The following is a 60,948-nucleotide window of genomic DNA, read 5'->3' as shown; positions in this document are numbered from 1 at the left end:
TGTGAAACCTGAAGAAAATATTAATGAAACAGAAGCACAGAAACAGGAGAAAATTAAAAATGATAAAGAAAAACAACTATATCAAACCATTCAAAGTAAAAAAATTGAATCTCTCTCTGATTCTGTGGTAACCTCAGAAGGGTGTATGGAGGAGGATCTGTGTTTTAAAGAAGAACAAAGTGTAAAAACTCATCCAGCTTTGAACCAGTCAGATTTGTTATTTTCACAGTCCCAAGAGCACCATCAGCAACCGACGTTTATGGCCGCCTCCGAAGTAGAATTAGATATAAAGGGGACTACGGATAAAATAAACAGTTTAGCAAATGCTGAGGCCAATAATTATGCAGATGCTGAGGCTAGTGAAAAGCAAGAAAAAGTGATTGTGTGCTGTACACCAGAGGCTCAAAGTTCTGTAAACAACACATCAGAGAGTTTCACACTGCTGGAATGTAACAAAAGAGGTGATATAGTCGACATTACATGTCCACAAAATGAAGAGCAGAATGTTCAAACAGCAGATCTTATTGGTGAGAACAGCCCATTTCCTGTTTGCGGTGAAAGCAGCCTGAGAGAAAACACAAACCTAACAGAGCAGGTAGTAAAAGAAGAGAATGAATTGGTGTCATTGGCTTCTGAAAATACGGAAAATGAGGACAAGGAAGCTCCTGTTTTAGCATCACAGAAAAGTGAGAGTAAACTTGAGGAATGTATCAATATCAATGTTAATATTAAAGATGAAAAAGAGACAAGTGTGGATCAGGACTCTAAAGTTTCATTAAGTCTAGGTTTGTGCCACCCAGTGCAGCTCATTGTATCTCCAAAATGCAGTTCTGAATCTGAGACAACAGCGCAGACCAAAGCAAGACAAAAGCAAATCCCAGGCTGTACCCAAAACACAGAGAAGCAGGATACACAGTGTACTAAACAGCAGCTTACACATTTAGTAAATGTAGATCCTGAAAACACAATTGGTACGGTTAAAGCAGAAGACACCGTTTTAATGAAGACAGAGCAGGCAGAGGTAAATGATCTCAAGGAGAATGACAATAAGACCATTGGAAAAAAGGATCACATGGATATGTCTGAGAGTGCTAAACTTATGACTTCAGTGTCTTTTGTTGAAGAGAGCAGATCCAAAGATGAAGACAATCCGAGCAAGTTTTCAGTACTTTCGGATGAGAAATCTGTAGTTCTCAGGGATGGAAAAACCAGCAGTAATGTAGAGCTGCCAAAAGAAGTTGCTGATGAGACATGGACAGAAATCAAACAGGCTGCTGTCAATATGACATCATCATGTCCCAATACATCTGTCTCTTCACCCAATGACTCCCAGGCTTCCCTTCAGGTCCCTTCTCCAGAGTCTAGTCAGCGGGTCACTATGTCTTTTGTGCAATCTTTACGTGAAACCGCCACAGATATGGTCAACATTAAAAGTGATCGAAATCCTAACATATCTTTTGAAGATATAGGATCTGTTTCCATCAAAAACACAGTTCAGAACATTTATTTTGAGGCTAAAGAGGAAAGCTGCAATGTGTTGGAAAGTGAAGATGGTTTGCTGGGTTCAGCACAGGTATCACAAGTCAACAGTTTAGACATCCAGTGCCCAGGTGTGAACTCTGTACACGAGAGCTCATATACAGTCAATTCCTCTGAGAGTTCTGATTGGCTCAGAGATCTAAAAGAGGCAGCGGCAATATCTCATATCATTCCAGAACACAGAGATGAAACAACCTGTGGATCTGCAGAAAACAGGTACTGCAGCTGATGTGTTTTTGTGTATTTCTAAAAGGGATAGAGGGGAAGAAAGTGGTTATTGTTTTCAAAGTAATTTAATTTGATATCATTGTAATTTTTCCAGTCCAGGTATAAAGTGTGAGAGGTTTTAAGAGAGTTATTGTAGCAGTTGCTTATGAATATGTGACATTTTGAGTAAAACAGAGCCAAGTGCAAGTTGTACAGCCTATTATCTCCTCAGAGTGACCTCAACAGTGACATCAACTCGTGCCCTTTTGTGTCAAGAATGAATCCTTTCATACCCACGCACATTGGGCTTCTTATGTTTGCGAACACATGCACTTACATACACAGAGGCTGTACACTTCTGATAGGTTCTTTGCTTTGGGACACAGTGAAGATGTATTAATCTGCTCTGCCTGTTTATCTTTTCTTCTCCAGGCCACTTGAGACCCTCAGTTCGTATCAAGCTGAACCAGAATTCAAAACTCCTACTGAGGAAGGTTTCCCCCCTTTGCCCGGGAGTTTTTCGCCTGAGATTGAGGATCATTTTCCACCTGTACCTGAGAGTTTTTATCCTGAGATCGAGGACAGTTTCCCACCTGTGCCAGAGAGTTTTCCCCCTGAGATTGAGGACAATTTTCCCCCTGTGCCAGAGAGTTTTCCCCCTGAGATCGAGGACAATTTTCCCCCTGTTCCAGAGAGTTTTCCCCCTGAGATCGAGGACAATTTTCCCCCTGTTCCAGAGAGTTTTCCCCCTGAGATCGAGGACAATTTTCCCCCAGTGCCAGAGAGTTTTCCCCCTTTGATCGAGGAAAATTTTCCACCTGTGCCAGAGAGTTTTCCCCCTTTGATCGAGGACAATTTTCCACCTGTGCCAGAGAGTTTTTCCTTTGCGATTGAGGAGAAGTTTCCTCCTTTGACTGAGCAGCCAGAAGAACTATCAGACTGCAGGTAAAACCTGTTTAGTTTGTTACTGCATGTTGCTGATATACTGTACTAACCACATTTGATCTAAGTGCCTTCAAGTAAATACAGTATGTTTAGAGTGACATTCTGGTTAGATCTGGCTTTGCCTAAAACTTAGTGAACCATGTCCTGAGTTGAGAAGGTTACCTCAAGTAATCTACAAACTCAGTTAGCTTGCGTTTCGCAAAGGAAAGGGTCTGATAAGGATCTATTTTTATAATAATATTCCCCAGTCTCTCTTCAGTCTATATCTACTCTGCTCAACCAGGCACATAGCAGATGAAAGTGGACCATTTGCTGCTTGTCAATCACAGCTGTTAGCTTAGCTCCTCATTTCCAATGACACGCTGGAGTCACAAAGAACGATCAAGAGGAAGACAGTCTGTTATCTATCCTTGCCCCAGAATCCCCACTCTCATTTGCTCTCCACAGATGTGAACTAAAGGAATTTCGGCTGTTTCTGTGACTGTGTGTGCGTGTGTGCACGTGTCCACTTAAGCATGTGTATGTGTTTGCTATTTGCGCCAACGCCCTCACATGAGGTCATAGCAAGAGGCCTGTCAGTCTGGAACAAAAGCCATAGTTCAGGGCCGCTCCTGTTGAGAATACAGTATTACTCTGTACGAGGACAGAGAGATTAGACAGACAGAGAGTCAGACAGTTTCATGAGAGAAAGAGAGAGTGAGGCAGTGTGGCAGTGATAACTGGCTGCGGACTGTAGAATTTTAAGTGCTGTGCCTTAAAAAAAATGTTGCATGTTTAGTTTATCAGATGCTTTTTCAGGCTATGGACTCTGGGTTCTGATCTTAGGTGAGTTCTTCTGTATATTTCCTTTGCTAATTTTTAAGTTTAGGGCATTATTTATACATTTTGACTGGTGGTGTGAGTTGCTGGGGAAAGGTGACAGATGCTTTGTGGTAGGCTCGCCAGATTGGTGGGGGGCAGTAGAAAGAAGGGAGGAAAGAAGGAAGCTTGTTCTCTCTCTCTTCATTTTGCTTGCTCGCTCACTCAGTGTTTGTTTTGACAGTGTCAGACAACTGAGGATAATGATTTGCTTGGTGTTGACAGATTATTAAATGCTAGGACGCTGTGTTTATAGGCAAGTCAGGGCTGTCTCTATGGGTGTATTAAAGCTTTGCATGTAATAATTTGCAATATCTTTTTGTAACTGCCTTGAGACTGTGCTAAACCTCCTTATATCCACACACCCATAAATTTCCTTTAATCATTTTATGTGATGTGATATTATTTCTTTTTTGCATGCTCATAGATATTTTAAATGTTCTTGAGAGATTATATAATTATATATTTCCACATCTGTGAGTTAATAATATCTTGGTGGATAACTGTGGCAATTGCAATAAATGGCTAAGCAGCTATTATTTAGTAATTCATCTTAGATTTCATCGGTGAATACTAGAGGACTTGATGCTACCGCAACTTCCCACAACAGCTGCATTTATATAAGATTATACAATGAATGCATTTGTCTGCAAGTTTACTTCAGGGCTAATGTTGATTTTAATGGAGCTTACCACAAACGCATTAAATAGGTCATTAACAGCAGGCTTCTGACAGAAATAGGCTGGCTGAATATGTAATTTCCAAACTATTTCATGTAATTTTAGTTTCACTTTTGGTGTTTTAGCTTGATCCGATTAAAATCCACTTTTGACTGAAGTGAATGCAACTATGGATGCAATAGCTCCCAGAAAAAAAGAGAAAGATAGAGGGAAAGAGGGTTGGCTTGGAAACCATGTGATGCGTGACGAGAACCTAGCAACAGTTACTGTGGCAACAAGTGTTAGTAACAGCAATTATTCTGAGTTAATGGAACACAGTTATTTTTAGAGAAGGCATTGACATGGGGCTTTTGATCAAAACATTGCACAATTTTACATGACAAGGCAACAGACAGGGCTTAATAAGTGGAATCAAAAGAGAACAGTGTGACACAGCCCTTCAACAGCGGTTATCATACCAAACCACACTGTAATTGTCTTAACAACGTCTTCTATACCTGTCAGTCCGTTTGACGGATTGCATGTTTATAGGGGTGTGAGATGCTGTGATATGGCAACTGTGCTAACAGTGATGTCTTTGTTGATTTTGTGGCTGTTTATGACACTAGCTCCCCTCTTTATTTACTGCAGGCTGTTTGCTATTAAAAACCGGTCCGGACTCATTCCTCTGGACACAGCTGCCCCCAGGAGATTAGATGCGTATTTGTTGCATGCACACTTCCCATTAGATCCTGTACATTAGACACATAGTGTGTACTTTAAAGACAAAAAGTGTGTACTTTTTTGCAACCTCTCTTTTAAAGCATATAGAAGAAGAGGAACCTGAAAGTAATGCTGGTAATGTCTACAAGTGGAAAATGTTAGAATAGCCCAGTGCTATGTGCAGTTGTTTTGACTGTGCAGGAGTTGTATTTTTAGAATGTGATATGAAGCAGCTGAAGGATTGTCTGTTGCTCTGCCTGTTGGATTAGGTTTTATCTCTAATATTGCTCAGCTGGGTGTGTGCAAGCTAACCCTGCCATGTGTTAGTGAAGGAGGGTGATTTGTTAAGGGTGGTATGACATTTAAATGTTTTGTAAGATGTTTATATCCTGTACAGATAAAGTTATTGATGTACAGTTTTGTACAGTACATGTGATTTATTTTGTTATTGTCATTTTAGTCGTGATTTATCAGAGCCATGGCACACGTTTCGACTTTGAGTCATAATACACATATGGAAAAGTGGATATACTGTAAATTGAATAATAATGTAATAGATTATTACAGTTTATTACCGAGGCATGCTCATATGATAATCATTTGACATTTTGTGTCTTTTTCTATAAACACTGTTTAGTGAGCTGTCCCTCATATGCAGTTACAGTTACTTACTATATTCTTCAAACGAGATAATTCATGTAAAAGACATGTAATTGTCTTCAAGTACTATGAATAGTTCTGATCCGAACCATCTCATAGGTGACAGAACTCTTCTCCTCACCCTCTGTGTGTTTGCATGTGTACTTTTGCAGTTTATGTTTGTATAATGTGTGTTTGTTGTGCAGGCCCCCCATTACAGAAGCTGCTGAGAGATGTGAGCCCGTCCTCTGCTCCCCATCACCCCCACCACAACACGCCGTCACTCCTGCCCTGCCTACCCACCTCCTCCACCACACAGAGTTTCTCACCCCACCTCCTACCCCTCCTGAGAGGGCTCCCCCTGAGCCTCAGACCCTTCTTTCAACTTCAGCTTCTCCGGATCTACCCGAGACTCCCCCTGTCGCTCCTATTCCACCTCAGATCCAACAGCTCCAGCAGTGTGAACCTTCAGCCAGGTAGGATACAAACCGTATGCTGTTTCTTTGCCTCTGTTAAAATGATGATGTTTCATTTTAATCGAGCAATTGTTCTTTCTCTATGTGTATCTTGTTCAAATATGAGGGCAAAATATTTATCATGCTTGCCAAAGACTTCTGAAGAGACTTCTTCCAGGTGTTTCCATGCATCTGTTCCTAATTTCTTTGGCAAGTTACAAAGTTATGAAGATTATAGATTTTTTCAAAATTCATTAAACTTGACTCGGTTTGTTCTTAAATCTATAATTCATTTCACTTGCGTTGCATTTTGGTTGACAGGTCTAGTAATAACAGTGTTGGTAATGCTGGGGGACTTGTGGCATACACGGAATGCACAGTTCTGATTTTACAACCAGGCTTTGAATAAGATTGCTAAATCTTCACAGATTTTGTACAAGATCCAAAATCCAGATTTAGAAGGAATCATTCACACAAACATGAATTTCTGACACCATTGACTCAACCCTCCTTCCATGGGTGTAGATTGAAAGGAGGACAATTAAATAAGGAGAAGGTTATAATGTCTGGGTAATGTTTATAATATAATGTTTAATTATTTTTCATTTCAAATGTTAAGATACTGTATTACATTAGCTAAAATGAAATGTCAATCCAAACAGCATCTATAAAACAAAGGCTGCTCGTCCATTTTAAGATTTTTTCTCAGCCTTGTACTATTTGCATATTGTGAATTTAGGAAGTGAGTTTTTAAAGAGATCGCTGTAGGATTTATTATGGATTTTTAACATGAAATAGCGTTCTGTTGCTTTAGGAGTCAGTGTTGGCGAAGAGATTGTTGCTGCCGTTTAAGAAGACTCTTTCTCAATTGTGTGCATTGCTATAAAAGTTATGGCTATCTCAGACTGTGCAGTGGTTTGATAAGAGAGCAGAATGACTCAGCCATTTGTTGCATTTCTTAAATCGGACAGCAGAGGGCGAAGGTGCGTGTGTAACTCCTGTCTGGACCTGAGCTTTGCTGCCCACTGCAGCATGCAGATTGTAAACACAAGAAAATGCCTGTGACTTGTGTTTTATAGGCAAAAAAAATTCACTTTGATGGAAATGACCTGATTTGTGTGCAACTTTGCTATAACAGCCTATAATATATACAGCCGCAGGGAAACAAATGAAGAGACTGTTTCAAAATTATTTTCAGTTTTTCTGAATTTACTATTTGTGTTCAGGTAAAATGACCCTTTTTTGGAAATTTCTCCCAAATTTTAAATCAAAAGATAGATAGATTTTTCTGTGGCGATATGAACTGTAAACGGACACACAAATATGAATAGTTTTTCCCTTCTGTGCACTGACACCCAAACCTTGAAGCACAGTGTTAAAAGCGCTTTGTAAAAACATTTTCTCAATCATATATCAGACATCCTCCATCACCACCCTCTAGGCCAATTTAAACTGATGCCATCGTGTAACATCTTGATGCATCATGACATTAAACTTCTATTAGGGTAATGAATCCTGTCCTGTCTGTAAACTTCTTAGGGCAGTTCTTATTCTGTTTACATTCTGTTAATTGTATCTCTCTCTTAGAATCTCTCACTCAGTGACACTGAGCTAGAAACAGCTCTTTGTAGAAGATCATTTAGTGTGAAATGCACTTGGATATGTAAGATATGGATATGTAGGTCTGCAGTATACAAAAACATTTTTTAGTACTGCTACTGGCTACATACAGCTTTTAACTTGGTCAATCAGTAAAAAATGTTAGTGTCTAGAATCTAAAGAAGGACTTTTAATAGGTAATTTAGTGTAAATGTAAATGTCTTTTCTAGATCAAAAAACTAAACAACTGACGGTAGCCTTTTTGTAGTTTTGTACTAGAGGCCTATTCTAGGTAGTGCAAGTTCAACCTAGATACTAAAAGCTCATGTTATTAATCTTTAAAAACCTCCTTTGCAATAAATTTCAGTGGCTTCACCACTTGAAAATGAAATGTTCCGTTTCATGTGTCTGCGCATACAATAGCCTGAAGTTTTCAGTACACTCTCTGCCATTATTGTGAATCTGCAATTTTGAATTTTTCTTTATGGTACAGACAGCCATAAGAGGTGCCAGCATCGCTCTTTTTCTCACACATTAAATTGTACATGGCACGCACATGAATGACAGTCAGACTTTTGTTTTAATTTTTAATATATGTATGATAATATATAAAGAAATAGTTATGTGCATTTTGTAATGTGTTGCAGTTGCAGTGATATGGTCAAAATCTTGTTCTCAGCTTCATCTCTTATTCCTATTGTTGAACTCTGCTTCTTTCAAGGTTTTCATATTTCACATTGTTTACACAAGAACACTGGATCACAAAACAGTTTCAGTTTTGCCGATGAAGACCATATCAACTGTCTGTCTGGACCTCGGGCCCTATAAGTGAATAGGCAGATCTGTGCGAAAAGCTCTTTGTTCTGCTTTCTCATATGTGAACAACAGATTTTTAATCCTCATGTTTCAGACCCCCCTCCAATGACCCATTTCCCCCAACTGATGCTGTCTCACACTGTAAATCAATACGGATTAGCTTGACCTGTGTGAGTCACTGCCACTCCCCTTAAAATACTTTTCAAATGACGAATTTCATTTATCATATTTTGAGGGTTCTGGTGTTTTATGCCTGGTTTCTTTCCTCTTCAGTTCTGGGAAGGGTTGATGTATTGTGGTGTTGACCTGAGATATTTTGGAGACATTGTGTGTATGTGTAGTTAATTTGTAGTCTATTGATTTAATGGAGTGTTGCCCGAAGTTGCTTTTGGATAGATGTTTTGTCTTACGTACCATAATGTAAAGAAAAATTAAACAACATTTTATTTACCTGTCTTTATGTAAGATTATTTTTAATGGATTACAGCACTTTAAAGGCCTGTTCACAATTCTCCTTGATAACCCCAAACAATGATTATTATAATGATAATGACATTTTAATCCTCTCAATAACGTCACTAAATTGTGAACATTAGCAGAAGTAATGTGTATTTATTCTTAAATTATTGCTTCTCCACATGAGCTCCACACAGCTCACAGGTTGAAGGATGATCGGGTGAATGTGGGTTAAATAAGCAAAATGAGCGAGAAACATAGAATCTATTAAATGTGTTACAGTACAAAAAGCAGAAGTGACCGTGTGCCTCCTCTTCAGTCTCGGTGTGCGCAACAGAAACCTGTATCTTTCGGCTTGCCGTGGGGTCTCCTATTGTTTGTGTTCTCTGTGCTGATCGGGCACAAGAGAGTTCAAATAGACAGGGAAAAGCTGCTCATCTTATAAAGCGGTCTGGTCCCTGGAGGCAGAGAGAGAGTTAGAGAGGGAGGAGTAAGTGAGACAACCAGCAGCGAGCTGCATTACTAAGTAGCACAGCAATCCAATGAGAAGACAGACTTGCTGGTGAGCAGAAGCATCATTTATTCCTTTCCTTCTTTCCCTACATCACCCTCTTCTCTTTGGCATTTGCCTTCACATCATTCCACTTCACTAAGGCTTAGCTGTGCTGTTCTATTGTTGTTAAGGATACAGAGAGAGATTCAGCCTCCCCCAATGTAATGTAGAGACTGAGCGTCAGAGAGGAAGCAAGAGAGAGAGAGAGAGAGAGACCAAAAGAAAGGCGCCACCAGGGATGCTGATAGCTCACTGTGGGTAACCGTATTCTCCCGATGCCATCTGGTCAAGCAGGAAAGCAGCGCACATCGGCCTCCCGACCTCCGCTTCTCTGCCCTGACGCCTTCAGGACGAAAGACGTGCAGGAACAGGAGGTGCAGGAGAGGGGAGGAGGTGGGAGACGGGCACCACCGGAGATCATATAGCAGAGGATGGGAGCCGTAGAGTCCGCTGAGAACGGACAGCCCCTCTGTCCATCTCAAGAGCGTCCGGAGAGCATGTGAGTGGGAACGGAGAGGATTCGGGGGGGGGGGGGGTGTCTTGATGATCTCATTGTCGGCGCTGGTGTTGTTGTTTTGGTTGACGTGTCTGGTACTGAATGTACAGCTCACCTGGTTTGAGTCTCTGTTGAATATTTCTTATGGGCTGCATGTGGAAAATATTTCAGAAGATCTTGTCACCAAGCCATAATTTTCTGTATTTGACAGAAATAGAGAATTTATCATCAAATTGTTGTTAGGTGATGTTTATCCACGTTTGCCATGTGTTGGGGCAGTGGGATTTGGTGTCTCTCCTTGTGTTTCTATATGTATGAATTTTTACATTTATACAAGTGTGTGTGTGTTACAGTCTGGAGGTTGTACAGACGTCTGAATGAGGGAGTATTGGCTGTATTTAATAAGCGAGAGATGTGTGTGTTATTGTGGGGGATGGAGGCCTATGCTGCAGCACAGAGATAGGGAAAAAGAGAAAGAGAGAGGAGGGGGAGAGAGAGAGAGAGAGAGATGGTGCTGAAATAGAACACTGAGATGTGTTGGAGGAGAGGGGCGATGGGGGAGGGAGAGTTGGGCTATTTTTGTTCCATGTGCTAGTTATTAATATGCTATTATTTACCCCAAAATGTAAATTTTGTCCTCACCCTCGTGTCATCTCAAACGTATATGACTTTCTTCCGCAAAACAAAAAAGAAAGATATTCTGAAGAATGTTAAGAACCGAACAGTGGCGGTATCCATTACTCTTTTATTGTATAGACACAAAACTAATGCAAGTCAATGGGAACCATCATTGTTCGCTTACCAACATTCTTTAAAATATCTTCTTTTGTGTTCTACAGAATTTTTTTGGGTGAACCATGGAGGGGTGGTTTGGCCAAATGTAAAAAGTCTGTCATCATGTCACAGGACCTCGTGTCATTTAAAACATTTTTTTTTCTGTGGAGCACAAAAAAAGATATTTTGAGATGCCTCATTGGTTTTCTGTTCAAACAATGTCAATGGCGGCCAATGTTGTTTGGTTACCAACTAAAATTTCTTCTTTTGTGAAGAACGATGAGGTTCGGAATGAATAGAGGTAGATGAATGAATATTTCTTTTTGGGTGAATCCCCTTGACTACAAAACTTGTCATTTTGTGCAGGTATAGATGGAAGTCTGTTGTTTGAACTACTATACTGTAAATGTAAAATAATAGTTCACATAGATTTGAACAATGTGTTATAATTTGCTAGCCCCCCCGTGATTCGAAACCCACAAACTTTCTTACATGGAAGACAAAAGCACTTATTGCCAGACATCTGTGTAATATGTTATTATGGCTATCAAATACGTAACTAACAATATCAGTCTATTCCATCATAAATATATTGTGAAGAATTGAAAGATTTGTTATGTAGGAAATGAGTCATCTGAACTTTGAAGCCCTAGTCCTCATCCACTTTCATTGTATGGAAAGAGAGCAAAGCTTCATTCAGTTTCTGTTTTGGTTCTCCACTTAAGAAAGTAACAGATTAAAAAACGTGTCAAATAAGGATTGAATTTTCAATTAAGTCATTATTTGTTCCATAAATGTATAGTTACTGACCTTTGTGCAAAGAAATCCTGAAATCTGGCATCACAGCTAGGGATGATGGGAAGTTGAAATCGGCATGGTACTGTGTCAAAGTGTTGTACATCACGCAGTGCTGCTCATTCAGTCATGACTTACATACAGTTTTTCTTATGCAACCTCTTTTGAGAGTTCTTACGTAACAGCACTCTACACCTGCATAGTTTATATGAGAGTTTAAACTGCAACTCTAGACTTTCAGTAGCTTTTTAATTCTTAGGTCATCATTATGAAAAGAATGGATCTAGAACTGAAAGGTAACTTTGGTAGTTGCTACAGATTTGTGCATTGATGTGGAAAATGTTTTTACATGCAGATCACTCAATTACATTAATTTTATATTTACATTCTTTTGTGGCATTCGTGACAAGTTTTCTGGGACATTAAAACAGAAAAAAATATTATTATATTCGTTCACATGTTTATGGACAGACATACTCAAACAGATGCTCTGCAATCCCATTTACTGTACCAATTCTGTGTGGTTAGCAGTGCAGAAATATTTACCGTTAAAACTTGTGTCCTAAACACAATTTACATTAAACCTCTAATCTGTGATCTAATGGCTGCCAACAGATTGTTAAGAACTATGACCACCTCTGTGTCCGTGGATGTTACAGTACATGGAGCTGTCTGGCTACTTTTTAATCCTTTTTAGTAGTTTAGTAGATTTCGACAGACATATTTAGTGAGATACTTTGCTTAAAATGTCTTTCAGTAGCCAGGGACAATAAATTTGTAAAAGTCATTGCTTCAATAAAGTCCTGGGATGCCTGTTCTTTATTAAAACTGTCATTCAGAGTTTATGACTTCATCTACAACCTTGAAATCTGCTCCAAATCCTCTGCGGTGATATAATTTAATGTTTCAATTGAGTCTCGATTCACTGAAACAGGGCTGCTCATTTCAACTACAATATACGAGGTTCAAGAGCCAAGTTGGATTCTTTTTGTAAGCAAAATATGGTTGTTGTTGTTTGTCTATGATTATTTGATCCCAAAAATGTTGGTCTACCTCCTAGAAATATACACTATTCCTCATTATTTAAAAAACATGCTTCTTTTTACATGTTAAATGCTTAATCTACGATTGAACTTGTTAAAGAACAGCTCTTAGGATTCTATTCTTGCTATAGGACACTTTGACCTGCTCTTCTCATAACCTTCGGTCCTCTTTCTACTTTCTTCTGAATGAAGTGGCAAAAGGCCAAGAAGGACAGAAGAAAAAATGAAAATGGATCTGCAATACTGTCATAAACAACTCATGGGTTGAATGCCAAGGCACTAAAAGCACAATTTGTCCTTTAGATCTTACTGTTTGGCAAGAATGTTCCAGACTGAACAATATCTATCGTGTCCTCAGTAGCATTTTAATGTGATGTTTGAATTTGCACTCATTTTATGAAAAAACTACAATATATCTTTGTTTTGAGCAGTCAGTGTGTCCCGCTGTCTCACTGTGGGTCTTTTGACAACCTTGTGTTAAAAATGACTGAGTTTTAAGATATTGCTGTTGGATATGGTGATACATGCATTGGACATGACTCTGTCTCTCAGCACTTTTTAAAACATTTGAGACCCTGATGTAAGCTCAGTGATGCAGGAGATCCAGAACCCATAAAATATTGAGAGTGCGAGTTCAGATAGGGAAGCCAGCACATGACTGTGTCCTCTTGAGAAGAAGGACGGAAACTGTATGTCAGGGGTCTTCAACTACTTTTCTTTGAGGGACAGATTCATTAAGTATAAATAGGATGCAGGCCAGTTTTTTTTACCATATCCTCATCTCTTCTGTTATATTGTATTTCTGTTATTTGTTTCATTTTGTTCATTTTATACGTTCCTTTTAGGTCATATTTTAAAACATGCACACAAATATTGCATTCAAAGGGATATTGTCTTTAATTTAATTTTATATTCCTTGTAGCGTTGTTTCCTCAAAAAGGTTAAATTGCTGTTAATTTATTCACCACCATTCCATCCAAGATGTGGGTGGCATTTGTTTTAGATGATGATGATTATTAGAGGATTTGGACAAACTATTTTTTTATAGGCCTGTTTCCTAAATAAAAGCTAGATGGTACTCTCTGAATTAACTTTGCAGCTTGGTTAGATCACACATGGTGTGATTTTAAACATGTAAAATAGCATACTCAATGTTGTTTTGCCATCTTTTTAACTGACTAGTAGGCAGAATGCAATATCTAAGAAACAGTATTCAATAGAAGAGTTTGTTAGTTTCATGTCTTTTACCGTTTACTTTGTCTCCCTCTGCTGGTCATTTTGTGTCATAACCACAGCTGACCGTACAGTTTGTGATAGGCACAATACACTGTTTTTACCAGTAGGTTATTTGTTAAAGCTTGTTGTAATGCCAGCAATGTCTTTTAAGAACCGATGATGTATCGTTAGATTTATATAGTATTATAACTAAGTATGATAACTGCACTATATTAAGTCGCTTTGGATAAAAAGGGTCTGCTAAATGACTAAATGTAAATGTATATTAGTGCAGTTATCCTTGTTATTCACAGCTGATCACACCTTTAAGCGTATTATGATAATTTCTCTCTGTGAGAGTAATAACTGTCTTTTCAATTCAGGTTAGCATTGTTTAAACGGGCTTCTGAGATGTCAAATTCACAGCAGTCTCTCTGACTGGGGTCTGCCGTGTGTCTATTCAGTGCCAGAGAACCTGACTGTCTCCAGGCAGAAAACGTACCCAAAGCCCACTCGTCACCTGTGTCTCCTTTCACTTGATACATTTCCCTCTGTCTTTTCCATTAAATGTGTTTATTGCAGATGTTTATTAAAAGCAGAAATGTGCATTGATCACATAGCATGTGGAAATCCAATAACAGACGAGCATTTTGTCGTTCAATAACGCACCAGTCCTGCATTTACAATTAACCGTTGGCGGTTTGCAACTGCTTCAGTCCCAGTGGCTTTAACAAAACATGCTCAGTTAGATTAACTAGTTAAACTGAGATGTATTGGATCTGTTTTTCACAGTGTGGAGGGGAGTTTTAGATATGAAAGACAGGAAGAATTGTTCTTTGTTTCATTAAAAGCCAACTGGGGAACATAAGCTTGATGATACAGCGTTCCACCTAATCTCCTCCGCAGACCTTTTAGAAATAAATCAGGTTTTTACTTTCCTATAGCGGCAATAAATAGCATGACATTTTTATATCCGCTAATAGATGTTCTGTGCATGTGTGGGTTTGTACGAGAAAAGGAAATTTGAAACATTGGCCAAGATTTGGTACAAGTTGCCAATACGTGAGCTGTCTAGCGCATGGGAGCATATGTCTAGAGAGCACCATCACCATGGCAACAGTGTTATCTCAGAATGTTAACTCAGAATTAACTCATCTAGTTTATGTTGCTCTAGCGGGCTGTATTCGTTGGCAATATGTTGACCGAAGATGTCTTGCTATTCAATCTTGTTTCTGTATAAGGAGCCTGATGGCAACACCAGCATCCTATGTAGGGGACCAGCATCCTAAACACAAAATATGTGATGATCAGCATCTTTTAACCGAGGCCGGTTATGTTCACTGCACTCAAGGCATCAATGCATTCATCAGGGCTTGATGTAGCCAAACTCGGTGAATGACTGTAGCCAAAGTCTCTGCTACAGCGCAGAGAAAGCAGACGAAAAGAAAAGGTTTCTGGCAAAGGAAAGGTTATGAAAGCAAGAGAAATGTGTAAGGGGGAAAGAACTGATGATAATAAAATGATAATAGTTAGAAAATTGTACTATACATTGTCAGAACATTTTTTAGCCTGCCTATACATTTTTTTAAATATTGATTCATATGTACAGATACAGTTCCAGTTTTAAAAAAATTACAAAAAGTCTGTATTTTTGTATTTTGTATGTATTTTTTGTTTATTAGTCTTAATCTTTAAAACTAAATACATTTAATTGTGAAGAGAACTTGTAGATAACACATGTAGTAAAATTAACAAATTTTAATTTAAATTTAATTATTTTAATACAATTTTAATTGTATGTGAGAATACTTAAAATGTAATTTTATTTTTTAAAAACATTATTTCATTAAATAATTATACCTAAAAGAAGAAAATAAATTTGCCCATATTGAATGAAAACCTCTATTCAAGAAGCTTACAATACTTTTGACCAAAATTAATCTTATTTCCTAAATATTTAGATATCATAACTGGAAGAACATGACAAAAAGTGTTTGCAGTGTTGTGCTAAAGGAGCCTTTCTCTGCTCATACTGGGGGAGGGAATATTTGTCTGAGCATCTGTTAAAGAGAGAGAGAGAGGCAGTGAGTCTGCAAGGATCTGCATAGGGTCTCTTTCGGACAAAGCCCTGCATCACAGAGAGAGCGCATGATATTAAGCCAGAAGCAGGGAGAGAGAGACTCAAGGGATGACGCTAGAAAAAACAGATAGACTGCACAAAAGCTTTGTAGGCTTCGGTCACAACACATAGGAGAAATCAGCATTAGGAGGGATGTGTGTATGTGTGTGTCTGTGATCGGCGACAGACAGACATGGCGGTGAGCGCGTGGCAGGCTCTGTCTCCGCTGCAGTGGGCTCGCTGGGGCTGGGACACGCTGCTGGGTGGGACATCAGGAGAGGATGAAGCAGACCCAGCCCTGGGGGTTCTTAGACGCCTCAGCTGGAGCTCTAGACATGACTTTATGATCCATGGCAGGCAGAGGTGAGCGTGGGGAAAGGATGTTACCATATATACAATATTAGGGGTATCGTGGGTTAAATTAAAATAATTTGACTATTAAATTACACATGCCCCCTTCAGTGTCTCTGGTTACGGCCCTGGTGTGGGGTGACAGCGGGGACATAGGGGCTAATGTGGTGAGACTGGCTGAAGGGCTGCACGTCTTGTGTAGACTACGCCTTTGTTGCTGTATTTATGTGAATTTAACTAGCATATGTCTATTGTGTCAGATTTTTCCTGTATTACTATAAATCTAACTGCTGGAGGATCTTAATGCGCAGATGTTGTTCTTTAACACCTTGAGCAGCCTAATAGGGATCTCAGTAATCTTTTTGTTTAATTATCCAAAAATTCTTGGGAACAGATGCAAATAAAAATCAATGAGACAAATTTTGTTACAGTATACTATTGTGACAGAACGCACAACAACGCCTCCTCCTGGTGTCATAAGGTCCCTCTCTCCTGCATACTAGGACTGCATATCCCATTATCCATGGTGCGCGTCATTCCTGATCACCTCATTATAGTTTCATCAGTCTCACCTGTGCACCCTCAACTACCATTTATCTGGACTGCTCTGTTCTGTTCCCTTTTTGAAATATTGTGTTACCAAACCTCTGTCTCAGTTGGTATCGCTTGTTACGCAGTGCTTTGTCCTTATCTCGTGTATTTGACCTTGGACTTTGAACTCGTTTTTGTGAACCTTTGCTGCCTGCCTCTGTATATTGCTGTATTGATTTTGATTCTGGATTACCCTTGACGTCTTTTGAGCTATCTTGTTCTCAGTTTGTCTTAACCTTTAATAAACATCTGCAAATGGATTCGACCGTCTCCGCCTCTCTGTCACAACTATAAAGTTACAGTATGGTGTGGTGTTGAACATGACTTTAATATTGGCAATTCATTACTGAAGCATTGATATTGTTGATATGTCTAATAAGACACAAAAGCATTACTGGTATTACTGGATCTTTTTCTCAGGTGAAACATCTTAACGGTGTGAGATATTTTGGGAGGAATAAGTGACTGTGGTAGAGCTGAAGACATGTTTAAACTTCTCTTATTGGTCTCCTTGCTGCAGGTTTAGTGCTTTAATTTTCATCTATTATAATCCTCAAGAGACTGATGTAAAGCAACATGCTGACTTTGGTTTTTGTTTGTATGCTTTGGACCTCCACATCTGCTTGTTTATTGTAGCTGAATGAGTTTAAATCTGTAGTGCAAATACTGTTTATGCTGTGTTGCATTAATTGTGATATGCTGCCTCGTAAACAAATGTTTTATTTATCCTGTCACTGCTGGACTTGATGTGCATCTTCATCCAATCAGATTATTAAACAATTTTGTCATTTTCTTTCCTGCAGGAGTTCAGACTCGGACGGTGCATTTGAAACCCCCGAGTCCACTACCCCTGTGAAGTCCCCACCAGTGCCACCAACAGAGCCACCTGAAACCACCTTAGAGCCATTGACATCAGAACACACAGGTGAGAGAGGATTTGTTTTCTATTTTACAAAGGCTAATGCCTTTAATAGTGTTCTCTTTGTTGCATATTGTTTATAATAGTCATAACAATAAAAATGACAAAGATCATTTAGATAATCGATTTTATGATAGAGTTAGAGAGAGAGAGAGTACTCAAATTTTCATTTATAAAATTAGATTCTGAAATGAATGATTAGTGATCTAAAAAGATAGTGGATGTTAGCTTCCTAAGCATTGATTTCAGTCTTTGAAATATCAAGGTTATATTTTCCACAACACGTTCTTTACATTATGTAGGATCATTTTATGTAAATCACAAAAAAAAGTTTTTACAGACAGGGTCACATTTAATATAAGAATGATCCAATGTGCCCATTCAATTACACACCTGTCTACAGATCTTTGTTATGAACAGATAATCCCTCTAGTGGACATAGTGTGGTAGTGTATTCAAATGAAGCCCTTAAATGTTTTTCTAGTCATTTCTTCTTTATTAACATAGATTAATTTGATTACACTTCTAAATAATATCATTATTCATTAGTGTGAAGGTAAGCCCTTATTTAGTGATTTTATTTTTGACAATAGTCATTCTTTCTCTGTCTTTACAGTTTCCACTGTTGACATCTGTGCCAGTGACGTTCAAAACCCAGACTCCCCGGTTCCATCTCTGAGTCGCTCTCCGTCTACTACTTTTGATGAGGACAAACCAATCGCTGCAAGCGGTACCTACAACCTCGACCACTTACTCACCAATGACCCCCTCCAAGAATCCAATTTTGGGCCTGGGCAGAGTCGTACGCTCCTCACACGCTCTTTAAGCCTTCAGTCTGGTGACTTAGAGAGTCCAGGAGACAAATCGTTGGGAGGTGCTGACAAACCGTCTCACCCACGAACAGAATCCTTCAGCATAGGAACAGAGAGTGCTCCAGGAACTCTCCGCAAGGTGAAGAAGCCCCGTCCAGGGTCTCTAAAGAAAAATCCTCTTTCCAGGCAGAACTCAAACCCGGAACGTTCCTCACCCAAACCTGCTTCGTCCAGCAGTACGCCAGAAGATAAGAAAAGGGAGAAACCTCTTGCTGAAAGCCCCTTGCAGACCCAAGAAAGAGCAAGTGCCTCACCCAGCCCTAGTCCAAGTCCTGCTGGTACCTTGAGAAGGAACAGAATAAAGTCTCGAGTGGAGAGTCCACCACCATTGGCTGAAGAGATCACACCTGCCCCCACCTTAATAGCCTTTCAAGAGGTTGTTAATCCGGTGTCTGAAGCCCTACCTGTCCCGGACGAGGACTCCCCAATCCCTCCCTTTGCCTCCTACAAATGGGATCCAGATAATTTTGACAATATCGATCCATTTTGTACAGGAGGAAGTAAAATCGCCAACTCGCCAGTTTTGAACAGGAAAGCTGATTTCACATCAGTTTCAGAGCCCCATACAAGCACTTTGGCTGCTCTAGAGGGGCCCTGCCCCCCTGCTGCAGAGGAACCCATCAACGCCGAAGAGCAGCCAATCGTCAAGCGTCAACCGGTCAGACTGGAGTTTGACTATTCTGAGGACGGTGGAGAGGCATCACACAATAGTCCCCCTCCTAAAAAACTGGGCAAGAAGCCAGGGGCCAAGATGCCTATTAGAAAGGCCAAACTGGTTATTAAAAAGGCTCCCCCACAGCTAGATAATGCTACTGTCCCACCACTTTCAAATGACAACGATGAGATTCCCATTCCCAAAGCAGCATACAACTTTGACCCTAGCAAGTGGGATGACCCTAATTTTAATCCATTTTCATCAGGCAGTGATATCCCAAACTCTCCACGCCTGTCCAAAGGAAACTATAGCTTTGACCCAGACTCCTTTGATGTGTCTGCGGATCCTTTCAAACCAGCTAAAAAGATCGGCAACTCACCTCCAAAAGCTGCCTCTTTTGACGTGTCCGCCAATGATAATGAGAACGACAACATTGTTGAGTTGGAGGATCACAACCTGAACAAACCTGCCAAAATGAAGAAGAAGCCTCTTAAATCGTAAGTTTGCCTTAATTCTGAAATAATTGTCTTGTCAATGTACATGTACAGTACCAGTCAAAAAGAAACGCTTGACTGAAATCTAAAAATATTTTAATCTCAAGGTGTATGCTTAAATGTCTACAATAAATTTTGCAGACAAAAATATAATTCTTTATTGAAAAAACTAAATAAGGAAGAAAAAGCTGCCAAAAAGGGCCCTGAAAAGATTCAACACTCTTAAAAAGTCTGAGGTGAGACCTCAAAGGAAAAATAAATAGTTCCCTCAAGTTGTTACAAATCTGTATACATTTCTTTGTTCTGTTGAAAAATGAAGCAATGCAAACTTCTACAGCTTGTCTGGAGTTCTGGGGCACTTTTGACTACCATAGTAATTTTTCCTACTATGGTAGTCAATGGTGGCCAAGCGCTGTTTGGTTACAAGGATTCTTTCGAATATTTTTCTCGGTGTTCATCAGAACAAAGAAATGTAACACATATGGACCAACTCAAGGGCGAGTAAATGGTGACAGATTTTTATTTTTGGGTTAACCTTTTCTGCTGAATGCTGAAAGACCAAAAGAACCATTCTGCAAATTCTATTCAAAGGATGGTTAATTGGAAATTGCTAAAATGCTAAAACGGTTTTGACTTACTTTGTAATTTGCTTTTATTCACGATATAATTCCCACAGTTACAATTGCCCTACTCCATAGTTTTGATAAATGTACTATTATTCTAAGAGGTGGAAAAATCTAAATGAAAGTGTTTTCAACTGTTTTGTCCGTCACCAAATTATGTTGGTTAGCATATGGCTTTTTAACTAACTCAATCAACAAGCCTTTCTTGGTTAACAAGCTCATTTCCTTAGGAGGGAGGTGTTATTTCATGTGTTTTATACTATAGCGTACTGTATAAAATGCTTGTGATTCCTTGTGTCCTTGTGGATGGTGTGTGACAGAGTGTGTACCTTTGTGTCACTCATCTGTTGATCTTATATATCACAGGGAACCCAACAATTTCTCTTCTCTGTGTTGTTTCTTGTAAGTAGAGAGATGATGAAATAAAAATCTGTCAGTAATGATATCATGAGTAATAATATAACTTTAAAACATCTTAAAATATATTATTTTAAAAGCTGGTTTCACGAGGTTACCTCACACTGCTTTATCATTCATTTAACACATGTCAACCTTACACATTATTTCACATTATTCTTAAACTGTTGCTAAATGTACTGCTATAGTTAAATTCATGGGTGAAACAATATAGGGTAAATATTCCAAATACTCATCATTATACTCTAGGTATATCCATAAGAACCCATTTTTGATGACAACTTAACTCTCATATGCCATAACAACTAATAAAAGCACTAGATGTAAACCACAGAGTAATTACTTTCATTGTGCACTAGTAACATTTAAATTTCGCCTTTAAATTGTAAATCCTCATTTATAAGCATTGTAATTTGCTGGTTGAACTACATTATACTTGTATTGTCACAACGTTTTACAACATTAGAACAACACAGGTACGTATGTATTATTCAACTGTTGTTTAAGAAAAATGCTTTTATAGCAAAAAGCAAACAACAGAAGAACGGTAAGGTGCCAAGACGACATGTATTTTTCCAAAATGATTCTCTAAACACGCTTATCAAGTGTCTCTTCTATTTTCTCAAACAGCAACACCTTCCGAGTGAAGAAATCTCCAAAGAGGTCTCCGATTTCAGAGCAGACTGCACAAGTGAGTTCCCACACTCCCACACACGTTCTCACCAATCCAGATGGCCATTCTGAGGATTATGTGTTTCTCCTCTTCAATGTCACCTCATATCATAACAGTGTTGTCCTGTGTGTTCTCCACTCTCACCCTCCACCTCACATCCACATCGTCACCTGCAGGAACAAACGTCCGACGCTAACCCTGACCCTTCACAGGATCACGCTACTGATGAGGAGAAACTGGCTTCCTCCACCAATCAGAAGTGGGCAACTCGACACGAAGTGGAGGCGGAGCTGAACTCTGACCCCCAAGACTTCCCCCAGCCGTCTGACTTCACAGCTTTTGTCAACAAGAACAGTTTACCCAAAGAAAATGATGGTGAGAAAGTGACTCAGACATGATTCATGGATGAAATGTCTATAGTCCTAAAGTGCTTTATATAGAACTGTCTGAGGAGTAAAATACAGTATAATAGTTTAATTTCTTCAAAAACATAAAAATTTAGCTGCTATATTCCAGTTCAGATTTTTTAAATGACAAATTACAGCCAGATAAAACAGATTTTAATTGTTTTTTCTGAAAAGTAAAATGTATTGTAATGAGGATTTTAGAATGTAATGTGCTTAAACAAATAACCTTGTTAACCTATGTTTCTAAAAAAGGATTTATTTTCTTTGTAAAATAATGATTTTGGGTTGACCTACACATTTTCCCTGAAATTCACCTGATCATTTAACACGTGTCAGTGATCCTTCTCTGACTGCGACTCCAAATGACCATACAATGACCCATTTCATTAGCCTTTGACCTAAAAGTAAACCAGTAGCACCCCGAGGCCTTAAACTACAGTAACTGGGTCATTGGAAGAGCAATAGATGCATTTTTATGCCTGTCTCATCTTGGTCGTGTTGGTTGTGAACCGATAAACGGGGTATGAAAGGGTGTCAGTCTTTGGGAGCCGTGTATTATTTTGAAGTTTTCATTTATCCTTTCTAAAATATTTAATCTTTCATATCTTCCTCAATGTCTTGTGTCTCTCTGCAGTTACTGACTATGAGATTGAGTACATGGAGAAGATCGGCACTTCTGCTCCTGTGAGTAACAACCATAGACAGATCACAAATACTGTCAAAATGATGTTTACTGAGATAATGGTATATTTCAGTTTCAACTTTTTGAGAATGTTTGTGTTTATTTACAGTCTCTCTCTGAAAAGAAACCATCACTTTACCTAAAGCTGGACTCTGTGACGGACAGTCCGAAGAAAAGCTCCTGCATGCAAGATTCAGAGCCGAACTCACCCTGCACTGGGTAAACCACCAAACTCTCACACTCAACTGTGTATTACTTTCAGACCCCATTACAGCTTGATCCACATAGTTTCTTTACCAGGTTGAAAAAGGAATTTTGAGACCCTGTTGGTTTTGACTATCACAAAAACACTGTTTGTCTCTTCACAGGAGCTTTGAGGAGATGGAGGCTCAAATCTCAGAGGGGAAGTCACCAGTCTTGCCTCCGCGCAGCGCTCGCGAGCTGAAGTCCTCAGAGAAGAACAGAAAGAGAGAGAGTCAGCCTCAGAGTCGAACACAAAGCAACGATAGAGATGGAGCGGTAAGTGCAAACCAAATTTAGCACAGAGGGATCTCAATCGCAAAGCTTGCATTTATTTTCAACTTTTTATTGTGTATTTACAGTCATAAGGGAGTATTATTGTAACAATTAATACATAACATCTCCCCACCATTATCGGTATTATGTCAAATTATTTTAGGTGCCATAAACATTATAGAAATGTTCAAATGGACTAGGCTAAAAAAGAGCTTGCTACCTCACTGACACCCAGACACCTCCCACTCCTCTCATCCCTCTCCTGCTCTCGGTCCCATCACAGTCCCCCATGGACCCTTCAGATCTGCCCCTCTTAGACAGGCTGTCCGATTCATCTGCCCTTCTCAACTACCTGGAGCCCGACCTGGCAGAGACCAACCCCACTGCCTTCGCCCAAAAACTGCAGGTGTGTAGAGAAGCCCTCCTGCCCTATTTATTCCCCCTGGACTTCTGCTTCTGTGTACGCGTGACTGTGTGTGTGTCATCCCTTAACTGTGTTTTACTGTCTATATCTTTTACACTGTAAAAAAAAGTCTTATTCAGTATTAGAACCTTTGTTTCATTTTAGTTTTTTCCATTTGTGTTGTGATCACACAAGTGTGTTTAAGGGATAACATCAAACAAAAGTTTTTTACAGTGTAGAGGATCCCACCTCATTCGTAACAATCATGTAGTGTATTGTGTACAAGCGTCTGTGTGCGTCTACGTGTATGTTTTTCCTCAGGTTTAGTATTTCAGTGGGGCTAGTACAATTCTAACCCCTCTTTTCCTCCTTGCCCCCCGCCCACACTCCATGGGTCACTCCCCTTCCCTCTACTCCTTTCCTCCCCTCGTGGCCCAGGAGGAGCTGGTGCTCGCATCTCTGAGGATAGAGGCTCTACAGGTAGCCAAAAACATCTCTCAGAGCCCCTCTTTGTCCACTGTGTCCCCTCAGGTACTGCGCTGAGCCAGCCTGCACCTGTGTGTGTGTGAGCGTGTGTGTGAGCACGTGTGTGATATCCTCCTTTGAAGTGACCCGCCCCAACTGCTTTGTTGGTATGTGAATACCTACCCATAAACTACCTCACCATATTGTGGACGTGACATCTCAACCCTGGTGCTCCCCATGTGACGTCTCTATCTTGGCTCCCATCCCCTTGATTGGTGCTATTTTTCCCAATCCAGCACCCTCTTGAGCAAAAGAGGAGTGTTTTCTCCCAGGGCTTTGTGACTATCCTGCATGTTTGCCTGGACAGGAGATGCATAGAGACAGTCTGGTCAATGTGACTTGGTAACTAATGTCGTACAATGTTTGGAGTAGAAATCGCTAAATCAAATATAAGGGCAGTCCTGTAACTATGAGCACTTGTATTTCTCAGGATTTCATTTGTATTAGCACAGATTTGAACTTCACCTTTTGTTGAATCAGTCACATTAGATACAATGAGATATTATTATGCATAATTTCTGTAATATTTAGTTTTATTAAGTTTAGCTAACTTGTGCATAAATGTAAGTCTATATATAAAAAAACTATATGGTAGAGGTGAATAGTACAGTCAGGATTTCCAGATCTGCATAAACAAACCAACCAATGGCCCAACAAAACTACCTCAATGACCCAAGCACGAATAACATTTCAATGTTATGCATTACACATTTCAATACAATCACTTACTATAAATACTTTTATAGTAGTAAACACACTTAAACATAACTTAATCTTACTTTAAGAATAACAACTGATGAACACAATCTATCGCCTTTTGAGGGATAACTCGAGGCTTCAAGGATGATCTGGCAACCCAGATTAAAACGTTTCCCTGATATCACACTACATCTGGTCTGAATTTACATCTGCAATACATCTTGGGAGATGTCTGCTGTCAGATGTTTATGATTTAGAATGATGTAAAACTGCTCTTTCTAAGTTTGTTTAGCAGATGTTTTTACACAGCAGTTGTTTTCCAGACGTTTTACAGACATATGTTTGCCTGCTAGGTTAAAATAGAGGTGAACAAATAAAGTAATCTGGATAATTTTAGGAGAGTTTATTTTCCAAATTCCACACATCCAAAAGTTGCTCATAGTTAAAGACATTGTTCTGACTAGAATACTTCTATTAAAAAAAATGTAGTTCCTTGTCACATTCTTGCTGGTTCCTGATTTTGATTGGTACTAATTTACACTAACTCATTGGAATACAGTGGGCATACAGAACATCTGTATGCCTGGCCTGAGGACGCTGGTGTGGCTTCACATGAAGCTTAGCTGTAAGATCTGCTCTCAGTCTGAACTTCAGACATGTCATGTTGGATGTGTGACCATAATCCTGAACATTTCTACAGGAAATGGAAGGAACAGACCAATCACCTCATCTCAGATACTTTACATAAATGCACCACAGAACCCCTCACACGCCTCATTCTGTCTTCTCACTTCACTCATGATGTTGTCTTGCACACTTCACAGTCTCGCCTCAAGAAGCCCAGCCCACGCCGCTGGAATCCCAACGGTTCTCACATGGCTAATGTAAGATGGACAGAAAACAGCCCTTCTGCTGTTAACTATAGACCTCTACAGTAATCCATATGTGCTAATCCCAGTGTCCCTGTACCACCATTAGACTAAACCACCATCAAATTTGTTAACTATGTCCAAGCGCAAAAATATAAGCATAAAGACAAAACGCATATAATTTCTTTATTTCTACAAAATTCATCAGTATTTCCTGTAAAAAATATCCTTAAAACAAGATACATTTTTAGATACAATAATAATTTCATAAAATATACATTTTGTACAATTTAATTCAGTAAATTCAATTTCATGTTCAAATACATTTATCTTGTTTTAAGTGTTTTGATATATTTACTGGAAAGCAATATAAAAATACTAATAATATAAAGAAATTCTTTTGCAGTGTTTCTTTAACCTCAAACCTAATATCTATGCCTATTCTGAATTGCGTTATTCTCAAGACGGAAAAGTATAACGTTTTATACTTCATACATGGCCCTATCTGAATTTTTTGGCTTTGTCACGATGTACGTATTAACAACACATTAGCCTTCACGTTTACACATTTAATAGATTTTTACTTACAAAAACTGTAATCTGATCAATTTGACTGCTTAAAATGTAAGTCTTGCATTTTTTATCTTTTATCCACTACATAGTTGATTCTTTCACTACTGCAAAACTACTGATGTCCTTTTTGTAGAAAACCGCAGGAAACTCCACACACACAGATATCAAACTCGGTCACAGGACGTCCCGTATTCCAAAGGTACATTTTTAGCTCATGCATAAATTCTAGACTTCCGAAAAAAATGATTTGACCATAAATATATAAAATGTATTTTTGGCATAGTACTGACAATGAGATTATGGACTACTTTAATATAGAAATAAGAGTGACACTAAATTATTTGGCTGTATTATGGAGTAATGAGGTTTACTGATGACTACCCTTAATTGATGATCTTCTTGAAATATTAAATATTTGAACATACATCACTTGTTAACTGTCTCCCTGAATTAGTCTCACAGACACATTTCATATGCTGCCTCACCACGTTCTTTTTATCATATTCTTTTTTTACCCTTTTCATTAGTAAAAAGCCATCTTTCATGCACACACAGTAAGATACACGTACAGCTGCTCTGAAGATGTCAAGTAACATCTCAACCTCACCGCTGTCTTATGCTGTACTGAACTCTGTCATGCGTGTCTCTTTTTTAATGCCTTTATTCTTCTGCAACATTTCCTATTCCCTTGTTGACTGTGTTAGGGTGATACAATATACAGTATGCTGTAAGTATATATATATATATATACTGTATATGATGAGACACTTTCTATTCTATTCTCGTCAGCTGGATGACTCTTTCAGGTAGTTCAATGTCTAGACATCATAATGCAGAATGTGATTGTTGGGAAAGGTTATGGAAACCAGAGATGAAGACAGAACCAGTCCCCTACGATTTGAGACTAAATTGGAAATAGGCCCAGCCTTGTTTGAGACCATACACCAGATCCAAAGATTCACACTTTTCAAATTTCAAAGAACCTAATGTCAGGTTACGTCTATGGCTTGAGTGCATCCCAATTATGGAATAAATGGTATTAAGTGTACAGTAAATGCTTCTTTCAGACCAAACATTCTATTTGCACTTTGTAGCCCTCCACATGCCCCCTACCTTGAACCAAAAACCACAAATAACTAATCTCTTAATCCAACTCTGTTGGAAAGAATTAATCAGCAAGTGGTTAAGAGCTACAAATGATGATTATTGGGTAACTACATCCTAAAACTGGCTGTGAAGTCTTCTGGAAACAAATGCACCCAGTGCCTAGAACATTCGATGAACATTTACTATTAAAATGTTAATATTAATAACTTTCTATTGTTGCCAGCATTACTAAAAAGCATGTTCATCTTTTATTTAGGATATACATGCAAATCCGTATATGTTTGTTGACCTGTGTAAGCATTAACTAACCAGACACACTCTTATGGCACTTGGTTGTTTTAAGGAAAGAATTATCATCAACTCAATTAATTTTAGTTCTCATCATTTAAACTTCAATGACTAACACAAGGTTCATCTGACACAACATTCCCTTCCTGACCCGGATCGGGTCACAGCCCCAAATGTTCCATGACATCTTAACGCAGCCATCTCACATTGGGGATTCACAAACTGAACTGCTGGAGGCTTTGAATCCAAACTAAGAGCCTGCTCTCCATGGCATTGTGGCTTTGCTGAGTAAAACCTGTAGATGATGTGCTGCCCTTCTCCAGGATGTGTGGAGTGAATGTTTGCAGAGATAAACTCATGTTTTTAATGGTTTCACAACCCTCTTCTCGGCTGCAGAGGGAAATGGGCTCGCCGGGAGACAGCGGAGTTTCCAAGAGTTCCCTCTATTCTCGAGCGGGATTCAGTGAAGGTGAAAGCCCTCATCTGCCTCATGACATGGACCACTCACTGGGCATTGCCCGAGAGGAGGTATTGTATAATCTCGACCACAATTAATCTTATATGAGGCTATAGTGTGTTATTGAAGATATAATATTGAGGTACTCCTTCCATTTTATTAATTCTCTACAGTTTTTAGATAAATGAACCAGATTGGAATAGTAGTTAAATAATGTACATACAGTGTGTGTATATATATAATAGTGAATTCTGAAATCTTAAGTTATGGATTGAAATCACAGCACTGATGTTCCGACTATGTGTGATGCCTTTATGTTGCTATTTTAACCATCAGATTGTTGTCAAAGAGAAAGAAGTCCTGGAGTGGAAGAGGAAGTATGAAGAGAGCAGAAGAGAAGTGGAGGAGATGAGGTAGGTTTTAAACCAAAGTCTCTTTAGTATGTAGGACTTGGCAGCCATGTTTGCAACACACCTGCAACGCAAAGATGAATAAATAAATAAGCTTTCCATTGATTTTCATTAGGATAGGACGATATTTGCCGGAGATACAATTATTTACAAATCTGGAATCTGAGGGTGCAAAAAGAATCTAAATATTGAGAAAATCATGTTGTTAAATGATGCTAAAAACACTTTTCAAGGTGACTTTCCTAAGGATGCGTTCTGTGGGGGTGCTCGTGCAGGGACCGCTGGTTCAAACTTGCAAACTTGTCTGTACTTTTCTGATCAATCAAACTGCCAGAAGTGAAACTGTAAAAGTAACCCACATGTGCACACATCTCAAACTTCAACCTCAGTCCACCTCTCAATCTGTTTATCTCTTTCCTACTGTTTTTTAAGTCCTGCCCTATAGTGGAAAGCCAATTAAATTGGGCCTTAATGTGTCAGATGTACCAGAAGCTAAGCAAGGGGAGGGAAGATAGAACTACAGTTTTGTTTCGACCACGTCATGTTGTATAATATGTGGAATGTTTTTTATTTCATAGTTAATTTTTGCCCTAGGATTTTTTACGTTGACCATTTTAGTATTGCATAATGCTCAAAGGTGCGACATTTTAAATTGTAACCCTTGTCATGCCCCTTGGCCTGGGACAGAGCGAACAAGGCGGTTGAGACGCTTGGGGATTACGGCCAGCTGGACTGTGCCATGTTAGCGTGGATAAGAGCAGAGCTTAGTTCATTAGTCTGATTTGGATTAGGATAAGGAAGGACTAAGAGGCTAAGGGAAGGCAAAGCTTATCCATCTGCTTACTGTGCTGGCAACCTGGTTTTCTTTACTGCCAGTCTCGGACACACTCGGTACGGTAAGAATGACCAACTCCAGCCCCTCCCTTTGGATCTGAAGCTTTGTTAATGAACTACCATACTGCTTACTACCTACATCACGCCATTAAACATGAGTGTTCTACCGATCTCTAAATAGGCAGCAACTTAAAAAAAAAACACTTTGCTTTTAATATTGTCATTATTGTGTGAGCATCAGTTATTTACAGTATAATCAATATTTCACTCATTTATCTGATGATGTCTATTGTTTTGATGTCTAACTTGATGTATGCTCTTTGCTTGTAGGAGAATAGTAATGGAGTATGAGAAGACGATTGCAGAAATGATCGGTGAGTCTTCAAAACGTGACTATCATCTGCCGCCAACAGGCAAACTTTTTTCATCTGCTTCAGTAGTGTAAATGAACAGGCACAATCCCTCCCAAGTCATGCAGTGTCTACACATATGCAAACATATGCACATGTGCAAGTTTTTAATTTCTCATTTAATTTGCAGAAAAATCTTGTGTGCCTCTGGACGCAAACACTGGTCAGTTAAAAGCACAATTCTTCATGTCTCTCTGTATATTCTACTTGACTCGGCTTGCTTTTGCAACCTAAACGTGACCTGCTCAAACACGTCCCTTACCAGGCCTCACCCACTGACAATGTTCATTATTTCGTTGCCTTCTGGTATTTACCAAAGCATGTAAATACTGTAGGTCTTCTTTCTTTTAGGCTTTAAAAATGGGTGCCTTGATATGTTTTTCTTCTTTTGCATCAAAAGCAGTTTCCTGGACGTCCTACTTTTTTCACTATTCACTAATTCACTATTCATTCTTTTAAAAAGACACCATCCTCTTTCCAGCTATCTTCATTTCAACTCACGTTATTATCTATTCACACATATTGGATTTCTTTGAGTATAGTTTTCTTTGTTCTGTTCATTTTCATCTTCACTCTTCTGGACTTGGATTCATCTCATTTCTGGCACCAGTTTGATTTCTTTAGGAAGTTGTTCCATATCTGTGACACGCTTTTCTCTCACATGTCCCTCCCTGCTGGCTTGATTTAATGCAGTGCCTTCTTTCTGTTTTGCTCCCTCCGTCCCCCATAAATATTTGATAAATGACTCAGGCATGCCTGGTAAGTAACAGCGTCTTTTCATTTTCTTTGTTTGTGTTGCATTCACCACATATGATCATGAGGGGCAGGAAGAGTTTCTTATATTGTCTGTCTTTCATTGTAGTATACATTGTCTTTGGACTTCAGGTCTTTTTATAAACCTGTTCTCAAATATCTCAATCACTACTTCTTCATAATACATATATACAATTTTTTTTTTTTTTTTTTTTTTTTTACATGAAATCTGAAATTAACTGTGGAGTGTAAAAAGCATTTTCATCTCTCATGCTTGTCTTCATTTAGAGTGTGTGAGTTGTTTGCATGCCTCACAGGGTTTCAGGGTCAAAATAAGTGTCATCGGCAATGATGTCGTTTACTTCTAAAGTACATAGAGTACCATAACATTCATCCAGTTCTGCTTCCCATAGCAGATTCCATCCTCTGTTTGTGTGCACTGAAAAAAAGGGTTAGTAAATTCTACTCATGCAAAATCAGTTACATTTTACTTAAATATATTAGGTGTCAAAGTAAACTATATGCATACTAAAAAATCCTTGTAAAACCCTTAAACACTCTTTAAAAACACTTAAACATTTCAAAAGCAAGAAGAACTAACTAATGCACTACTGCACTAAACTCTTGTTATTAACACAGTAGTGTAGTGCGTGAAACAGAAGTAACTTTGTGAAGCGCAAGAGTCAAGAGCTCAACTAAAGTGAACACTGATCACAATGATGACATCAAATTAATCTTGTGTTAATTGTCTAAATGGGGTTTTGTAGACGTTTGTTATTTGGTCAATAAAACTATTTGATGCGAGCTCTTGTTTCTGACCATTTTTAGTAAATTCTCAGAAGCTTCTCAGAATGTGTCATATTTATTATTCATAATAATAAAGATAAACTGTTGTCGGTTATATAAACTAATATTTCTCAATTTTTATCAGTAATTCATATTTAGAAATATTAGGTAGACTTTATCTAATTTCTAATAGTGTGTCATGACTCATAGCTGATAAATTTAGGGACTTTGTACATTTACATTTAGTAATTTAGCAGACGCTTTTATCCAAAGCGACTTACAAAGAGTTCGGGGAGCAACAAGCGACATGACATACAAAGAGCAATAGTACAATAGGTGCTAATACAAAGTTACTAGTTTCAACAAAAGCAAGACCACTACCTGTTGAGAGAAGAGGGATAGTGTAATTTTTTCATTTTGTTTTTCATTTGTCTGTCAAGTATTCGCCAAAGAGTTGTTTTAAGAAGGTTGTGAGAGATGTGGTTGACCGGACCGCATTGGGAACAATATATATATATTTTTTATTTAAAAATATAGATTAAAATCAAAAATTGTTACCACAATTTTATTTAGTGGATTCAATAAGTTTGCATATAGTTTACTTTGCCACCTAATATATTTAAGTAAAATTTAACTGATTTACATGGGTAGTATTTACTAACCCTCAAGAATCACGTTTTTCAGTGTAATATTGCACTACAATTGTTGTGTTACTGTAATATGAACCTATGCCTATGTTTATTTGTGTGTGTGTGTCTCAGAGGGTGAACAGAGAGAGAGGAATCTGTCACATCACACTATCCAGCAGCTGATTCTAGAGAAGGACCAGGCTTTGGCTGACCTCAACTCTGTGGAGAAATCTCTCGCTGACTTGTTCCGTCGCTACGAGAAGATGAAAGACGTTTTGGAGGGCTTCCGCAAGGTAAGTCTCTTACAAACCCTTGTGACTTTACAGTACAATAGATTGTATCTTTCTGTTGTTAGAGGTTCATTTCTCGTCTTTTCCTCAGAATGAAGAAGTGCTAAAAAAATGTGCCCAGGAGTACCTGTCTCGTGTCCGTAAGGAGGAGCAGCGCTACCACGCTTTGAAGATCCACGCTGAGGAGAAACTGGATAAGTAAGTGAAGTTTAATCTTTTTTTTAATCGTTTTATATGCCTAGAGCAACACAATTCAGTAAATGACTGCTAAACTGTTTAACGGATCAAAGTCAGGTCAAATATGAAATGATAGCATGTGTTTTACCATGTTGCACCTGCAGGGCGAATTCTGAGATTGCTCAGGTGAGAACCAAAGCTAAACAGGAGCAGGCAGCATATCAAGCCAGTCTGAGGAAAGAACAGATGAAAGTGGATTCACTGGAGCGAACACTAGAACAGAAGGTTTGACCATACTCCTTCAATTGCTACTGACATATCTTACATAACTAAAAACGTTTAGTCACATTGAATCTCATAGTATTGTTTGTTGGGCTGTCAAATGATTAATCACGATAATGTATGTCTGTGTACTGTGCATTCTTTTTTATTTTATTTTTAAACACACACACACTTTCATATATTTATATCTAATCTAAAAATGTATAAATGTTTATTCATAATTGAAATTATTGGTTAAAAATTAAAAATACATGTAAATATTTCCTAAATATGTATACATGTATGTCTATGTGTTTATAAATACAAAATAAAAATGCACAGTACACATATTATGTAAACACAAACTTTATTCTGTATGCGATTAATTGTGATTAATTGTTTGACAACTCTAGTTTTTTGCACTGTAAACATTATATTTTTGTATTATTCTTATCAAGAAAAGACAACAAAATAATGTCCAATTGTGTTTTTCTGGCAGAACAAAGAGATTGAAGAACTGACCAAAATTTGTGATGAGTTAATTGCCAAGATGGGGAAGAGCTAACCATTAGACAAGCGTTCTGTTCATACAACAATAGGACGGAGGAAGATTAAAATGTTCACTGTCACTCTGATATAAAGAACAATGAACTAACCACACAAACTTTGTGGATCTCACACTACTGACCTTCACAAAACTGGACTCCCCATGAGGACCCGGGTGTACACACTAGTCTGGCTGTAATTACGTTCTCTTCATTATGACGTGTTAATGTACACCTTTGTTGGGGGTCTTGTGAAAGTACTTTCAACCAGTAGAGAATTTTTTTGAGTGTGTATAGCTGACAAAGAGAGAATATGTGTGAGTGTGAAGTTACGAGTGCCATTGCCATGACAACCACTGATGGAGCCGACTGTTAAACTGATTCATGTGGTTCCCTCTTCTTAACCTACAAAAACAGAAATTACATTGAGACAGAGAATATATAAATATATAATATAAAGCAGTTAATCATTCAGTTGTCACAAAGTGATGTTCACAATTATGAAAAAATGCATGTCGTATGCCTTCACGGTTTTGTAAATATGAAAAAGACTTGAATATAGTAAACTGCGGGTTTTGATACGGTTAGTTTGATTTGCTGCTTTGCTTATCTTTGTAGATACTTTTTGTCCGTTTCGTTGTATCCTAGCAAAACTGATGTGCGATTTTATTTTTGGATCTTATTTTGGTATATAAATTTACCCAGTTGTGACTGTCGATGGTTCTGACTTGAACTGATTTTATCTGGATTTATCTTTGTCCAGCTATGGCTGATGTTTCATACAGATGTTCTGCCAGTTATACAGGTGATGCTTTCAAAGTGCAATAAAAGATGGCAATACAGATTTTCTGGTCTTCATATCATAATACCATATCTCACCAAAATATAGATTACCTGTATTGTGTACTGTGGTCATTCCAGTCCAGTGTCTGTTGAATTTTAACAAAATCAAACCTCAAGAGTAACAAAGTAATCAAAAGCAATGTGAAGGCTGACAGCATGACAAGACACGTGAAAACTGATAAATATCACAAACACACAATTGCATAATAATTAGCAGCATTAACAATTTTCTGCAAATAAATGCAAGAGAGAAATTTGAGAGAAATATTGCTCTGTACATTTTCCCGCAGCTTTAAAAATGACACAAAATTGCACAAACACATTTATATGTTTCTCCACATAAGATCAGGATAGTTGAACTATCCTAAACTTTTGAACTCAAGTATACAAAAGAGTTATGTGTATGAATTATGTTTGCAGTAGTGATTTACTCCCTCACTTGGTCGTTTTAAAAAGCATTTGGGGATGTAAATGAACAAACAAAGAATTTTGCTCAGATGATCTTATGTGATTGGAAACATGTGCATTAATTCAATGGCAGATGGGCATTAAGACCTTGCCAGACAGACTATTAGTGCCAGTGACACGCTGGCACACGGCCAAGATGTCTGTTAGGAAGCATGACAGAGTATCTGATAAGAGTAAGAAAAACTCTATAAACAACAAAAACTGAAAGAAACAACTGCTTTATTTTATAAGCAATGTCAAAAATAAACAGGGGCTGAAATAACATAAAAAAGTTCCATTTTAGCAATGACATGTAATGAAATAAAAATGATTGATTGGCAATTCAGACAATTCAAGAAAATATGAAACAGATGATCAGTTTAGAATCTGTTACTGTATATACAGTAGTTAATAAATACAATCAGATCATCAGTTCTCCTTTAACTACAGATACATATGTATTTATACATTTTATATGGACTAAACTATAAACACATTTAAAAAGCCCTTGGGGTTGGTTATAAAATAGTCATTCATTTTGAGATCTGGGATGTACACGGGACACCTGGCTAGCGTACAGCGCTGAAGGGGTGGAGCGCAGTAATTGATCCCTCATCTCTGATAAGTCTGGATGGTAAGGAGCCATTCAGGTCTTTAGATTGTACCACAGGCCTACAGTAAGTGGACAGGCCGGTAATCTGCGCCGCCTCACTCCTTTCGGGTATTAGCTCTCCAGAATCACGGCTTAAACTGAGGGGTTTTAGAACCAAACAACCTGCTTTTCATTGTACTGACCTGACAGCCAGAAACCACAGGAGACATGAGATCTGTCCATTTCTGCCTGCTGCTGGGCCTGTGCCTCACCTTCCTTCTCGCTCAAAGTAAGTTACCTCTGTGACATTGTCGTCTTCTGTTTAACTGGCCCTTGATCCTCTCGGTTACCGTGGTTGAAACAGACAAATCCTGATTATCTTTTCAGTCTAGACTTCACAATCTGGTCTTTTGGTTCGTTTCTTGGTTGTCTTTTCTATGGTGATTCACATTTTCTTAGTTTTATTTAGTTTCCTCAAACCCCAATTTTTCTAGTGGCTTGTGTGAGAATATCGTGTCGGACTGCAAATGTGAGGAATTTGTGAAAGCAAACATTTAAATAGACTGAAAGCCACACAAAATAGATAAAGTTTCTTATGTTTTCAAAATAATTGTTTTCTGTAGCTGATCAGCATATAGTTTTAAAGTAAGAACATACACGTTGAAAGCATTAAATGTATACAGACTGGAAAGTGCAAAGTTAGATTATTTCATTATTTTGATTTAGAAATTAGCTTCTTCTTAAATTCTGTAAGGCTTTGTATTTTGCTAACAAATTGCAAAAGTTCCTTCTGCGTACGTAGTTTTTCCTCATTTGATGGAACAAAAGAATCTCGACAGACAAAAAGTCATAATGGGCTATGTATAGCAGCCACAGTTTGCTTTTCTGTAGTATTGGTGAAAGACTGTTATTTTAGATTAAATATTTGGAAAAATAACATTTTACTTTAGTGGAAGCTCTATATTTTATAAACCTTTCAAACTAATGCCTGTAACCAAACAGTTCTGAGTACCATAATATGAAAAATTACAATGGTAGTCAATGGTGCCCCAGATTGTTTGCTTTCCCGCATTCTTCCAAATATTTTATTTTGTAGTCAACAGAAAAAGCTATTTTTCAACGGTGGCCAAGAACTGTTTTGTTAAAATCACCCAAATATATTTTTCTGTGTTCCTTAGAATAACGAAATGTATACAGATTTAGAGTGTGAGTAAATCAAGACAATGTTTGGGTGAACTGCTCCAGTAAAAGCATGCAGTTTGATTTTTAAGGTGTTTTACCTGTGCAGTCATGTGTGTCGATGTGTCTGATCTTGTTGGCTTGAACTTGAAAGGGTGTTTGATTTATAAAACATGCACTTCTAGGAGATGAGAGCAAAGAGGCACATCAAAAAGGCTTAGACAACATATTCAGCTGGGCTTTTACAAGATATAGTCAAAACACTGCCTTGTGTCTCTACTGAGATGTTGTTGATCCCTATTGTCTGTTGAACGATTGCTAGAAAAGATGTACCCAGTGAGTAAAAGGTGGAAAGTAAGGATAAAAAAGCTCTGGATTTTAATAAGACTGCATCAAAATGATTTCATGTTGACAGCACACTTGCCGCTTCTGCACTAAAGCTGCTTTGTCATGGGGGCTGAATGTAACCAAGTGCACATTATCTGTATCCTCTGTCATGTTCTGTGACTCCTCTATATTTGACTATGTCTCTAAACACATTAAGCTTTTCTTAGTCAAACGTGTCATGATTAAGTTTTTGCAATATGCAAGCAGATTATGAATTCTGTGAAATGTATCTCCACAGTGTTACTTTCAACAATAAACAGGCACAAATTGACATATTGAGCCAGGGTGCTCATGCCTGCAATGCATGTTTCAATCTGTACATTTACAATTGATAAAAAAATAAGATAAAATAAGATAAAATGTTGTTCATGTAACCACATATAAACATACTGTAGTATATACAAATGTACTATACAGTATGTTTGGGACTGGATCAGTTTCATACTGTAATGTTAAACTGCTTCATAAACTGTAATGTTAATCTTTTTTAGGTGAAGGGCTAAAGTGTTATACCTGCTTGGGTGCTACAGATGAAGACTGTAATCGGCAGGGCACCAAAACATGTCCAAGCTTTTCAGATGCATGTGCTATCGTCCGGGGACATGGCAGTAAGTTTAACGGTAGTGTATTTAATATTTCTTACATGGACAGATGAATAAAACTAGCTTAGAACGTTCAATTCTCTAAATCAGGCTGAAGGATACATCTTTAGGAAAATCATTACCAACTGAAGCATGTGTGTAAACTTAGCAGGAGGTCGACAGTACATCTTTCTTTTCAGGATCAAGTCACATTAATAAATGATCACATTCCTATGCCGTTGTTTAAAAAACGGCTAAAAACGCATCTCTTCCGTCAACACGTCGCTGATTGATTTTTCCTAATTCTCTTCCCTTTCCTGCTTTATATAAAAAAAACACTTACTAGCCTCACTATTCTCAGCTTTTTATACTGTGCTAGGCTTTAATGGACTAGTTTGATGCACTTATGTATTTTGTTGCCTATGTTGTTATAATTGCTTCCAATGTTTCCTCATCTGTAAGTCGCTTTGGATCAAAGCGTCTGCTTAGTGACTAAATGTAATGTAAATGTAAATTTTTTCTTCCTAGGTGGTGTAATGAAGTCATGCTCCTACAAATCCTTCTGCAGCCAAGCTAACAGCCAGGGCTACAGAGCTCCAGGGGTGAAAGTTCATTGCTGCTACTCTGATGACTGTAATGTGGCAGGACAAGCCACTAGAATCAGCACAGGGGTCAACTTCCTTCTGGGGTTTCTGTTATTCATCTGCCATTTGCTGTCAAACTAATGTCGCCCTAGAGCAACTGATCTGGCTGTTAAATTCTATGACCATTGTGGAACATGACGGAGCGCTGTGTACTCGGTCAACATGCATAAAACGAGTCATAAAACACTGCTCATTTTAGTTACTTGGAATTCGTAGAACCGTACGTGCACAGATGTTGTCTTATAATTCCACAGCAAATGTATTAATGGTATTGTCTATAAGAACTCAAAAAAGACGAAAGCCTTAAAGCCAAATTAATCTAAATAAGCTTTATTTAAAAGTCAGTTTTGGTGATACAAACAGGGAAAAGAACAAGTGTGTTAATTCATGCCACTTTATGAATGGAAATGACCACAGAGAAATCATGCAGACTTTCTGGCTCTGTTCGCTTTTGTGCTTGACTGTAAATAAACTGTCTTTTTCTCTATGGTTTAAAGGCTATTAATATGGGATTTCGTTATGGGATTCAATCAGAGTGGAAAATAATATAAGTGGCTAGTATTGAATTAAATGCATTTTATTTCCATATCCATAAAAGGATTTTAAACTGCATTACCTTTCTAATAATAGCCTACATCTAGAGACAGATATTACCCAAGCTACAGTATGTACTAAGGTAAATTGAAATACAACGAGAAAACATTGTGTTTTTTTAAGTTTATTATTTTAAAGTCTACTAGAATATTTACAAGTTTATTGATTTACTCCTACAAAATACTACACTATATTTATAATATACTTGCCTACAATGTAGGCCTTTTACAATTAGCCAAAGTGTGCAGTGTATTTCTTCACATTGGACTTTTCTTTCTACTCCTTCTTTATCTTGTTTAACTATTTTTAGATTTATATATTTATATGTTGCAATATTTTCTATGCTATGTTTATTTCACAGGTGTATCCAAAGGCTCTCATGCTTGAGGTGCTTTACGTCTAGTTAACACAAGGTGTCAGTATACATTCACATATCAACAATAATCACCACTACAAAAAGCAACAATAATGTTTTTTTGTCTAAATCTTGCAGTGCCTATTTTCTTTTATTTATGACATTGATAATATGCTCCTCTGACTCACAGACAGAATCAGCCTCAAAGGGACAGTTCACCCTCAGATTGTTCCAAACCTGTATAATTTTATTTGATCATTTGTGTTTAATGAATAACTTACACTTTAAATTGAAATTAAATTTCATTGATAATATTGGTGTAAATATGGCGCATTTGAGCAGCATTAAAGAGTAATAAACCATGTCATGCTGCTGCAGTTTAAAGATGGTGTTTGTTAATGTTAAAACATTTTACTGTCTTTAGTTTCTAATTATTCTTATTGGTTGGAACAACGGATTAAATATAAATCTTTGAAGACAATGCATGTAAGTAGAACAATCTGGTTATCATTTCAGTAATGTTTTACACACACAGCTTGAAAGTTCTGCAATCCTGCTGTATGTGTACAGTATGTACACTGAGCATTGCTTGTTTGGGGCCAAATTTAGTTAGATTTTTGATAAATAATTTGAAAACATATAAAACGATTTATTTTACTTTAATCAGATTTACCAATTGGTATATTTTTTATTTGTGCTGATCAGTCATAACAATTGTAAAATTGAACTGCTACAAAACCTTGAGAGAATTGGATGGGGCTAAGGGGCCGCTGCTGAAACATGTGTGAAATATGTGATCTCACTCCAAACTTTTGATAAAAGAGTAATGGGATTGTTGTAAAATAAAGGGCTGGTGAAACCTCAGTTGTCTTCAAAATTCAGAACTAAAAATACTTAGCATATTGTTGTTTTCAAGAATAATATGTTCATTTGAATCTCACACTTTCTGCAGATTTTTTTCATTTCTCGCCACTTTTGCACTCCGCTCTTCCTCTTTCCTCACGGAGGCTTGAAAGTTTCACCTCTGACAGACAGGTGTGATGTTGTGAACCAGCTGCCCCGCAGGGGGATAGAGAATGACCCCAAACTGTGATACTCCAGGGCCTTTCCACTGGGTTCTCTGCTTTGCTTTTGTCAGTACTAATCAGATCATCATCTTTATTTAGAGAATATGTTCTCACTATGATCAAGACCTTAGTTTGAGGCTAAGGCTGTGAATCGTAAGGCTAATGGGCTTTTGTAAGTAAATGAAAAGTGCAGTTACCTTCAGAAGCAGCATTTATCTTGGTAAATGTTTTATTACTATTACTCTAATGGTGGGTATTTATTTAGATTATTGGTCGCAATGAGGTGTGTCCTTGTCTCTTCATCTAAAAAAGCAGTGCTAATACGGGAGCCATCCTCCATGAAATGTCGTAACCCAAAGAAGGTCTGGTGCCATAATGTATATTGTCCAACATCGTCTGAGCCGCTGGAGGTTGTGCTACATTTTATCGTAGGAAACCAGAGAGTTGCCTCAGAGTTTATAGGGAAAGTGATAACCAATAAAATGTCTTATCATTTCTTAAATATGCTACTGGTTGCCATCAGTGGTGTGTGTAAAGGTCATCCCTATGGTGATCATCTAGGAAGAAATTGCTCATTTGATCTTCCCTAGATAAATGCTCAAGTCTAATCCTTTTCTACCTAGGGACACTATTACTGTAAATCCCATCCTCACTATGGAGAGCCTTAAGCCAGATGCCCTTTATTGGTGGATGCTGGAAACTAGACGACGGCCATTTTGATCCCCTAGAAGGTCTTGCCAGCACACTAGGGGTTTTTGCAGGTTGTTGTTGTGCACACTGGAACTATGTGGCATTAGATCCTCATCATGGCCTATTGCCGTCTAGCATCATCTTAAATTATGTTACACTATAGAACTTGATTTGTCCCATTTATGTTTTGGGTATGGGGATCTTTTCTGAACTAATCCCCCACTGTGTCATACAAACTTTTGGTTTGGGGTGCTTCAGCATTCATCATTATGTATTAAGGGCATCTGGTTTGGGTATTGCCAAGAACCCTCGTCTCTAGGCGAAACATATCTGGCAAAATATTTTTATTTTAGAGTCATACGTTCAATTCCCAGGAAATGAATAGATAGGTTGACAAAATGTATACTGTACTGTAGGTTTCTATAGACACTATAGTTTTCTTAGGATAAAATATACATATAGTTCAAGTGTGTCGCTCTCAAACATTCTAACCAGCAAAAAAAAAATTGAGCTGGGGCCTTTACTGTAGTGGGCCATATCAAACAGGGAGGGAACAAAAGTGTGGGGTGGAAAACAGGGCATGTGAGACGATGTCTGTGTTTACGAGTGTGCGGTGCCCGACTGGCTGGTCTGGGTTCAGCACGCGGTCACTTGTTCTGGGGTCTCCGAGTCTCAGGTCTTTTTGAAAAAGATCCATGAAGCAGAATTAAAGGGATCTACCTCAGGACGGAGGACCCAGTAAAGGGGTGGGCACAGAGGCAGTGGGGAGAGAAGTAGTGGGAGGGGTGTAGGAAGAATTAGAGAGTTATGCACAATCAGTCTGGCCTCTTTTGAACTTGAAACTAAATAGTCTGCCGTGTAGACCAAATACAGTCAATATGGGAATATAAAATGCATAATGGTGAGTGGTAGCAGTATATTTAGAGTTAAAAGTTGAGACTAAAAAGTAAGGGTGTCTTTTAATGAACCTTAAACAAATATTTGTATTTTATAGGCGAGCTACCTGTATAGATTGTGTAAACGCGACTAAATGTGCTTTTTTTAGTAATGTGATTTAATTAAATGTCTCAAGACATCTGTTTTGTCACCAAGGTTCTATCTAGCTCATTATCACAAAGCATGTAGGGTAACTGTTTTTATCTAACAGGAAATCAATGGATTCCCATGGTTTACTATAGCGTGATGCTAAAATAGAAGTGTAGTTACATTATTTTTCTCATGTGTTGTTTCACACTTTCAAATCACTTCAGGCAACTTACTTTCTGACCTGTCAGAGCAGGCTTTTTTTAGTTTTTTTGGCTGAAGATTTGTACCGGTCTTTTTGAAGGCATAATTATATGTTTTAACATGTGATAATTATTTCAGATTAGTATTATTTGCAGGATGGTAAGTCTGACACACGTGAGATGACACAAGTGCATTTGAGACACAAGTGCATCCTTGCACACTGCAAAAAATAATTTTTGAACTAACACTTCATTTACTAGTTAAAGTATCTTATTTCCTTTTTTCCTTTTAAAGATTGTAGAGGAATCTAACACAATTATTGAGGATTATACTTATGTGGTAAAAAAAAGCTCTCACCCCACTTGCAAACTGTTAGAGGTCCAGTGTATGAATTCCATGGAAGGGAAGCCGCAGTATGTTTAGATAGAAATAGCTCGTTCTACGGTAATAAAAACAAAACACCTCATTTTGTAAGGTCTTTATACACCTCTGAAGACATACTTATGTTTATTATCCTTAAACTAATTATACATTGGACCTTCAAGTTTAGTCTCAGTTTTATAAAAAACTGAAACGAAATGTAATACCTTCTGTCTATTTGTTTCTATAGCTGTTTAGCCATTTTTACTGAAAACAAAAGCAAACTAAGCTCCAAAATAAGTTTATTTCACTGCATGTACGTTTATTCAGTTCCAAATAAACATTTAAAACAATATTTTAATAACAAAAAGTCCCTAAGCTTTGTTTGAATAACCTTCAATGAAAATTAGTTTAAATCAGCTTAAAGATTCTTTTTACTTATCCCTTTTTTTCCTTTTTAAAAATCCCTATTTTTACTGGTCTGGTTTATTGAACTGTTTATTGAAAATTTTATGGGAATCCTATAAATTGCCTGCAAATAACTGAAAATATAACAGCTCCACTTTTCACCAGTCAAGTGAAGGGCTCAGCATTATGTCCAAAAGAATGAAAATGCCCACATAAGCACCAAACGATTACCTGCCAGTCAAAGTGCTAATACTGCATGTACATGTTTTTTTGTCAAACTAACTTAAAGGAAAGTGAGAATTAAACCTGGAGGATATAACAGGGCACTTTAAAATGAACTAGAAAAGCAAAAACGGAGTGGAGGGAAACCAAGCGCCCAACCAAAATCAACTCGCACCGTTAACTGCTGCCCCCTGGGGCAGACTCAGTCAGCCATGTCATGCACTGGGATCATTAGTCTTGGAAAGGAATATCAAGGGATATAATTGAGAATTCTCCCCTAATGAAGATCCTCCATGGCGCTAATTGAGGTGAGGTAGAAGTGGAGGACATGAAGGGGTTCTAGTTTTGAGGGAAGAGCAGAGATTGTTGAAGAACAAGCTTTCCATCACAGATTGTCAAGACGTTTCCTTTGTCTTTGTTTCAAGCAGTTCATTTTGTTTCCTGAGACTCAGCGCTTTCTCTTTGTTTTCTATTCCAGAGAGTTTAACAAAGGATAAAAGCGTAGAGTTCCACATTAAAGCTCTGGAAACCGGAAAGATTGGCGCTGTGCAGGTAAAACCCAGCTCAGGAAGTTTTGGGATGGTGGGGGTATTTAGTTTAGTTGGAGCGCAGGTCGTGTTAGGGTTTCGGTTGGTTGAGGAGAAAGCGGGAAAGAGGGGGGAGAGAGGAGGTCACTGCAAAATCAGTTCAGGGGATAATAGGGGAGCAAATTGGTTTTGACAAGTTTGTGGAGGTGGAAGTAATTCAGTCCTTTAAAGAGGAGAGGGTAAACATAGGAATACCATGAGATAATAAAGGGAGCTGGTGGAAAGGAGGGGCGGGAGTAGGAGACATGGGCCTCAGGCCAAGATTCTGAGGCCTGGCTCCTGGTCTGCAGCCTGTGACACTGGGAGAGATGAGGGAAACTGGCACTACCAACAGATGGAGACTTGGCACAGCGCCTGCCAGGCGCCATAATGGAAGAGGCGCAGCTGGGTATGTTCTTAACCATCCAACTGTGACTGGTGGACTTCTTGATGACTCATGACTATAAATGTGCTTTTTCATTTTTCCTCCGTGTTGATGCTCAAGGCCTTGTTTAAGTTCTTCTTTTACCTGTCAAGGGAGACACTGGGCTGGTCATTGCATATATTTTGTTTTGCACCACTTGTAGTTAAGAACAAACAAAAGATTAACACAGGGCAATAAAAACTACCATATAGATGGAGCTTTGTAATGATGGGCTGAGGGCTGCGGAGAGCTGAGAATAAGCCTCTTGGAAATATTTAGGGGTTTTGGGAAGGTATTTTGCATAGAAATAGTCACTTCCAAGGCCATTTTTAGCGAGTAGATTTACACTTATTTCAAGTAAGCTCTCTAGAGTATTAAAGTGAAGTGCAGGTATTAAGTTGGGTGGTACTTTCTAATGCAAGACGTGGCACTGTCGACTGGCTAAATGGAAGGGAGAAGAGGGGCCATTCAGTCCTGGCTAGAAACTGTGGTATTTGCATTTAGTGCTTCAGCGGAAGCTGTAAAAAAATCTAACACACAGACACACTTGAAAGTCACAATTTTCAAACTCTTTAACACACAACATGACTCACATCCATCCGGTGCTCCTCAATTGTACGGTTAGATCCTACAAACTCAAATCGGCTCCGTCCCCCCTGTTCAAGGATGTGAGAATTATTTGCATTTAAACCCTCATTAAAAGTTTTCCTGACAGATGTGGTTTCACCCTGGGTTCCGCTCCAGCATGTTTACACTCCGTCTCCTACCCACTCAGTTCAACCAGTGAATGCAGTGGGCTGGTAGATCTTGCAGAGCTGGTAGACAATGACAGACCTTGGCAGACAGTTACGAGATGATATATTCAGACTCCTGTCATTAGTATGTATCCGTCTATAATGTACTTCTAATCTTGGCTCGCGTTCTCGCATCCGATGAGCCTGCCATTCTGTTGGGCTTGTCTTACGCTTGCAATGCTTGTTGAGTGGGCTGACATTACTCTTAATGAGAAACTGCTTTTTTACAGGACTCTCCTCGCGTAACCCTGATAAGGGCCAACTCATATTGCACTTTGGATGTGTCATGTTCAGTAAGCTATTTGTGTAATTTAACACTGATTGTATCTCTCATTACTGTTTGGAAATTGACCTTTTAAATGTTTGTTTTTGTTTCACAGTGTTCCTGTAGCCCAACTTGCAAGAACTTGAGAGTGGACTGACTGTTAAAATGGCTACCTCAGATGTGTTTTATAAAATGGTAAGTTCAAGTTCTTGATTCTGAGTGGTGAATCCAGTTATCAAGAATAAAGCACAGCAATGATCGTTACACCTAAAAGTTCTGTAATTGCATCTCACTACGAAGGCAGCTACATTCAAGGTCGTATTTGTCGGCCACAAACGTCATCGAGGTTGGCAAATTTCAGTAACCAACATTATAAAATGAACCTTAATTCTCTGTGTCATGTAATCACTGTAGTTTCATTCTTACCTATAAATATAACTGTTGCTTTTCTGAAATAAACCCTGAAATAATAAACCTCGATGACATATGCAGCAAACAATGCAAGCTCCAGATGATGCAGCCTTCGAAATGAGACACAGCAGGTGTATCACTGCGCGGCACATTTACTTAATTAAAGTTACCACTAAGCCATGGCTCTGGGGTGTGTTCAAAAATAGTAAGTCGTCAACTATATTACTGCACTTTTACTGTTTCTAAAAATATATTGTATGCCTGTACTCTGGAAAGCTGAAAGAAGCTGAAAATTGCAGTTCTCTTATGAATCCTGATTCTGATCAGTTGTCCATATCCATGAATTCTGTGTTGCCCTATCCTCTATAAGTTAGTGGACCCTGTGAAATTAGCTTTAAAACACACTAACCGGTCAACTTTAAGAGGGAAAAAAATGTAAGACTGTTTTTTCCTTCTCTTCTCCACGTCTTGTTTTCTCAGCTCCTAATCCTGTCGGCTCTGACGCAGAGTGGTCACAGGTTTCGACAGAACACTGTAATGACCTAATCTACTCTCTGTAGGGGTGCAGGATGCGTTATTGAAGCCGTGTGAGAAATGAGGTGAGGCATGTAGCATGGTTGAAGGGGGTCAAAGGAGTTAGGGGAAGATTGTTCTCTCTGGCCCTGCTTTTTGATTTTGTGTGTCATTCCTCATAGCGCCTCTTGAGGCACCAGCAACGCATTCAGGGAACGCTTTGCAACTCACCGCTTGCCGCTCCCTGCGTTGGCCATCTGCCATTGTGCTTCTTCAGCTCATGCATCATGAACTGCATGACTCATTCAAGAAATTGCACATTTGTACATTTTATTCAATTAACACCACAGAACAGTTCAGGGTTTTTAAAATGTACCACATGGCAAGCTGTGAAAAGTTTCTGTGATTCTGCATATCATCTCAGGATGTGGTGTTATTTAGGTGGGGTTATACCTTTTAATGTACTCTTGTTTAATCCTCTCACTGTCCCTCGGGTTGATGGACAAAGCTGAAACAGGATGCGTTCTGTGAAATTGTGATTTTAAAACTGTTCAGTGTTGCCAACAGTTCTATAAGATCAGCGACACGTTAATGCGTATGTGCACACTGTGTTTCACACCAAAACTGGATCCCATGGACAGAGTCATACACTGAAATCATTTGAGACATTAAAGACAGTAATAGACGGATATGGTTGGTTGAGTACAGTCTGTAACATCAGAGGGCAAATACAGTATAATGATCCGTTTGTACTTTAAAGTAGTTTGTAGTGAACACCTACACACCCACCAGAGCAGTAACATAATCTTATTTTTTTGTGTTAGAAGAAAGAAACTCAAACTGACTTGAGGGTGGTAAATGATATAAGAATTTTAAACAGTAGAAAGCATTTATTGGTTCTGTCATCAGAAATTCTGCAACAGTTTACACTTCCTGTAGAATGTGTGAAGTTGTATTTAAACTGTATGCCAGTCTCTGAAGTCTCTTAAAAATAATGTGACCTTCAATAATATCTTCTTCTCTAGATGTTTTTATCCTAATTTTATTTCCTAAAGCCACCCCAGATGACCAAAAAAGCCAATGGAAATGAGTGCACCTCTGTGGAAAGGGGTAAGAAGACCTGTCAAAACATTCAGTCCCATAGCACACACCAGGTAGCGTGATATAAACAGTGAGCGTTTATGTTGTGCAAATGTGTTTTTGCCTTTCCAGCAGTTTAAGCAGAAAATTTAAGACTAATGATTTCCCATGCAGCGCTAAATAGGTAAAAACATCTCTCACATATAAATTTAAAGTTCAGATGGAAGGGATATTTCATCGCCGGGAGGATAGGTGAGAGCTGAGGAGCAGAGTGCTGTCGAGTAGCACATTTTTGGCTAATTGGACAGCATGAAGCATGTCCTAAAAATGAAATTTATCCAATGTAGGCCACCATCTAATTATTTAACCACCCATCTTGCTGTGTTTGACGCCTGGGGCATATGCATTAAAAATTGTAATGAAAAAGTTTGCCAGTAAAAGAACCAAAATGAAGGGCTTATAATTGTGAAATATGCGTTATGAATGAATTAATTACATTCTGCTTTATCACATACCAAGCAGCAAGACAACCTCAAAGGTGAGGCCACACTCCCTGCACGGTGGAAATTGATTTCCACACTAATTCTCTCAATAAACAAAAGCAGCAGTGTGCAAATCACACATGCAAGATCTGCGAACTCACTCTTAGAATAAGTGCCCCCTCCTTATAAAAGTCCATGTTTGAGACTTTAGAGATAATACTGATATTTTTAGTTATTCGAAACAGTGATGAGTTGGTTTCTATTTTGGTAGAAAATGTTAATAGTGTTTTTGTAACACTTTGCAGGGTTCTGATTGGTTACTCGTTCGCTCAGATCAGAAAACACCACCCCAAAATCTTTCTGGTTCTAAAATATCAAAGCGATTTTTGGATCGCTTTTTCATTTGCCTGGCATATTTCACAAGTCTGATCACACAAAAAAGTAATAACCCCATAGGTTCAATTATATTTAAATTAGGTTTAAAGATTAAATAAAGATACATTTATTGATTTAAATGTCAAGCCTCCTCTTATTGTCCATACCAAGTGTGACCTCTGAGTGCTGTATTTCATCCTTTCAAATTCTGCAGTTGAATCTTATACTCTGTTTTTTTAGTAAGGATAAGCCACAGTGCACTAGCATAACAACAATCTTTGTGGAAAACCTGTGCTTTTTTGGAATAAGTATACCCTGATCACTTCACAAAGAGTATAGGTTTCAGTCAGTCTCACCATGTTTTTCTAAATACTAAAAGGCAACAATTATTGAAGGTTGAAGCTTTCAGTGGTTGGACTTTTGCTGAATGTCACAGATTTTGTACTGGCCAGCTTTTAAGCGCCTGCAAAAGTGCCATTAGTGGCACTAAAACATTTTGGTAAAATCATTCAGAGAGTAAACCAAGACTGAAATGTGGCCCTGAGAGCAGCAGTCATCGTCACCGGGTCCTGTATGTGTACGGAAGCCAGAGGTAATGTGTGATTTTGGCTGAATCACTTCTGCCATATTGACATGAATGAGAAGAGAGTGTGACTCATGAGAAAGTGAATGCCTGTGAAGTTGTGTGAATGTCTCACAGTTGAGCCTGCGAGTGAAATGGAGAGACACCACAAATGTACCGTGGAGAAAAGTGGTTTGTGAATTATATTATGGGTTAAGGGGCTGTGTTTTTGTGAAAAAATTGATTGACAGAAACAGAAAAAATGTAGGTGTGTTTTAATCAGATAGATGAAAAGAGAGCTTCAAAAAAGGAAAGTTTGTCAGTAATGAGCTCTTTCTTAAGTACACACAACATCTAAAATATGTATTGTATAGGTCTGTATTTACAACAGATATATACGAGTGTACATGTAAACCACATGTAAAGAATTTCTCGCTAAGAATTTTTGTCTTGTATTTAGTACAAATATACAGACACATTTACCTGACCATGAAATATATTTTGTCTTGTGCTATTTCTATAAAACAAGTTTAAAGGGATAGTTAACCCAAAAATGTACATTCTGTCATCATTTACTCACTCTCAACTTGTTCCAAATCTGTATAAACTACTTTGTTCTGGTGAACACAAAGAAAGATATTTGGAATAATGTTGGTAATCATTGAACAAAACCTACAATACTTTGATCTACTGTGGTAGTGAATGATGTCCCAGATACATTCACCCCATCCTACCCACCACCACCAGGATGGTCCCTATCCATTTCCCAGGGGTTCCTTTATCTTCAGTCAGGAAGTGCAAGAGTCTGCGATCCTACTGATGCGAGCTACGGACGGGGCCTACGCCAAAGAACTTTATCATATAATATTTTGCTACCTTTCATTGGTCAGTTGTTTAATAAATGTTCATTGTTAAGTTATCTTGCCTCCCGAGTCTTTCTGGTAGAACTGGAAATCGCCAACAAAGTTATACAGGTTTGGAATAACTTGAGGATGAGTAAATAGTGAGAGTATCTTAATCTTTTGGGTGAACTATCCCCTTAAAACAAGCCCAGATGTCTGCCAATGGGGTAAGAAAACAAAATTACATAGTTTTTATATTTTATTTCATAAAGAAGGCACGATTCAATATAAAAGGAAGGAAGGAGGCGGGAACCGGCGGACGTAAAACAGACTTTTAATAAAATAAACAAATAATTAAACGGTCGAATTCCGGCCACTCAGACATAATTAAAAATAACATAACGTCCAGGTGTGGTCCTCTCTCACTGACGGTCCGGTCGCTCGTCCTCTTATGCTCCCGATCTCCTCCATGATACGAGTGCGCGTATAGCTGATGCTAGTTATCACTCACGCATCAGCCTCGACTCCTGGCTCTCGTCCAGCCTACCTCACTACAAAGACAAAATATCTTGAGTCACATTTCTTGTCGTATACATGTATCCTGTTATAGGAATTTTCTTATATTTACACTAGAAAGCAAGACAAAATGAATTCCTTTTTAAGCAGTTTACAAAAATGTTTAAAATAAACAGTTTTGTATACTGTAGCATAAATTGTGTGAATATAGAATTTTCAATATTATAGTCCCCGTTCACTATAATGGCAAAACATGGGGCGACCAGTAAATTCTTTAAAATGACACCGTTTTGTGCTGTGTATAGAATCTCATGCAGATGTAGAATGACAGAGGGTGACTAAATGACATAATATACATTTTTGGGTGAACTATCGCTTTAAATGAAGAACAGAGAAAGCGAGTGGCCTTTGCGGCCTTAGCCTGAGGTGGACATGGTCTCTAGTATGTGTCTTCGTGTCCCTACCTCCCCACTTTGTCCCCCAGAGATGCAGTTAGGTCCCCCCCTCTCGATCCAGCATTCAGCGCCCCTGGCCATAGCTGACTTTACAAGCAGCTGGCCGTGATATGGAACAAAACACTGTGGAAAATAAGAGAAAAGTTCTGCTCTTTTCTCCCTCTTTTCCCGCTGTCCCCTTCTAGGTGGAGTAGGGGAGGGGTTGACCGATTTAACAGCTGCTAGGTAATGCACTTAGAAAGTCATTTGTTAAAATCTAATTGATGGCTATACTTGCCCCTTCACTCATAGTGTCTGGGAAGAGCGGGGCTGAACTGCAGCAGATGCCGGCCGTCTGTTAGAGTCAAGGTGCTCCACCGGCACAGCACATCCGCAAACACTCACACCGGAGTGCACATCCGTGACGCACACACATCTGCATGATTTGACCGCATAATTAGATAGACAATAAGGTGTTGCCTTCATCAGCATTGATAATGACAATCAATCACAGCACGTCTTATCTTCTGTCGGCTGCGTCTGAGAATCAACAATCAACGTCGCTGTACAATCTGAAATTACAGCATTGTGAATCGGTATGAATACATTTACACCGCCTCTGCCTCTGTGTAAACACACAGTATATTTGCAGCTTTACATGTAGCTTCTTACATGCAGCTTTAGGCATATTTGACAAGAATAAAATTGGTTCATAATTTGCGCTACATAAATAGTGTGGGGGTGTTTTGTGCATATACGGCATCTTCGGGTTATGTAGAGCACTGGCTGATAGGAATGTCTGAGGGACATATTTCTAAACCACTATTCTGTCAAATTCTGTCATAATTTACTCACCCTTTTGTCATTGCAAACCTGCATGACTATTTCTTCTGCAAAACACACAAGAAGATATGTTGAAGAAATTTGTTCATTTTGATTTTGTGTCCATATAATAGAAGTGAATGGATGCCGACGCTGTTCACAAATTCTTTTGCGTTCTGCACGGGAAAGAACGCCATACCAGGTTTGAAATGACAAGAACTTGAATAAAATGACTGAACTATTCCTTTAATGCCCTGTCAGGTTAGATTAAACCATAGAAATGGTACAAAATGGACCAAATACAAAACTTTTTTATTATTTGTCAGGAAGGCAAACCACGGCATGTTAGTGAATATGGGTTCTACTCTAATATGCACATAAAAATGCTTAAAAAAGCTAACAGGAAATAAAGGCAACACACTGACTACACCTTTATATTAATATTTGTTGATTCTTGCGGTAATATTTAGTTGTCATTCTCCTGGGGTGTCTCTATAAAAAATTAGAAAAATCTACTTACCAATCTGTCTTGTTTTGCAGCACAAATATCAAAATTTTCCTTAATCAAAGTACATCTAGTTGACAAGAAAATTGCCTTAACCTTGTTTTCTGAAAGAAAATACAAAATTAAGTAAGTTTATGGGTAAAACAAGCAAAAATGACTGCCAGTGAGGTCAGGAAAATAAACTTGAATTAAGTTTTACCTCTTTATTAAGGACTTAATTCAGGTTTATTTTTCTCGATCCACTGGCAGTTATTTTTTTCTAGTTTAGATATTTGCACTTCAAAACAAGTCAGAAAAAGTAGAAAATGCATTTTTTGCAGTGTGTTTGCAGTGTTTGGTTCCTTTTGTATCATACACCTTATGTTTTGCTGGTTTTATCTAACCTGAGGGGACATTAAAAGCAAATATTGTACAAATATGCCCCCAGACATCACTGTTGTACATTAACCATGGCTGCTGTAATATTTTGTCAAGACTCCTTAAAAGAGTCCACCCAAAAATGTAAATTCTGTTTTTCTGTTATCATTTACTCACCCTCTTTTCATTTCAAACCTGTATGATTTTCTTTCTCCCGCACAGCGCAAAAGAGGGTATTTTCAAGAAAGTTGGTATCCGTACAGCACTGGCTTCCATTCACTTCTAATGGGGGCCAGTTAACAGCATTCTTCACTATTACTATAAATTGTTCTCTATAAACTGAGCTTCAGTTTATACTCCAAACACACCAATGCACATGCATACAACATTTTTGAATAAACAGTGAAGATGTAAATTGTCCAATCTTGTCAATGATCTAATCATGGTTGATCCCTTTGATATGTTACTGGGTATATTTACCGTTGCATTATGTGAATCTCAATTGAAGCTTGCTTTTCCGATCACACCTCAGTAGAGATTGTATGCTTTAGTGATGTGTTATTGTGCCAGAGGGGCAATGGGTTACGTTGCTTAGTATCTTTTAGAAGAGAGTGTGATTGAACTAATAGCCTATATATGCGCCTTCCACCTTTAGTCCCTCTGTTTCATTTGCACCTTTCAAACCGAGCGCCGGGTCCTTTCTAAAGGGACATTACCTGATGATCATACCAGCAGCTGTGTTCTCACTGTGTGCTCTCAGTTGTGTCATAGAGGTGTATGCGTGTGCGTGTAGAGTACGAGAGTTAACATTCTCAAGCCTATGAGGGAGGGCATAGAAATTCACCCGTGGTCTTTGGACTCCACCGGCGGGTACACTGAAATCATTTCACATCAAAGCAATCACCGGCAGGGCCCGGGGCGCCGTTCTCACCAACAAAGCTGTGACTCACCAGGCACCATCACGGCACACTCAATCTCTACTCTCGCCTCCCAAAACCAGACTGTCACCCCTGTCACACATGCCTAGCATTAAGCACGCACTCTAACACACATTCACACACTCATCCCGGCAACAACCCCCCCTCCACTTCTCTACTATACCAGCCCCACAGAGCAAGTGGCTAATTACAAACCTTACTTCAGGCAATCTGCAGGCTTCAGCTCACCTCTGAAGCCTCTGTGCCCCGCTGCACCGTGAGCCCAACTAGAGGGAGATGAAGAAATGGAATTGTCAGCCTGGGTGCTATGCTGACACTCTGGGTGCAAATAGGATAGATCTTCAGGCACCTCCTGGGGGGCTGTACATACGAGATGTGTTTTATTGTTGTGATGCCTTTGATTGGGAAGTTTCAAGGGAGTATGAGTTCATACCTCTCTGAGGGGCTTCATTGCACCCTTGTGCTGTGACAGACGTGCTCACGGATACGCACACACACAGAGCGCTCCAATGCAGAAGGTACAGCAACTACGCTGTTTCTGTCTGCCATCAATCAAGTACGACTGGGCCTCTGGAATCTAATTTTTAACAAGTGACCAGTGGGACTCATTTAAATAGCTTTCACCAGTGGGAGATGGGGTAGAAGCTGCGGCAGATGATGGCAGTGATGAGACTCAGTTGTAATGAACGGGCTTCAAATTAGTGCAGTTGCAAGCAGGTCAAGCAGCAGTAAAATGGTGGTGTGTGAATAACTGCAAGCAGAACATGCTCATTGAATGAGAGGAGAGCACATGCTTTCCTAGATCTTTGAATACAAAATTGGCTGTCACATATTATTATGATCACTGCATGGTTATTGGGTGGGGGAAACATGATAATGATATTATCTAGATGCCAGTTTGGTTTTCAAAAAGATATAATAATGATATCGGTCAAATTATTATTTAATTTTGTTTTTGTTTCCTTTTTTTTCTCATTAAAAAATGTGTAGGGAGGTGGCAAGAGAGAGCTTATGTGGCTCTTAAAGCGAAACTTTATATGGGTGCTGAAATGTATTCTTGATATTGTCACATTATTATTATCACAGAATTAACACAATTTGCCATTGTGGTTTTTAATGGTTATTATAAAGAGTTTTTGACTGATATATTGTGACTGCTACCCATTTTGCACATGTTGATCTTAACATACTTAAAGGAATACAGTAGAGAAATGTTGTTTACTTATGTCATTCCAAACATTTATGACTTTTTCTTCTCACAAAAGTAGATATTTTGAAGAATGTCGGTAGTCAAACAACATTGGTCCCCATTGACTTCCATTGTACGGACACAAAACATTTCTCAAAATATCTTCCTTGACAAGGAAATTTGCCTTAACCTTGTTTTCTGAAAGAAAATACAAAATTAAGTAAGTTTATGGGTAAAACAAGCAAAAATGACTGCCAGTGAGGTCAGGAAAATGAACTTGAATTAAGTTTTACCTCTTTATTAAGGAGTTAATTCAGGTTTATTTTTCTCGATCCACTGGCAGATATTTTTTTTAGATATTTGCACTTCAAAACAAGACAAACAAAGTAGAAAATGCATTTTTTGCAGTGTGTTTGCAGTGTTTGGTTCATTTTGTATCATACACCTTATGTTTTGCTGGTTTAATCTAACCTGAGGGGACATTAAAAGCAAATATTGTACAAAAATGCCCCCCAGACATCACTATTGTACATAAACTATGGCTGCTGTAATATTTTGTCAAGATTCCTTAAAAGAGTCCACCCAAAAATGTAATTTCTGTTTTTCTGTTATCATTTACTCACCCTCTTTTCATTTCAAACCTGTATGATTTTCTTTCTCAAAATATCTTCCTTTGTGTCCCACAAAAAAGGGTCATACAGAAGTTTTGAACAAGAACGAGTGTGAATAAATGATGACTGAATATTTATTTTTATCCCTATTATCCCAATAATATAAGACAAAATGGACAACCAAATGTGTAAAAAGCCTTGACATAATCTATAGCTGGTACTTCAGCTTTGCATTAGCAACTAAAACACTGCATGCTATATGCTAGTGACCAGCTTTGCTTGTCTTTTTAGCAAAGACATTGTTAACAAAGTATATAATTTTATTTTTTGCCAACTGTGTTATCTTATTAAGTACATTACGTGAGCCAGGACTGGTACCGATGACCCCGGTGCATGCCTTTGGCTGGAACTGGACTATAATGTAATCTTAATAGTGGTTTAAATGACCAGAGGCTCTTATTTACCTGTGGACAGCAGACAGCTGGTTTGACAGGTGCTGGCAGCAGTTCTCAGTCCTGCATAATCCGAACAGTGCCAATGGTTCAGTCACACTGAAGGTTTACGAGAGCCTTGTCAGACAGCGCTATGGGCTGTCACCATGATTGCTTTTGTATAATGTATAATGATAAGCTCTTTCAGATCTTGGGTGCTGTGTTGTCTGACAGGCATACAATGCAGTCAATGGTAATTTCATACAGTTAAACACGTTTGTTGGTCTGTATTGTGCAGGTGGTTGGAGGTAAGACGTTGTATATGATGTATATTTCAAGCGTTTGAGTCATGGAACGGAAGGAAATGTCTTGAGTTTCAGACAATAATGAGGCAGAAATGACACAATAGAGGTTGTCCTACAGGACCCTGGTCTTTCGCTCTGGGCAAAGTCTGTCATTAAGAGTTCATGAAGTAACAGATAAAGACAGAACAGATTCCAACACATACCAAAGTACTTCCTTCACCCTATTATTAGTGCTGTTTGATCACGATATTACACTCTTTTTTCTGTTTTCCTCTTCCGTCTCTCCCTCGACTCCTATCGTCTTTTCTCCTCACTTTGGTGAGGTATCATTAGCCATCCAGAACTACTGACTTCATTTCTGTGATTGACAGCCGGGCCAAGTCGTCTGGAGGTTTTCGGATCTCGCGTTGGAGCGTTACCTGCCGCTAATGGCAGCTTTCCCCAGACAAGGACTCCTGAATTAGCATCTGCCAGTCTGGGAGCGGACGGCGCTAATCAGCCCGGGACGCTGAGGTGTAGGAAGAGAAGGTTTAAATTACATCTTTCGTAGTCAACAGGCGGGGCACATGAAAGCATGCCACCTTGCCGTCTTATCAAAAGCCTGGAAGACTGTAGATCATCTTTGACAGGACCACATAGACCTTGGAGACTCCGAGACACCATCACCAATTAAGATTCTTTAATGATTTCTTGTATTAATAATAAATGGGCTGGGTTTGGGGAGGGTGTGTGTCTGATGCTGTAGAAGCGTGTGTGTGCAGAAATGTGTTTTATGTGTGTGGTAGTACATCATGTATAGGGGACTGAATTTCAGAATGGTGTCAATAACAGTTTGTGGCGTTTGTGGTCACCCCTCTGTCCTAATGCAAAAAGCTGTTAGAGGTCTCGGAGGAAACTGACTCCACGTTGGGTTACAGCTGGAAATCTGAAGAGTGGACGCCTGTGAACTGCTGAGGTGGATGTCGGGAAGCCGGGGCTGCTCGTATACAAGAGATTTTCCTGGAAAAAGGTGCTACCACTAAAACTATCTTTTGTTCTGGCCGCGTAGCAAACATTAATCACATCCACAGAACACCTGCTTGGCACGGAGTGCGTTGTTATGGTGACCGCTGTATTAATATCATGATTTAAGATGATCGCAGCACAACCTTACGCCCTAAATTAGACGAATGCCCATATGGGCTGAGGGAAAAAATATCAAATATTTGTAAGTGTTACATTTTTTTTCTAGATATAGAAGGAGAAACTTTTATTATCTAATCTGCTAAAAAGTAGGTCGGCAAATTCATTAAATTTATCATGCAAAAAGTTTGCTTTAGAAAGAGCAGTGGACTGGTCTGAGAAGGAATGCAGGTAAAGAGCCTTTAGCATCTATGAAGTATATTCGTCCTTTCAGCTCCTCCATCTTCTTTTCTCTCTAGATCAAGAATTAAGGTGATAGTTCACCCAAAAATGAAAGTTCTGTCATGAATTACTCACTCTCTAGTTGTTCCAAACCTGTATGCATTTTTTCGTTTGGTTGAGCACAGGGACGAATGTTTGTAACCAAACAGTTCTTGGACCCCATTGACTACCATAGCTGGAAAAAATATAATGGTAGTTAAACGTTCCACAGAACGGTTTGCTTTCCCACATTCTTCAAAATGTCTTCTTTTGTGTTTAACAGAACAAATAAATTTTAAGGTAATTTTTCTTACTATGGTAGTCAATGGGGTCCAAAAACTGTTATAAGCATTCTTCGAAATATCATTCTCTGTGTTCATCAGAACAAAGAAATGTATACAGATTGGGAACAATGAGTGAGTAAATGATCTATCGGTGTAACTGAATAGAACAGGAGATTATGCAGAATATTAATGACTGACAGTAAATTTGTTACCAGTCACAGAAATGAAAAATTACCAGCGTCAACATTCTTGAATAATTTCTCTTGTACGCAGTATGGTTTTGGGATGACATAAAGAAGTGAAAATGAAACATTTAATAGATTAACTATTTAAGCATGCATCGAGCTAATATTTTAAGGTCAGAGAACATTTCTTTGTTTGCTATCCTCTGCTGTTTGCATAGCTGAGAGATGATCACATGAAGATCCAGAGTTGAGAGAAATGATCTTGTTGGTATGCCCTCTGGGTGATTTGTTTTGGCGAGAAGCATTTATATGATGCCTGCACATGGCCATGGTGTGTCGGCTTGTGGAGGCCACAGGGTGAGGTGATGTATTAAGCACGACTGACCTTGGGAAGGGTCTGAGTCTCTCTCTACAATGCTCTGACCCTGCTCTCTCCTCAATGTCGGCTGCCATCATTATGAGCCCTCTGAAAAATGAGTAGATGTTTCTCTAACCCTTTGTTTCTCTGGATCTCTGGATTCCTGTTGGTTTGAATTCTGCATCTATCATGTTCTGTCATTCACTACACTGGCACACATTCATTTCTCATCTGAATTTTGATTTTCTTTTTATCTTGGTCACTACACAGTCATCCTGTTTTCTCCATCTTTTATCCGGTTCTCTCTGCAGTGGAGCAGGCCTCCTTTAAAGCAATGCTGCTCATGTAAGCCTGCTTGGCAAGTGGAGATAGTGGCCGTATAACAGCGGGGGGTTCACGGAGTCAGCAGTCTGGAGGTTACTTTCATTATCAGTCTCTCTTTGAACGTCACTGGCTCCAACTTAATCTGAGCTGTCACAAATGCTGTTTTTAACACCGCCACGCAGAACAAAGCCTCATGCCTTGGGATCTGTGACCTCTCTGGCTGCAGCAGCTGTTTGTGCTTTCCCTGCTCAACCATAAACTAAAAGAACCAGCAGAGACCACATTTCTCATTACTTATTAAGAAATAGCCATTAAGGTGACTTTGGATGCTGGATTGCTTTATTCCTAAGGATTATAAAGTGCATTTAAAGAAATAGTTCACCTGTGAAATTATATTCTGTCGTGTGATTGAATCTGTATCTTTTGAAACCTGCGTGCAGTTTTTCTGCGAAACACAAAGATTTTTGATTAGTTTATATGATCGTTTTTGGTCATGGCTGGTAAGTTTTGTATACACCATGACCGGTTTATGTGCAATGCTCAAATACTGTAGTTTAAAATGGGTTTTTATGAGTTATAAAGAGGATGATTTTGTTTTAGGGGTGGTTGATAAGGTGATGTGTTCCTTTTAGGGTTTAAATGAAATCTGTGCCATTGTCTAGCACAGACAACATTGGCTTGTTGGCATGTGGTCTATTGGCTAATTCTCAGTCTGGCATATTCTCTTACTACATTAAAAGAACACATATGTTTATTCAAAGAAGTCAAATTGTGTTCTTTTTTGTAAGTGACAATTAATCTGCAATAAAATAATTTCTATGAAAATGCAAATGTTCCAAATATATCTGAATGAAATCATTGATTTGTATGGAAGATAAAATTATACCCTTGTCTAGATGTGCAAGTGACATTTATAAAATAACTTTTAAATGTCTAACCTAAAAAAGTCTCCTTTTTGCCATTGTGATAAATGATACCTGCCCTGCCTGTCAGGTTTCGCTAATTGAGCCTTTTTAAAATCATTTGCTTGCAAAGCGGCCTTGAAATCCCCATGGTTCTGAACAAATTAGCCGAGGTGTCTCCCTTCTTTAATACTTATTACCATTATGACAAGTCTTACCATCATCATTTCCTAAGACTCCGGCCACAACTTACACATAAGCACTAAGCTCTCACGCTTATACTTCTGCTTTCAGGTTGATCATTTCGCAAAGCTGCTTTTCTGTCTGGTTGATTCAGACATGGTTTCATCTCGACTATCCTCTATCTAAAAGTTTTCAAAAGAAGGTTTTAAAAGCCCTTCAGCTGAGTGTTGAGGCTTCTTGTCATAATGGTCTTAACTAACAGCATGAAACGCTTGAAATTATGTTTTTTAATGATTCAGATAGCTTTTAGATTAATATTTACCACTATATATTCGATATAAATACAATAATATATTTACTCAGCATTCAATCATTTTTTTACATGTTGTTTTACAAAGAGACCATGTTTGTTCTTTGAAACTTAAAATAAGCCGTTTGTGACTTTAGGGTTTGTGTGATGCCTCTGAATAATGCAAATCTCCCGACACCATCCATTGGGCAATCGAGTCTTATTAGCATGGGCAATGATAATTATCAGGATCTATGATAATTTGTGTCATGTTCCTTCTATAAAGTTAAAAATCTTCAGAAGCCCACTTCCCAACAATCTTATTAGTAATTTTATCTGTACCCGCATTCCACACTTTTCAAGGTCTGTGCTTTTTACGTGTTAGGATGTCTCACATCTTGATTATTGCAACTTGTTTCCCTTCAGCCTTGGCCCACATCTTCCAAATACGACTATCTGACTTGTTTATTCATCTTAAGAATGGCACTAGTTCTAGCAGAAGTTGTGAGGTGCTCTACACCAGCTGTAGAGATTTAGTGTTCTCGTGCAATACTGACCGTTAAGTAGAGATGTGGTTCAATTGGAAATGAGTCATGTTTAAGACACGGATCTTGTGCCCTAGAGGTTGCTGATGGCAGTGCTCAATAAAAAAGAGGTTTGAGGGGAAACTGATGGTCTGACCTGCCAAATATTTGGACTCTGGCTGCATAGGTTTTGGCTAAACAGATGATGTGTTGAAGTCATTACATGATGTGGTCAATTTATATCAATTTATTTCCTAACCCTCCTGTGCCAAGAAATCACTGCTAATGATTTAATGATGATGAGCAGGTCATGTTTTTGGCCAGGAAAATGAAAGTGCATGTACAGTAAATGTTGGATCATATTCAGTGTACAAAGATGTTGAGGAAAGTCACTAAGCTAAATAATCGGGGCTAACATATAGTAATAACATGATAAAGTGTGAAACTCCATATGATTGTTTATGGTAAAGCTATATTTATAATACATGACTGTTTTAAACAAACAGTCATGTGAAGATTAATTAAGGGAGATCTACCTTTTTCAATTTTTATTTGCAAATCATTAAAATGTGACACATGACTTGATAGTATACAATAACACAAAAAAGATGTCTACAGTGTTGTTCTCAAACTGCAGATGAAGTGCACTTCAGATTCTCTATGATTGCCAATAATATGTTAATTAAGTTTATAACAGGAGCTCAGGGAACAGATGTGGAGAGGAATAAACATGTGGTCTAATGCAAATGTGCGTGTTTTCTGCTGTTGATTTTTATTTACACATGAATTTGTTTTTGTGAGTATATACTTGAATATAAAGTAAATCGTGTAGTCAACATATCATGATAATATTTGCTTTTGTTTATGTACAATGAAAATAGTGCATTGTTTTTCATTTTAAATTAAGAAATGCATTGTGACTGACAGGATTATTGTTTTTAGGATTTGTTTGAGCTGTGTGAGAGTCAGGGTCAGCAACATCTTTAAATGAAAATATAAAATGGAAAAACAAAAAGAACAAATAACTGCAGTATGCTTAGACTCTCTGTATTACTAAAGTAATATATTATCTAAGCATAAGGGAATTCTGCTATATTGGCCCCTTTATGTTGATTTTAATATTTCCCATAATACCACTTCATTTAGTTCCCTAATCCGCAACAATCTGGTCCCTCTCCTGCCATCGTAAATTATTAACCCTTCTTTATTTTTCAGAATTAAATGGAGTTATTAGTTTGTGTTTGGCATTTTTGGAAAACAATTCTAAATGTCAACCTTTAATGAGCAAAATCAGGTAATATACTCATCTTAATGTCTTTAAGGCTGTTTAGTATGACAGATGTGGATTTATTTGATTATTTTGAAGAAATGGGTAACTACTGCATTTCTAT

General features: G+C 38.4%; 2 protein-coding genes across 3 annotated transcripts; both read left to right on the top strand.

Annotated features, from left to right (window-relative positions):
• Positions 1 to 9,529: 9,529 nt before the first annotated feature.
• tacc2 (transforming, acidic coiled-coil containing protein 2) lies at positions 9,530 to 33,951 on the top strand. The gene is made up of 17 exons (XM_079472793.1): positions 9,530 to 9,948; positions 17,637 to 17,758; positions 18,369 to 19,776; positions 21,444 to 21,504; positions 21,663 to 21,861; positions 22,528 to 22,577; positions 22,685 to 22,794; positions 22,944 to 23,094; positions 23,375 to 23,497; positions 27,952 to 28,083; positions 28,349 to 28,425; positions 29,587 to 29,630; positions 29,797 to 29,829; positions 31,967 to 32,127; positions 32,216 to 32,322; positions 32,466 to 32,586; positions 33,062 to 33,951. Exons 1-17 carry the CDS (start codon positions 9,881 to 9,883, stop codon positions 33,125 to 33,127), a joined length of 3,033 nt encoding a protein of 1,010 aa, XP_079328919.1. The 5' UTR covers positions 9,530 to 9,880; the 3' UTR covers positions 33,128 to 33,951.
• Positions 33,952 to 35,045: 1,094 nt separating this feature from the next.
• ly6pge (lymphocyte antigen 6 family member pge) lies at positions 35,046 to 39,592 on the top strand. 2 transcript variants are annotated; one of them, XM_079472791.1, is made up of 3 exons: positions 35,046 to 35,278; positions 37,047 to 37,175; positions 37,665 to 39,592. In XM_079472791.1, exons 1-3 carry the CDS (start codon positions 35,218 to 35,220, stop codon positions 37,859 to 37,861), a joined length of 387 nt encoding a protein of 128 aa, XP_079328917.1. In that variant the 5' UTR covers positions 35,046 to 35,217; the 3' UTR covers positions 37,862 to 39,592. The 2 variants fall into 2 exon arrangements, with proteins under 2 accessions (XP_079328917.1, XP_079328918.1); XM_079472792.1 differs by having other exon boundaries at positions 35,047 to 35,278; positions 37,047 to 37,163; positions 37,665 to 38,270.
• The last annotated feature ends 21,356 nt before the right edge of the window (positions 39,593 to 60,948 follow it).

Source organism: Barbatula barbatula (assembly GCF_947034865.1).
Source record: "Barbatula barbatula genome assembly, chromosome: 14".
Lineage (NCBI taxonomy): Eukaryota > Metazoa > Chordata > Actinopteri > Cypriniformes > Nemacheilidae > Barbatula > Barbatula barbatula.
The sequence above is the reverse complement of the archived record's forward strand: the minus strand, read 5'-3'. Positions and strand labels throughout refer to the sequence as shown.

Bases quoted from the DNA above. Each gene is read 5' to 3' on its own strand.
- ly6pge (XM_079472791.1), top strand. From the start codon at position 35,218: ATGAGATCTGTCCATTTCTGCCTGCTGCTGGGCCTGTGCCTCACCTTC. The intron at 35,279-37,046 runs GTAAGTTACCTC...AATCTTTTTTAG, and splicing joins CACCTTCCTTCTCGCTCAAA to GTGAAGGGCTAAAGTGTTAT. The intron at 37,176-37,664 runs GTAGTGTATTTA...TTTTCTTCCTAG, and splicing joins ACATGGCAGTAAGTTTAACG to GTGGTGTAATGAAGTCATGC.
- tacc2 (XM_079472793.1), top strand. From the start codon at position 9,881: ATGGGAGCCGTAGAGTCCGCTGAGAACGGACAGCCCCTCTGTCCATCT. The intron at 19,777-21,443 runs GTAAGTTTGCCT...TTTCTCAAACAG, and splicing joins AAGAAGAAGCCTCTTAAATC to CAACACCTTCCGAGTGAAGA. The intron at 21,505-21,662 runs GTGAGTTCCCAC...CGTCACCTGCAG, and splicing joins TTTCAGAGCAGACTGCACAA to GAACAAACGTCCGACGCTAA.